The sequence below is a fragment of the Raphanus sativus genome, chromosome 4 (assembly GCF_000801105.2).
Source record: "Raphanus sativus cultivar WK10039 chromosome 4, ASM80110v3, whole genome shotgun sequence".
Taxonomy (NCBI): domain Eukaryota; kingdom Viridiplantae; phylum Streptophyta; class Magnoliopsida; order Brassicales; family Brassicaceae; genus Raphanus; species Raphanus sativus.
Window position 1 is genome coordinate 2,219,626 of NC_079514.1, and position 68,121 is coordinate 2,287,746.

General features: G+C 34.9%; 13 protein-coding genes, 1 long non-coding RNA gene and 1 other non-coding gene across 20 annotated transcripts in view; 9 read left to right on the forward strand and 6 right to left on the reverse strand.

Moving 5' to 3' along the window:
* The first annotated feature begins 3,939 nt into the window (after positions 1-3,939).
* Positions 3,940-5,251, forward strand: LOC108851962 (uncharacterized). Its single transcript, XM_018625443.2, has 2 exons — positions 3,940-4,297; positions 4,380-5,251. The coding sequence occupies exons 1-2, from the start codon at positions 4,130-4,132 to the stop codon at positions 4,935-4,937; spliced, it is 726 nt and encodes a 241-aa protein (XP_018480945.1). The 5' UTR covers positions 3,940-4,129; the 3' UTR covers positions 4,938-5,251.
* Positions 5,252-11,525: 6,274 nt separating this feature from the next.
* Positions 11,526-13,019, forward strand: LOC130510994 (uncharacterized). The gene is made up of 5 exons (XR_008944777.1): positions 11,526-12,088; positions 12,157-12,210; positions 12,281-12,343; positions 12,440-12,502; positions 12,617-13,019. It is a non-coding gene; the product is annotated as an uncharacterized LOC130510994 (long non-coding RNA).
* Positions 13,020-13,072: 53 nt separating this feature from the next.
* Positions 13,073-14,249, reverse strand: LOC108852426 (fasciclin-like arabinogalactan protein 5). Its single transcript, XM_018625932.2, has one exon. The coding sequence runs from the start codon at positions 14,164-14,166 to the stop codon at positions 13,258-13,260; it is 909 nt and encodes a 302-aa protein (XP_018481434.1). The 5' UTR covers positions 14,167-14,249; the 3' UTR covers positions 13,073-13,257.
* Positions 14,250-23,091: 8,842 nt separating this feature from the next.
* LOC108852868 (flowering-promoting factor 1-like protein 1) lies at positions 23,092-23,777 on the forward strand. Its single transcript, XM_018626344.2, has one exon. The coding sequence runs from the start codon at positions 23,189-23,191 to the stop codon at positions 23,558-23,560; it is 372 nt and encodes a 123-aa protein (XP_018481846.1). The 5' UTR covers positions 23,092-23,188; the 3' UTR covers positions 23,561-23,777.
* An 895-nt stretch (positions 23,778-24,672) lies between these two features.
* LOC108852372 (protein CHROMOSOME TRANSMISSION FIDELITY 7) lies at positions 24,673-26,596 on the forward strand. Of its 2 annotated transcripts, none has more exons than XM_018625868.2 (6): positions 24,673-24,993; positions 25,065-25,296; positions 25,390-25,488; positions 25,570-25,638; positions 25,903-26,231; positions 26,310-26,596. In XM_018625868.2, the coding sequence occupies exons 1-6, from the start codon at positions 24,815-24,817 to the stop codon at positions 26,452-26,454; spliced, it is 1,053 nt and encodes a 350-aa protein (XP_018481370.1). In that variant the 5' UTR covers positions 24,673-24,814; the 3' UTR covers positions 26,455-26,596. The 2 variants fall into 2 exon arrangements, with proteins under 2 accessions (XP_018481370.1, XP_018481371.1); XM_018625869.2 differs by having other exon boundaries at positions 24,759-24,993; positions 25,070-25,296.
* A 3,899-nt stretch (positions 26,597-30,495) lies between these two features.
* On the forward strand, positions 30,496-32,943 carry LOC108855889 (uncharacterized). Its single transcript, XM_018629814.2, has one exon. It carries the CDS (start codon positions 31,448-31,450, stop codon positions 32,522-32,524), a length of 1,077 nt encoding a protein of 358 aa, XP_018485316.1. The 5' UTR covers positions 30,496-31,447; the 3' UTR covers positions 32,525-32,943.
* On the reverse strand, positions 32,810-35,481 carry LOC108855888 (uncharacterized). Of its 2 annotated transcripts, none has more exons than XM_018629813.2 (5): positions 35,349-35,481; positions 33,926-34,868; positions 33,674-33,823; positions 33,455-33,592; positions 32,810-33,332 (listed from the first exon to the last, which is right to left on the reverse strand). In XM_018629813.2, exons 2-5 carry the CDS (start codon positions 34,841-34,843, stop codon positions 33,192-33,194), a joined length of 1,347 nt encoding a protein of 448 aa, XP_018485315.1. In that variant the 5' UTR covers positions 34,844-34,868; positions 35,349-35,481; the 3' UTR covers positions 32,810-33,191. The 2 variants fall into 2 exon arrangements, with proteins under 2 accessions (XP_018485315.1, XP_018485314.1); XM_018629812.2 differs by having other exon boundaries at positions 35,332-35,470.
* Positions 35,482-36,566: 1,085 nt separating this feature from the next.
* Positions 36,567-36,651, reverse strand: LOC130512217 (small nucleolar RNA snoR69Y). The gene has a single exon (XR_008945774.1). It is a non-coding gene; the product is annotated as a small nucleolar RNA snoR69Y (small nucleolar RNA).
* Positions 36,652-37,781: 1,130 nt separating this feature from the next.
* Positions 37,782-38,438, reverse strand: LOC108853112 (pathogenesis-related protein PRB1-3). The gene has a single exon (XM_018626572.2). It carries the CDS (start codon positions 38,411-38,413, stop codon positions 37,862-37,864), a length of 552 nt encoding a protein of 183 aa, XP_018482074.1. The 5' UTR covers positions 38,414-38,438; the 3' UTR covers positions 37,782-37,861.
* Positions 38,439-39,946: 1,508 nt separating this feature from the next.
* Positions 39,947-44,472, forward strand: LOC108853450 (coatomer subunit beta-1). Its single transcript, XM_018626861.2, has 6 exons — positions 39,947-40,099; positions 40,901-42,957; positions 43,051-43,560; positions 43,655-43,740; positions 43,817-44,022; positions 44,126-44,472. Exons 2-5 carry the CDS (start codon positions 40,912-40,914, stop codon positions 44,019-44,021), a joined length of 2,847 nt encoding a protein of 948 aa, XP_018482363.1. The 5' UTR covers positions 39,947-40,099; positions 40,901-40,911; the 3' UTR covers position 44,022; positions 44,126-44,472.
* An 805-nt stretch (positions 44,473-45,277) lies between these two features.
* On the reverse strand, positions 45,278-46,684 carry LOC108853449 (protein OXIDATIVE STRESS 3 LIKE 5). The gene is made up of 2 exons (XM_018626860.2): positions 46,244-46,684; positions 45,278-45,848 (listed from the first exon to the last, which is right to left on the reverse strand). The coding sequence occupies exons 1-2, from the start codon at positions 46,516-46,518 to the stop codon at positions 45,461-45,463; spliced, it is 663 nt and encodes a 220-aa protein (XP_018482362.1). The 5' UTR covers positions 46,519-46,684; the 3' UTR covers positions 45,278-45,460.
* A 2,094-nt stretch (positions 46,685-48,778) lies between these two features.
* On the forward strand, positions 48,779-50,635 carry LOC108849760 (sanguinarine reductase). Its single transcript, XM_018623362.2, has 8 exons — positions 48,779-49,101; positions 49,213-49,379; positions 49,467-49,551; positions 49,710-49,815; positions 49,911-49,997; positions 50,076-50,173; positions 50,248-50,357; positions 50,469-50,635. The coding sequence occupies exons 1-8, from the start codon at positions 48,837-48,839 to the stop codon at positions 50,532-50,534; spliced, it is 984 nt and encodes a 327-aa protein (XP_018478864.2). The 5' UTR covers positions 48,779-48,836; the 3' UTR covers positions 50,535-50,635.
* A 4,658-nt stretch (positions 50,636-55,293) lies between these two features.
* LOC108855924 (probable WRKY transcription factor 11) lies at positions 55,294-56,815 on the reverse strand. Of its 2 annotated transcripts, none has more exons than XM_018629853.2 (3): positions 56,054-56,815; positions 55,660-55,788; positions 55,294-55,570 (listed from the first exon to the last, which is right to left on the reverse strand). In XM_018629853.2, the coding sequence occupies exons 1-3, from the start codon at positions 56,716-56,718 to the stop codon at positions 55,390-55,392; spliced, it is 975 nt and encodes a 324-aa protein (XP_018485355.1). In that variant the 5' UTR covers positions 56,719-56,815; the 3' UTR covers positions 55,294-55,389. The 2 variants fall into 2 exon arrangements, with proteins under 2 accessions (XP_018485355.1, XP_018485356.1); XM_018629854.2 differs by having other exon boundaries at positions 55,660-55,785; positions 56,054-56,814.
* Positions 56,816-63,463: 6,648 nt separating this feature from the next.
* LOC108851662 (uncharacterized) lies at positions 63,464-64,505 on the forward strand. Its single transcript, XM_018625121.2, has 2 exons — positions 63,464-63,785; positions 64,175-64,505. Exons 1-2 carry the CDS (start codon positions 63,492-63,494, stop codon positions 64,301-64,303), a joined length of 423 nt encoding a protein of 140 aa, XP_018480623.2. The 5' UTR covers positions 63,464-63,491; the 3' UTR covers positions 64,304-64,505.
* A 140-nt stretch (positions 64,506-64,645) lies between these two features.
* The window catches only part of LOC108853867 (trans-Golgi network-localized SYP41-interacting protein 1), a 13,448-nt gene continuing 9,972 nt past the window's right edge, over positions 64,646-68,121 (forward strand). The window contains exons 1-4 of one of the 3 annotated variants that reach the window (XM_018627319.2): positions 64,646-64,843; positions 65,151-65,283; positions 65,552-66,164; positions 66,302-68,121. The exon at positions 66,302-68,121 is cut by the window's right edge and continues 3,615 nt beyond it. In XM_018627319.2, the coding sequence (XP_018482821.1) occupies positions 65,233-65,283; positions 65,552-66,164; positions 66,302-68,121 (2,484 nt within the window). In that variant the 5' untranslated portion in view covers positions 64,646-64,843; positions 65,151-65,232. Of the gene's footprint in view, positions 64,844-65,150; positions 65,284-65,551; positions 66,165-66,301 lie in introns of those variants that run through there. The other 2 variants (XM_018627321.2, XM_018627320.2) reach the window with 2 other exon arrangements.

Sequence of the window (68,121 nt, forward strand, 5' to 3'; positions counted from 1 at the left end):
GGTTTGATTTTGGTGTTTTGTGACTCAAAATATAAAGGCTTTGTTCTGTAGAGCGCTTTAAAAAAAATTGTTCCATACAAACAAGGCCGGTTCTGAATCGGATGACATATTCGTCTTTAATTACTCCTTAAATTTTCATAAACAATTATACAAATGTTGCATGGTTCTCAAATTATTTTTTAGAAAAATAATATTAATTTTAAAATGCGTCTTCTAAATTTCAGATCTAACTATGCATACAGTTCAATAAAATTGCGTTGATATTTTACTTTTTTGTTTGTTTTTGGTGTTGTTTCTTTGGCTACGCATACGTTTTCCAAAAGATGGATCAACGACGTTCATGGTGTGTCTTTTGTTCTATGTTATATCTTATGATATGTATAAAAATAATCAGTTTCACTTTTCAAAAAATATTGCGCAAGAAATTGTAGCTTTACTCTAATTAAACTCCAGGAGATTTATTTTTTTGTTACCAGCTCAACTCAACAGATACATTTCTAAAAAAATGGGTTCCACAAATGAGAGCATTTGTGTTTATTCCACATGTGGGAAACATGATTCGAACATCAACGCCTGAAGATGATGTCGGATCTATGGCGAATGACTAAGCTAAACAACACTGACAATGAAAGTCACGATATACATTATCATGAATTCGATCTCCAAGCAACATACATATAAAATTAGTAGCTAATGTAGTGTTTCATGTAATGGAAGAGCTAATCTTGATCATTAAGGATCGACATACAAATTCTATGTATGATATTTATAGAAACATATCTTATCTGTTAATTTGAATATATTAATTAAAAGGAATCAAAGGGTCAAATTTTGCTTTGAATATATGCTATTTTTAGAGCTGTCTTGTATTAAAATAAACCAAAATATAGTTCGTAGTCATCTAAGAGATGGTTTTACAAAAAAAAAGTCATCTAAGAGATGAAACCACTCATAAAGCCAATAATTCCGGTGTGTAATTAAACTCTAGCTGTAGCACAAAAAAAAAAAAAACACATTGTATGATTAAACTCTAGCTGTAGCACAAAAAAAAAAAAACACATTGTATGATTAAACTCTAGCTGTAGCATAGGAGAAAGCAACCGGATTGTTCTCCGGTTGCTTTCTCCTATGATTATTGTTCTTGTTGCAGGCTCCGGTGTCAAGGTAAAGCAATGATCTGCTGAAGTTTAATGGCTGCTCTCGGAGTCTTATTGTAGCCAAGCTTTAATTATAATCTATGGATTGTGATTAAACCTTTTTTGTTTTAGAGAGTCTTTTTAGCTTTTTTTGGGGCTCTCTGAAACACCACTGCTTTGATTAGCTAATTAGATGCAATAGGATTTGATTTCATCAAAACACATTGTATCTCCTCGTGTCATTACATGGTTAATGAAAATTCACATTCTTGTCAAAAAAAAAACAACATTCAATTAATTGTAATGGTTTGGAAACTGGCTATCATATTGTTTATTATTTATTCTGTTATACAGCTTTTTGATTATATATATAAATAAGGATGGTTCTACTACTGAATTTGAAATTGAGTGTATGTATGTATATGTTTAAGTTTACCATCATAACAGTATTGATTATTTATTTATTATGTGATTCAGCTTTTTGAAGTTCCCTTTAGTAGTAGTAACTAATAAGAGTTTTCTACGAATATAAAGGAGCACTATAATGTCTTGAGTTATAAAAGAACTCAAAATACGAACCAAGCCACACTTCCCGTCTAAGAACATCGCGACCAAAGCTTGACTCTATTAAGCAATTCTTGTCAATATATCTATTTTACTTTATTATCGTTTTGGTTGATTCCTCAGATATTAGCAACGAAAGATTCAAAGTAGTTGTTCTTCTAAAGCATACATTTACTTTACGGTGGAATTAGAATATGATAGACTCATGCATAGATGGTAAAATAGAAACTGAGCCATCAATTCAAATTGATTAAGGTGTTCTTTTTGTTATCTGAAACAAACCGCGTTATAGTTACAAAAAAAAAAAAAAAAAAAAAAAAAAACAAACCGCGTTATTCCTTTCAATATGTAATTTTGTTAAATAACGAAAAATGTAATGTTGTATACAGTAAGCACACTATTACGAAATTAAAAAGGTTATAGATATACCTAACTTCTATCACGTATTTTTTCATTATTCGACTCGCCATGCTTATTGGTTATAATTTGTAAATAGCTGTTGCTTGCATTTTTTTGTACATAGTTAGATTGTAGATAACATCTAATGATCTAAATTGGTATACTATAAACCAATATAAACTTATTTGGTTCAGACTCTGGTTTAGGTGTACCTTACACTGTGCATATAAACTCGCAGTTGAACATTTTTCCATTAATGAAAACAAGAATTATTTGGGGGGGGGGGGGGGGGGGGGTGTTATGTTAAAGTAGAAGTAAAAAAGTTATCTGATAAGAATTCTGAAAGTAATAGCTAGGACTCCAACGTTTAGGAAGTTGAGTGGAGTGGGTGAAATGAACACACAAAAACCTAATAAATAAGTAATGACAAAGGATTGAAATGGTTAAAGGTCGGTTTCATGTCCTCTCTTGTCTCATATGATATGATCCTCGTCAGATTTCACTCATTTTATGTTTTTGCGAAATCATTATGTATTTCAGTTATTGGATTGCTCTATGTGCGAGTTTTTTTATTGTTCTAACTTTTGTAGTAGTGTCTCATAAATTGAAGAAACTTGAAACTATTCATAATTAAATAAATACTAATTAATCTGTTTTTGTGTACGAAAATACTAGTTATTCGTAAATTAAGTCGAAGAAAATTATGTTTGTAATGACATCGATCAATGTGAGATTCATATTAATGTGGCGGAATAGCACGTAAACGTATACGCTTTTATGAATTTGATTACAGTGTTTTTTAACACCGTAAGACATACATAAAACCTTTACAGAAATAGGTTTTATATTTATGTCTGGCAAATTATGAACCAATGATTAGGTTAGTTTTTAGTACTCGTACAAATTTAAATATTTTTCATCTAAAACATTTACAGAAATACCAGTAATTGTAATAGTCATAAGAAAAATTGAATTTTGACATGCTAAATCTTTCAGTCACTAAATCATTGTTACAATCATTTCTATTTTACTTCCTAACTCAAGAAAACTTTATAAAAAGTTTATACAAAGAAAAAGCATTTTTTGACAAAATGTAAAAGTATTCATATAAAAAAAACCTTCTTTACAATATGTGTGACATTGATTTAAAGTTTTGTTTGGAAATACGTAAAACTGAAAAAAAATCAACCATACAACAGAGCAACCTATACTGCATTTCTACTACCGCAGACTGCAGTGCAAACAAACCAAGTTGTCATGATAGTTTCAAACTATCGACTTCCATAACAGCTTGGTTTACACTGCAGGAATAAAGACAACAGTATTTAACAGAGTCAGCCGATATTAGGAAAGTAAATAAGACTTTGAATCTGAAAGCTTTCATGTAAATTCAGAGCTTTGTGGCCATACATACATGCTGTCATATCTATATTCTTGAAATTCCTAGATAAACACCTGTATATGGTTTTTTTTACTAACACATGTATATAGTTAAATTAGAAGTTTAGGAATATTTAGCTAGATAGAGAGTGAAATAATCAACAATATTAGGGACATAATAAATGGTATTGATTAAAACAAATCATTGTAGTACGGTTTTGTTATGTAATCTTACTTGACGACTACACATACGTGATTAATATAAGGCGTTATTCAAAAATCTATGACTAGAAATAAATGATCGAAGATAGAAATCAAAAGCGTGCAAGAATTAATAAATTATGATGGGCTCCAACTAGAAATCACTTATTTTACAAAGAAAAAAAAAGAAAGAAGAGAGATCAGATTTTTTTTTTTTTTGTTCAAAAAAGAAGAGAGATCAGATAACTTTAGAAACCAACAATGGCGAACAAAAGGACAAAAATATCCCACGTCACCCCTCTTCTTCAATTCCCACGTGCCTCTATTGTATTTATCATTTTTCTTATAAATAGGATCTTTTTCTTCTCCATATCTTCGAACAAGTCATACCTAAAGAGAACATAACAAAAAGATATTGAGCTTTGATAAGTTTTGAACTAGTTAGTATAATGGAGTGGAGAGAGTGTTATTTAGATGTGATCTTGGTGCCGCCAGGGCTAATGGTATATGCTGCTTACCATATTTACTTGTGGTACAAGTTACGTACACAGCCTCTCACCACCACCATCGGTACCAACGCTAGAGCTCGCCGTTTCTGGGTCGCTTCCATCATCAAGGTAATCTTTAACATCTTAATTAAACATGTATACTCATCTACGAACACATATTAACTATATATGTATATTTTCAAAAAATTAGGACAACGAGAAGAAGAACATCTTGGCCGTTCAAACGCTAAGAAACTGCATAATGGGATCAACATTAATGGCCACAACGTCGATCCTTCTCTCCGCGGGTCTAGCTGCCGTTATAAGCAGCACATACGCAGTGAAGAAGCCTCTAAACGACGCCGTTTACGGAGCTCACGGGGAGTTCATGGTGGCTCTCAAGTATGTCACGATTCTCACCATCTTCCTCTTCTCCTTCTTCTCTCACTCTCTTTCGATCCGATTCATCAACCAAGTCAACATCCTCATCAACACTCCCTTTCCTCCGGAGGAGCTGGAGGATGAGGAGATGATGATAACGCAGGAGGAGTACGTGGGGGAGTTGCTAGAGAGAGGGTTTGTTTTGAACACGGTGGGGAACCGGTTGTTTTATGCGGCGTTGCCTTTGATGCTTTGGATATTTGGACCGGTGCTTGTGTTCTTGTGTTCGGTCATGATGGTTCCTCTTCTTTATAACCTCGATTTTTTCTTCTTTGGTAGACAAAGCAGAAAAATCGATGGAAAAACAAGTTGTGGATTAACTGTGTAGAATCGAGTTTGAGTTGATCGAGCAAGTGATGACAAATAAGTGATCGATGATTCAATAAACATGACACACTTGCAGATTCCGAAGATTAGTTTAGTTTTCGATTGAAGATCTTTTTGTTCGAATAAATTTCTTAGTATATTATGCGTACTAGTTTATTAATCATGGTCATATAGTATTTGATTAGGGCTTATTGGGCGTTTGTTTTTGTACATTCATGAGAGCTTAAAGTATATTATATTGGATTATGTATATGTTGTGTCACGTTTTGGTATGTTGAGACTTGAGAGTTATAATTGGCATTTCCATGTGGTTAACTTTATAATGTGTACGCAGATGATTATATTAAACAGGTGCGTTACGTTCTGTTATGATTCACGTGACATACGTCGAGCAAGAAATGTGAAGTGTACATATTGGTTCCGTGCATTAGTATCACTCTGAGTTAGTTGTTAGGTGTCAGAACCAGTCGTCACGATCGAGCCTATATAATAAAGCCTCCCAATATATCAGGGACGCCCCTGAGTATGAAACCATAATGATTAAAATTCAGATTACACCGCTACTAAACTAGTAACTACAGAAGAAGATCAGGGTTTCTTTTATAAAAATCTGCTCCTATCGAGTTGTGGAAGCCTATGTCCGGGTGATATTAAAATTGTTTGTTAAAGAACTCTTTTTTTATATATATATTTATTTATAAATTGGATCAATTCAGTCAACGAAAAGATGTTTCTCACAACAAGAATTTAGTTACAGTTTTAGCAAAGGAGATTTATATGGTTAAAACTTTGTTGATGTGCCTTAGGTTTGAATAGTCAAAGGTTATAACGTGGCCAACATAAACAGTCATTGACTCATTGTAACACACAAAATTCTATATATGGCTAATTAGCAACTAATAAAATAATGTACATTAAGCCACAAAATAGATACGAAGAAACAGCGAAGTTGGCTGAACGAGAACGACAGTAGCTAATGTATGGCATCCGTGATCAAAGACGTTGCTTGTTAGATAACACAGCATCTCTAACGCAAAATTTCATTTTTTTATAGAATAAGGTAATTCTATAAAATAATTGATTTTTTAATATAATTGAATTTGCTCTAACTCTATCCTATTTCTAGAGTAAAAATGAAATAATAAAAATATAAGTACTTCATTTATGGAGTAAATCCATCTTTAATGAGCCTAAAATATTTTTCAATTTAAATTTATTTTGGATTAAATTATGGAGGGAGATTGAAAATACTTTTATAACTACTAATTCACAAAATATATCCGGTGTTAAAAAAAACTACTGATTTACATATATATAAGGGCATAATTATTGTTGTTACAAAAAAAATAAGGGCATAATTATCGGATGTCCCACAAAATTGTATTTAGAATTTTTTTTTTGATTTTCTGAATTTTTTTTTGAAAAAAAAACTAATCGCAGGCGGTCACGTGTCATGGACCCGTAAACAGTGCCAAGGACTAACTTCATTTGGCTCTTAACTAAAAACTTTTCTTCCTCTTTTTTTTTCGGTTTTGATGTCGTGCGGTCTCCTCATCTCCTTAGGACTTTTGTGGGACGACCAATAATTATGGTCATTCTGATTTTTTTTTAAAAGATAACAAAATTATTTTATTCAGAACTTTGGTGAAAGAACAAGAGATTGACTTGAAGAATACTTTGTTATTAGACTTATGTCACGTTACATCTCATATATATACATCTCGATCATAAGATCTTCTCATATCTACTTGTACTTATCTATAACAATAATATCTCTACATACTTATCGTATAATATCTTCTCCATATCTCAACACTCCCCCTCAAGTTGGAGAATGCAAGTCACATACTCCAAACTTGGACAACAAGTAACGAAATGCAGAGCTCCCCAATGCCTTCGTCAATATATCCGCCAACTGTTCATTGGTTCTCACATGCTTTGTAGCAATAAGCTTTGCCTTCACTCCATCTCTCACACTATGACAGTCCTTCTCAACGTGCTTCGTACGCTCATGAAACACTGGATTTGCCGCAATGTAAATGGCTGACTTGCTATCACAATACAAGTCCATTGGCCCCTCATGTCGAACTCCAAGATCTACCAAAAGCCTCTTTAACCACTGAAGTTCTTTCAAGGCATCCGACATAGCCCTGTACTCAGCCTCTGCTGAAGAATGCGACACTGTATCCTGCTTCTTCGTCTTCCAGGCAATCGGTGAGCTTCCTAACATAACCATATAAGCTGACAGTGAACGTCTTGTGCGTGGGCATGACGCCCAATCTGAATCGCAGTACGCTCGTATACGGAGATCACAGTCTGACTTCAACATTATTCCTTGACCTGGAGTACCTTTAAGATATCTCAGAACTCTCATAGCTGCATCCCAATGTGCCTCTCTCGGCTGATGCATAACTTGAGAAAGAACATGAACTGAATAACACAAGTCTGGTCTAGTTATAGTCAAATAAACCAATCGTCCAACTACTCTTCTAAACTGCACTGGGTCTTTGCACAGCGGACTCTTATTCCTCAACAGCTGGTGATTAACCTCCATTGGTGTGCTCGCAGGTTTACAACCCAACAAACCAGCTTCATCAATAATATCTAAAGCATACTTCCTTTGAGAAAGATACATCCCCAATGGTCCTCGCGCTATCTCTATGCCAAGAAAATATTTTGCCTTACCCAGATCTTTCATGTGAAATATATCACTCAACTTCTTCTTGAACTTCTTTATCAACTCCAGATCATTGCCTGCCACAATCAGGTCGTCTACATAAACCAGTACACGAATACTCTTCTCGCCTTTCACATAATAGAACAATGAGTAGTCCTCATATGATTGCACAAAACCAAGCTTCTCAAGCGCCTTTGATAGCTTCTCAAACCAACACCTCGGCGCCTGCTTCAAACCATATAAGGATTTTCTCAACCTACACACTTTGTTAGGTTCATCAGAGTGAAACCCCGGGGGTAATCTCATGTACACCTCCTCTTCCAACTCTCCATGCAAGAAAGCATTGTGCACATCCATCTGGTGAACCTCCCAGTTCTTGGCTGCAGCAACTTCCAGAAGTGTACGTACCGTATCCATCTTTGCCACTGGCGCGAATGTCTCCTCGTAGTCTTCTCCCTCTACCTGATGGTTACCACAACATACCAGTCTCGCTTTGTATCTTTCTATCGTTCCATCTGCATTATACTTGATAGTAAACACCCATTTGCTTCCTATAGCTTTCTTTCCTGGAGGTAGATCAACCAAGTCCCATGTCCGACTCAATTCCAGAGCAGTTACTTCACCTTTCACTGCTTTATTCCATTTATCATCCGCAAATGCTTCTTTGTAATTCCTCGGTATAACACCTGCACTGACCGCTGCGAGGAATGCTTGATGATGGTCTGAGAAGAAAGCATCAGTAACATAATCGGTAATGGGATACAGAGATTGTTTCGTACCTGACCGTAATGTAGAGGCCTCTGATTGCAGACCGGTGACAGTGTTATGTTTATCAGGAGACACTTGAGCATTATAGACGACGTAGTCTTGCAATCTGACTGAGGGAATCGATTTCCTATGACCACGTCCCAAACTTTCTTCACTCTCCCCCTGATTACTCTGTTTCTCAACTCCACTAGCCTCTGTTTCTGAAACGTGTTCAGTTACTCCGGCCTCAACCTGCTTGCATCGGTCTGTATCAAGATCAGTGACCACAGGTTCCTCTACATCATCGTCAACTTCGCACATCACTTGCGGTATGACAGGAGTCTTACCCGCTACACTCTTCTCCGCAAAAGGATACACTTCCTCGTCAAATACGACATCTCTTGAAACAAAGAACACCTTCTTGTCTAGATCATACAACTTCCATCCTCTCTTACCGAATGGATAGCCCACAAACACACACCTCACACTTCTTACTCCAAACTTGTCTCGGTCCCTCCTTGATTTGTGCGCAAAACACAAGCACCCAAATGTTTTAATATCATCATACGAAGGAGGCTTACCATAGAGGAGTTCATACGGTGTTTTGCCCTTAAGCAACTTTGTTGGTGTTCTATTTATAAGATGGGCCGCCGTCAACACACTCTCACTCCAAAACCTGACAGGAAGATTAGCTTGAAATAAGATTGACCTTGCAACATTCAAGATATGACGATGCTTCCTCTCCACACGTCCATTTTGTTGAGGTGTTCCTACGCAAGAAGTCTGATGCACGATCCCTGCTTCTGCAAAATACTTGGAGAGGCACATGAACTCAGTTCCATTGTCACTCCTCACGATCTTAACCGTCTTGCCAAACTGTCGAGTCGCGAGTGCTATGAAGTTTTTCAGCACTGTTCTTACTTCGCTTTTCACTAATAAAAGATGAATCCAAACCGCTCGGGAGAAGTCATCTACAATTGTGAGAAAATAGACGGCTCCACACGAAGATGGTTCTCTATATGGACCCCAAAGGTCTACATGAATCAATTCAAATGAAGAAGAACTTTTATTAAGACTTTCAGAAAACACTTCTCTAGTTTGTTTGGACTGAAAACAAATGTCGCAACCACCAAACTTATTCGAAACATCTTTAACACCAGAAACAAAAGGCAAAAAACTCAAAACACCATAAGCAGGATGTCCTAGACGACGATGCCACACAGCCTGATCCTCTGAAGCCTTAACTCTGTGTCCTCTCGCCACTGTGACATCCCGATAAACATAAACACCGTTCTTGACTTCACCGGCTCCAATCAGAGTCCTCGTAAAACGGTCCTGCAAAACACACAATGTATCTGTAAATACGGCCAAACAACCAGTCTGTCGAAGCAACTTTGCCACAGACAACAGGGTACAATTCAAATTTGGAACAAAAAGAACGTTTTCCAAAGTCAGTTTCATCGACAACCGCAAGCTACCACTCTTGGTAGCCATCACATGACTCCCATCGGCAAAGCTTACTGGGCAGGGGATGATACTCCTAACATCACTCAATAAAAACACATCACCCGTCATGTGATGGGATGCTCCGGTGTCAATGATAACTTCACCTGTTTGAATCGTACCGTTTAACCTATCCGGAATGGGAGCTGGCTTCTGTCGCTCAAGCAAAGAAGTAAGAGAAGCCCACTGTTCTGCACTCAGCGGTGGAACGGCTGCGCCTTGAGTTCCAGACGATGGAGGCGTTTGCACTGCATTAGCTCGAGACGAGTTCACTCTTCCTCGCCCTCTGCCTCTTCCACCTCTTCCACCAGTCTGGCTCCTCTCCGTGAACCACTCCGGAAAACCAATCAGTTGCCAACACTCTTTCTTTTCGTGTTCAGTACGACCGCAGTTCCCACATACGACGGAGCTTCGACTCCGAGCTACAGCTGCCATCGCACCTTCATCTCCTTCTCTCTGCACCGTTTTCGCAACGAACCCTACTGGTGCCTCCTTAGGCTCGAGACGAGTTGCCACGATCCTCTTCTCTTCTCTGACTACTTTCTGATACACGGAATTGAGATCAGGAAGCACCTCCATTCCAATGATGTTAGTGCAGACGTTACTAAATCTCTCTTCATCAAGACCCAACAGAAATTGATGAACCTTCTCCTCTTCATATTCCTTAGCGTATACGTTAGCTGCGTCACACGAACACTTAGGAATTGGTTTACAATTCAACAGTTCCTCCCACTTCTGAGATAGTTTCCCAAAGTACTCCATGACACTCGATCCATCCTGCTTGCAAGCCGCCAACTCTGCCTTGAGCTGATGCACTCGAACTGCACTCCCCACCGAGAAGCGCTTCTTCAGCTCCGACCACATCTTGTAGGCGTCTGGCACGAAGGGGACAGTGGATCGTATCGCAGGTGAGATAGAAACCCTGATCCATCCCACAATCATAGAGTTAGCTGTCTTCCACATCTCAGCTTCCTCCGGCTTCTCTGTTTCATCTGGGAGCTTTAACTTCCCATTAATGAACCCTATTTTACGCTTGGCACACAAGGCGTTCTCCAGCTCAGATGCCCACTCGGCATAGTTATCCCCTGTAAGGATCACTGGAGAAATAGAGGTTCCAGGATTATCGGAGGGCGCAAGATAGTACGGCGACGTTCTTTCCTCGATACTACTTGACGAACTCACAATATCTTTCCCAGTCATATTTCTTCTTCTCTTGTCAAAAAAACAACCAACGAAAATCTGTTTAATTTTCTTGTGGCTCTGATACCATGAAAGAACAAGAGATTGACTTGAAGAATACTTTGTTATTAGACTTATGTCACGTTACATCTCATATATATACATCTCGATCATAAGATCTTCTCATATCTACTTGTACTTATCTATAACAATAATATCTCTACATACTTATCGTATAATATCTTCTCCATATCTCAACACTCCCCCTCAAGTTGGAGAATGCAAGTCACATACTCCAAACTTGGACAACATTTGGTAAGAAGAAAATATGTTAATTTACTGTTGCAACTTTATAGATCTTAACACATTTGTTTATAAGTAGATGAATATCATCACTGAGATGTGAGATCTGATGATCTAATTTACTTTGAAAGCCCTCAAATAATATTTCATAGCCCAGAAGGCCAGAACAATAAAATAAAGGTCGACTAGCCCTTTGGGTTCTCGGCACGTCATTAGTGTAAAAAAACATAGAAGTAGGTCACGTGTCTGTCACGACACACCCACCATAAATACACAAACCTTCTTCTCTCGTCTCTGTCCTCCTCTCTTTTTGCACACTGCTCGGTGAAAAATAGTACTATTATACTACGGTCCATTGTCAAAAAAAAGAAGGTATATATAACAGAGAGAGGGATAGTGGAAACGTTTTCTATTATTTTTTTTGTTGGAGTCTTCGTCCCTTTTTTTGATCAATAGTTGCGAGGTTTAGTGGTGAATCTTAGACATGGCAGCCGCGAAGCTCGTGGTGGCTTTGTTACTTATTGCATTGGTTTTCACCACCACCACCACCACCACCACCACTGTCTTCTCCATTGACGAGCCGGAGACTATTGACGCCGACGGCTCCTCCAAGATCCAGCTGGATCAGCTTAACGCCAAGATCATTGTTTTTCCCAAAAAATTAAACTTCAGGAAGAAATACTGAGGACAAAGCATGAAGCAACCTCGAAGAGTCTTCGACGAAGACTGAGGAACTCCTTGAGGTAATATGGTTGGACACAGTTTATAGTATTATACATTCATTGTTTAACGTCACTTATCTTTTGGTCAGGCTCATGGTTCGTGGCTTCCCCCTTGGCTTGCCGTTCACTGGATTAGTTTTCAGGTAAGGTTTTTACTTGTCTTTTCTTTCATGGCCCCCCAATTAAGTTGAGCGTTTCATGTACTCATCATAGGCTTATACCGAGATACATTGGGAGGCTCACGGGAAACCTGCTCTGGATACAGTAATTCTAAAGGTGCTTCTTTAGATTTGAGTTTTATTGCTGAGTTATGCTTCTAAAACAGAATAAGAGCATCTGACTGATGAAGTTAGCTTATCATCTATCTACTAGGTGGCGGAAGCAAAGACTCAAGCTGTGAAGTGGGCCGAACCACATGTGCAAAACGTTAAAACTGTAAGCATCTTATTGGCAATTTATTTTGCAGTAATTTTCTCTGGTATTAGTTGATTGTCACCAATCTCTAGATTTATGATTGGCTCTTATATTATGTGTTTCTACTTCTTGCAGAAATATATTCCAGCCATCACGGAGACTGTCGCTACACATGTCGAGCCACACGTCCGAACACTATCAATCAAAGCAAAAGAGGCTTACCAGATGCATCCAAGACAGCTGTTTCCCCTCCCATTGTCACGGTTCAAGAACTTGTAGACCCTTATTATCAGGTATAGTGTCTTTATCAGTTTTATATTCTTTCAACCGTAGGTCCACTACACACTTTTTCAGCATTTATGATTGTAAACTTATAGCATTTATTGGATCTGTTAGGTTCACTTCTCTTGTAAGTGCAGTCTCGTTGTTTTGCAATTTATAATTAGCTTTTGGTTCATCTGTTTAGTTTGTGTGCGGTTAACTCGTATTTGTAAGGCTCGTTTTATTCATCTCATTGCTTGAAGCAAACAGATGCAGATCAGCGTTTTTCGTTTTGATCTCAGGCATGTTTTTCTAACATTCTTGGCAATATTGGTTAATCTATGTTCTAATTACACACTTAGAATTAGAACTGTGTAACAAGTTCAACAGAACAATGATCACACTCGTCTCTCTTCTTGGTAAAGAAAACTACAGACTGAATGAATGAATAAATGAATGAATGTTTTGAATCTCATCTACCATTATTGTCATTGACCACATCATCTAAGTCCAACTTAAAACCAAGCAGAGCTAACAAACAATACTAGCAAGAGAACAACTTCAAAGCTAAAACGTGCCTTACAAGCAGAAGAGGTCTTCCCAGCCTTATCAGCAGCTTCAATCTTCTCATTATCAGCGCTTGGAGTAGGTGCAGGAGAATCAACTTCAGGTGTCTCTGCTTCAGGTGTCTCTGCTTCAGGTGTAAGTTTTGGATCATTACTATCTGAGACATTGTCTTCATCCCCTGGTCCAGGAGCTGGAGCTGAAGGGGTTGCACCACTGATGGGAGATGGACCTGGAGCCATTGCAGCATGCATAGGAGATGGAGCCGGAGCCGGAGACGGAGCTGGAGCTGGAGCCAAAGGAACGGGTGGTGGTGGAGGTGGGAGAACTGCTAAGCTGAGTCCAGGAGCCACAATGGGCATGCTAATCTGGATTATAGACAGGTTAAAAGGGTTGTGATACAACGTGGTAACATACTCAGCGTTTAGAGGCGAGCCCTTTACTCCGGATCCAAAGTAAACTCTTCCTTTAGATTTGGTACAGTTGAGGAAACCGTTCATCTCTTCACCCAAACCGGTTGTTTGGTACAAGGTAGTGAGCATCATGCTCGTCTCCTTCATCCCCTTGAGCTTGAGCTCGTCGTAGTAGTCAAGAATGACATGAGTCATGAGGATGTTCTTGAGCTCAATGGCGGATTTGTTAGTGATAGAACCGATGGCGCTGTTGTTAACAGCGAGTAGGGTTATGGTTTGGTATTTGCTTATGAGTGTAGTGAGCTTGGTACTGGTGAAGAGGTCACTCATTGTGCTGAAATTGGAGTATTTCTCAAACGCGTGTGTGATGTTATCGGCTGTAACAAGGGTAGAGAAGAGGAGTAAGAGGGTTAGCGAGAGGAGAGAAAAGGAGGCGTTGAGACCCATCTTGTGTGATAGATAGTGAAAAGCTAAACCTCAATGGCTTCACATGTTTGGTATTTATGCAGAAGGAGTAAGGAAGTTGTAGAATGAACTATCTTTTTGGTGAGCTAAGTCTACTCTCCTATTTTTAGTGTGTAATAAGACTTGGCCGTAGATGAATTTAATTATTCGGAGTCTAATTTTGCAGATTATTTAGGGTTTAGCATGCGTGTTTATATATAGGTGAATGATTAAAAGAATAGATTTGTTTCCATGCTACTTATGAATTCATTTACTAATTATAACTTTACAAAACCTAAAGTTATGTAAAGTATGCAAAGCAATAGTTACGTCAAATGATATATATTTTCGTTTTAAAAACATTTAGTCGGTGGATTACGTCAAAGAGGTTGGCAGAGTTAATTTCCCATGTATAATAAGGTATCTTATCATTATCCAAAAACATGGAATCTCTTATATTCTTATTTCTTAGTATTTCTTAGTTTTCTTATTTCTTAGTATTCTAACATTAAATAACACGTTTTATTTGTCGAACCATGTTCTAATAAGTGAGATGGTCTTTTACACAATACACATAAAATATATATATAGACGAATATGAAAAAGTTTCTGCTTTGTACCTATTATTCGAATTTGCAACTCGGAGAGAGATCATATTCTCTTTGTTAACCTACAAACACATCTCATAATTGAGCGCATTTACTGCATGGTGCTACTAAAAATGTAATAGCGAAATGCTTTTTCAATACTTCTGAATTTTGGCCAGCTGGGCTAAATTGACCTTAAATAATCTTAACGTGATGCGTCATGCTATTAGTTTATATGACGAGCTATGTATCATCAGTATTAGTACTAATAACATCATCCTAAACTAGTTTACAAAACCCTTTATAAAAAAAAGACACTAGTTTACTGTGCAACTAGTAGCATACACTTGAGCTATATATCATCATTATTAGTGTAAACTTCAACGAGTATCATTCACATGTAATGTATAATGTATAATCCTAAGAAGAAACAAATAACTAGATTTTAACCCGCACGTTCGTGCGGATATATTTATATTTTTTAAATATATTTTATATTATTAAAAATGTTTCAAATATATAATTTCTATTTTAGTGTTATATATTGTATTACTATATTATATTATTGTTTATATTTCTTATTCAGTATTATTAATAATAATGGTTTTTTAAAAAAAAATTACTTTGTTATTGATTTTTATTACTTACTAATATATTTTCGAGTTAGGTAAAATAAAATAAAGATATGAAATACTCAAATAGAGAACCCCATTCAAATTATGTTGTTTTCTTTAATTTAAACATTTTGCATATAATACATTTTTAAATTTTATTTATTTATATTATAGAAAATAAATATGACTAAAATAATTATATTTACATGTTGTGTTTAAGAAAATATACCTTAACATATCTCATTTTAGTATTTTACGGGATTTATTTATTTTAAATAATATAATCCTATTGTTTTAGTAAACTTTATACATAGTAGTATCTATCATACTATTTTATTAAATTTATTATATAGGATATTTGTTTTGGATGTTATGATATTAAGTTCTATTTTTTTTAAAATTAAGACGCCAAAACATTAGGTTACTTTAAATTTTTACAACATATATAGTTAGTTTTTCAGGTACATTTCAAAATAATATATTTTTTGGAGACAACTTTGGAAAATTACACAACTATTTGAGTTTGGAATAATACATGAATTTTGAATTTGTTTTGGTACTACATTACTGTATTATTTTATAAAATATTTGAATTTTTGGTGATATTTTTAATTCTTTTATCAACAAATTTTGTTACAATTAAATAATATAAAACTTATAATTAAAATTTGATTTTTGTCACTAATATTTTAAATGAATTATTGAAATTTCATATTTTACTAATAACATATTTTTAAATAGTATATGAACTAAAGGTTATTATATACTATTATATTTTTGTATATAAACATTTTTAAGCAATATATTGCTAATAGTTTCAAAATAAATAAAAAGATAATGTATGGCTGTAAATATAAAATTTTAACTTATGTTAATACATTTATTTTAATATAAAAGTATTATATAGTTTTCGAAGTTTAATCCATTATAATGATGATCAATAATTTATTTAAGTTAATATAAAAAAGTTAGTATAAGAATTTTTTATTTTCTTTTTTATAATAAGTTTTAGTTAAATTTACTTATAATAATATTATATTACTAATTTCGAAATATATTAATGTGTTATTTATAAAAAAATATTTAAATTTTAAACTAAGATTTTGTTAGATTCTTTCTCAACAGATTTTATTATAATTAAAAAAATCAAATTTATAGTTGGTTTATTGTTAATATATTTATAGTTGGTTTATTGTTAATACAAATAATCAAATATGTCATATTGACTAATTCTTTAAGTGGTCCTACTATGACTTGTTAATAGTAGATAAAAATAGAACCCTAAATTAATAGATTAGATTATTTTCTTGACACATAAAAGCTAAGCATCGGCTGATCCACCAAAGAGATAGGGATCACTTGCTCCCGGTATGACCCGGTAAGATAGTAAAAACAATTTATACAAATTCTAGTCAATAGTTTAGTTGGTATAGACAAAGTGGTAGTGACACCCATAAATCCAAATTCAGTTCACCATATGATCTCTTGGCAGTTTTTGCTTTATATACTTTGGTTTTCTTTACCTCTCATTCACTTGGAATTTTGGTATTATCTTTCCTTTATGTTTTACTATTATGATAACAATATAAATGGATAATAGCTATGTTTTCTATTTTTGTTTATGTAATAGTATGTTGTCAGATCAATATAAATATGTTAACAATTATAAGATCAATACAAGTCTATATAATAATAATAATAATAATAATAATAATAATAATAATAATAATAATAATAATAATAATAATAAGTCTACATAATAAACCATTCTTTGTATGAGGGTTATAGTTTTGAACTGATAAATTAAAGTGAAATGACTACCTTTAAAAGGAGAAATTTGTGGAAAACAGTGTTATATAATATATTCGAAGATAGTTTATATTAATGATGTGAGACATATAAACAATTAACAAATGCTTCATTTTGAGGATGGTCTTAGTTAAAATTTTGATACCTGCATCATACCTAAAGGACTAAATGTGAAAACAATCTCATGTTCTTTCATAATAAATTATTATTTTCAATGTGTTCAGTTTTTTTTTAATTATTGAAAAAGTTGCCATTATATTTTTATGTTATGATTTAAATTTCTATTATTCCTTTTTCCCTTGTAAAGTAACGCTCCTAAAATTATGTTTGTTCTGTAGACAACAACATTATGTCACGTGGATTTTCGACACTTAATGGTCCTTACTCTCCTTTTGGTCGAGACAATTAATTAAGTTCATGTCTTGCCAAATTCTTCTACCTTATGCCTTTCCCATACTTAAAAAACAACAACATATCTTTCACATCGAAGTAAAGATGGGAAGTAATTCAATATATACTAGGTTTTGACCCGCGCTTCGAAAGCGCGGGTATTATTTTTCACTTTTATGAAATATATTATTTGTTTGTAATTATTGAATGTATTTATCTTAGTAACTTTTTTTATAATAAATTCGACATATAGAGTATCTCTGGTAAACTATGTGTTTCTCTGGTTTTGTTTTATTATATCTCCAATTAACATATTTATCTGGCTTATTGTTAAAATAAATGATTTTAGAACGCAACTGTACAATATTTTACATTGATATTTTGTTTAAACAATGTGACATATTTATATATTAATTAATATAGAAATACCTGAACGGATTTAACAGAACCCAAACAGATTCGAAACGAACCCGAATGGATACCTGAACGCCTAGCCCTAGTCATAATTCGAATTTAAATTTAGAAATATATGAATGGAGCTGAAATATTTGACCCCGGAAACCCAAAACCCAAACAAATCCGAAACGAACCGGAATGGATACCTGAACGTCCAGCCCTAGTCACTATTATTGTTTTATGTATCATATATATGTCACCATATAATTAATTGTATTGGTTCATCATATAAATAATCATATAATTAATAGTATTTTATATGTATCATCTTATAAATAATCACATATATTATATTCTTAAAGTTTAATGTGAAATATAAAAACCACAATTTAAGTTGGTATATGAAATTAATCTTTTGTTGTATTTTTCTTATATTTATTGAAAACATTTTCTAATAATGGTTATTGTAAAATATTTTAGTAAAAATAAATTTTTGAATATATGCATATTTTAAATCAATTTTTGATATAAATCAATTTAAATTATTATTTTGATTTGAAATATGTATATAAAAATTTAAATTTTATTTTATGATTATTTTAGACAAAACAATGTTTTAGGTAATTAGATTAGTCCATTTTGTATATTTTAAAACTGATATATTTTTATCCATGTTTCAAAATTTTAATTTTTTGCATTAGTTTTCTATGAATTATTATTAATTTTATGTTTTTTTTGATAATTGAAGTCTTGAAATTTTATAATTTGACTAAACTAAATAAGGTAATAATACTGTTTTTAAAAATTGTTTTATATAATATACTATTTATATTTCGGTTTGGGTTTTTATTTTTACCATAAAGAATTGTAAATATAGTGTCAGAATTTTAAATAAAAAGAAATATAGAAAGAAGGTTGTTTAATTTATTGTAAAAACAATGACTAAATTTTTTTTAATAAAAATAAGTATTAAATATGTTATTCATGTTTCTAAACAATTCTCATTTGTTATTAATTCATTGAAAATACAATGGCTAAATGTGTAAATAAAAGAAAGTACACATCTCTACTATCCATGTTTCCAAACATATCTCATTTATTCTACTATCTATGTTTCCAAACATATCTCATTTATTCTACTATTCTTGTTTCCAAACATCTCCAATTTGTACTTCAACTTTAATAATATAGATTATATTTTGTTATTTCATTACGATTGGATCACAGATTCACAATATATATGTGTGTGTTATGTATGAAATTGTTAACACTATTATTGTCTCATGTTGGAATATTGTCGAAAGTGATTTGGTCATAGATTAGTATAGAGCTTGATAGGAGTAATTCTTTAGCCATCAAAAGAATTATTCCTAACCCAACGTTGGTGGTCGAGTGGCATGAGGCGGCTCGCAATGGTTCTAAGGACCGCAAGTTCGAACCTCCCCCTCAGATATACCCTATCGTTGAGCCACCCGGGTCCATTCTGCTACTTCCTGGTATAGAAATGATGTGGCTGCTGCGGGCCTCGAGAGATGTCTGGCCCCGGCTGGGACTCTCGGTTAACAAAAAAAAAAATTGTTCCTTCCGTTATATCATCTATCTTTATAGATCCTTGGGTCCTCGCTCACATATGCAACGTGATAAGGACTAGCTTCAACATCATCATATTCTGTTTCTAGAGGGGGTCTGGTATGTTGCAATAATTCATAATAATGCTATATTCTATATGTTATTTTTATTTTTATAAATTTGAATTATGAACAAAAAAAAGCAAATGGAAGAGTAAAGAGAGACATTAAGGGAAGTGGGAGCGAAGGCCCTCGTGGGAGATGATGCGTGGCCACACTCACTCACTTCTTAGTCCTCATTATCTCTAACACTCACACAACACAACCACAAAGTTTTAGTCCTTTTGTTCCTCCTTTTACTTTACCGTTTTAGGTCCATTCATCTTATATTATACGACATGCATGACGTTGCTGCACTTGTAATTTATTTGTAAACACATTTTCAGTATTCGAAGATGTTGCATGACAATTTACTTTTTGGTATTCTAGCTATCATTTTGCGACCGATCATGAGGCAGAAATATAATAGTTTGTATTTTCATCATTAGGATATTACAACTAAACAAGACTAAAATATTCTATCAAAAAAAAAAAAATCTATCAAACCATTCTAGTGATATAATATTTACCTCAATTAGGTCCAAACTAGTTTTTTCTGCTGGCGGAATGATTTTGCGATATAATTAATTTATGCCATATATTTATTAAAAACGTCCTAAACTTTGAGATACATTTTTACAATTAAGAACATAATGAAGATAACGTATTGGCAAAAAGTTTTTGTGCCTTTATATCAAAAGGTTACACAGCCCATCTCAGCCTAACTTAGACCACAACAAGCTAATTGAGTGTATTTGCCGGTATAGATTCACGGATCTCATAGCGATGACCCATTCCACCAAAATTTGAAGTTCATTGACCATGGTCGATATTCAATGAATACAAATATGCACCAAAGTTATACTGATACTGATTCTTCCCATGCATCTTATGCATGTACTGCCTCTATCCGGTTATCGTTTGCTTTGTTATTCTCCTTTGTTCTTGATCGATGTGTCAACATCACAAAGGTAAAATCTACAAAATTAAAATAAATACGATAGCTAGCAGTAAAATTTTGAAACTATTCTCTGTTATTATCTATATGTGGTTTCTAGAGGCTTCCTATATACACTACCCAACTATTATTCTCATTCTTCATGTGTTCACAAAATCTACCCAACCTTTTGATTCAGCCAGAAAATATTCATCACACTTTTATATGTAGTGTTTAATTACTATATATCCCTAGACGTCAGAAACGATTAGGTATTGGGAACATTCAAGCCATCATCAACGTTTTATTAATTGATTTTAAAAAATTAATTAAACTGTAATTCACACACACAGATATTTATATATATATATAAATTAACATTAGAGTAATTATATATCTATCATCAACGTTTTTTTTGATCAAAAAAAGTATATATATATATATATATGTATGTATGTATATATGAAGTTAATATAACTGTAATTTACAAACACACATATATATCTACATATATATATGGAGAGGGATCTATAGCTTTAGTGGCATTCGTATTGTGCAAGATATGCTCGAGTAGCCAATGAAGGAGCGATTGGTAGGTCACTTGCAGCTTAGAATGATCCTGTCAGGAAAATGATATCTTGTTCTAATTTTAGATACCTAACATTACTAGTATTGGTATATATATTTTATTATATATCATTAGACTATACATGAAATTTGATTCCAATCTAGTGAATCACTCTATATCATGATCTAATTTTCTCCTTACTGGTAATTTTAAAATTATATTTATTTAGGGAATCTTAGAATATTTGTATACTATTAATGATTTTAGAACAACAATTAGTAGGCATTTAGCCATTTTAAATCATCATTTTTCGGCTGACAAAAAAATCATCATTTTTCTAACTCTATAATATTAAAATTTAATTGGCTGGCAAAGATAACTACAACATCTCAAATTCAAATCTCTAACGCGAGATAAGACGAGAATTTTACAATTACAATTATATTGATGATTCAAAACCTAAATATTTATGATTATTTATGTATACTTACGCCATTTTTATTCGAACTTGCATAAAATACTAATTAGCGTTACCATAAAACTATGATGAAATTTTTAATTAGCAGAACAAAACAATGATGATTTTTCAATATATTCATATATGTCTTACCTGAAACATAAATTATATGATGTCTTACCTGAAAGATAAATTAGGATTCTTATTATATAAGTGTTATAGTTTATGATATTTATCAAAAATATGATACTTAACTATAAGATGCAATAATCATTTTCTATAAGTTGATCAAAAATATCATTTCTACAAGAAAACTAAACAATCGGTTTAATTATCTATATCATGCAAAATATAGATATATTTTTGAATTGTCTCATGAATTGTAAGAATATTGTGAGTGACACAACTTTGTAGTACGCAATAATAAGTTGGAACCGATGTTACATCAAGGCTCATGCAGACTAGAAGAAGTTGTGTTGCCTTATTTGAATTCCATATAATTTATTTATATATATTAATATTACGATCAAGAATCTAAATTTTATGAAATCCTACCAAAGATTCTTCGACATAAAGTTTTAGAAAGAAATTAATTAACCACAAAAAGAGATTCCTCCCCCCCCCCCGGAAAAAAAACTAATTCCTCAGGATATGTGGATCCATTATTTTCTAATATTTTTAACTGGTAACCAAAAGAAATGAAAAAATAGTGTATTAATTACTCCCTTTATTTTATAGTGATCCATATTTTTTAAAAAAGATTGTTTCTAAAAGATCTATATTTTACATTTTCAATGTATATAATAATAAATTGTAAATTTCAAAAATATTAATTGTGTTTACTGAATTTTGATTGGTTAAAAATCATAGAAAATAATTAAACAAAAAATAATGTAATTATTGTCAAGATTTTCTGTATTTTCTTAAGAAATGTGAAAACTGTAAAACATACATCTTTTTGAAACCGAGAAATAATATTTCTAATTTTTTTTACTATTTGTAAAAAATATTTTTTCTTTTTCATTATTTCTCATTCCTTTTATTCTAGAAGAATATTGAACAAATTTGTCATATGTTTTTTTCTATCCATTTCTGATGTTTCTACGATAGTCACCGGTTACACCTTTATTGGACTAAATTTCTCATATTCTAACACACAAATTAAATCATTTTCATATTTAGATTGAGTATAACATTTTTTCAATTAATCTCCATAAGAAGATATGACGATAATTTTTTTTAATTGCATCTTGTAATTCGTATAGCATAAAATTAGCTTTAAATCTATGGAATTTGAGTTAATCTTTTGTGACAAATATGATATATAAATTCGTGGAAGATTGATAGATGAGATTCGTCACTTTCGAGAATTCTGGAATTCTATGTTTAACATATAAACATATAAATAACGGTTAATACATCTATGTGTATGGCCATAAAATATCTCTCAGTATCTGAACATGACCCCACTGACATATCTATATAACCGCTCTTTACCGTTTCCTTTCTCCTCAACAAACAAGCTCACTGTAAAGAGAAAATCATATTAAAAAAATCACAAAAAACTAAAAATCCCTAGTTCGTAAAATCCATCATCACAATGTCTGGTGTGTGGGTGTTCAACAAGAACGGAGTGATGAGGCTGGTTGAGAATCCTTACAACCAATCCGCAGGAGATTCCTCAGAGTCTTCCTCCTCCAGTGGTAGCCAGCAGAGGCTGAGAAGGAAGATCCTTGTCCATCTTCCGACCAACGAGGTTGTATGTTCGTACGGATCGCTTGAGAGGATCTTGAAGGGTCTCGGATGGGAGAGGTACTACAATGAAGACAACGTGGATCATCTCCTCCAGTTCCACAAGAGAACATCGATCGATCTCATATCCCTCCCCCGCGACTTCTCAAAGTTTAACTCTATCAATATGTATGATATCGTGGTCAAGAACCCTAACGTCTTCCATGTCCGAGACATGTAGTAGGCCATCATCAAAATTAAAAACTGGGGGCAATTTGATTCTTCAAAATCACCCTCTCTCACATATCTATCATGTATATAGTTGCATGTTTGCGTTGTTTTATTTTCTGTTGGGTTTTTTTTTTGTGTGTTTGTGTTGGTCGATTTGGAGTTCTCTCAAGCTAAACTCATTTAATAACTTGTATCATTTTGTGGTTTTGATGAACTTCGTATCAAGATATATCATGGATGAAATAGTAGAGATGTTATATGGTGCGACGTGCTTAATTTTGGTGCGTACAATATAAGTAAGCAGATCAAATAACTTATGACATATTTGTTTTGTCAACAAGATATAAATATCCAATACTTATGTAGCTTAGCTACTGCTTTGTAATCATCACAAACTCAAGTTAAATTTTTATCAGGGAACTTATGATTTGATGAGAATGCTTAAAGTGGTTTACAGGTTTCTCTAATAATTTACCTTTATTTGTATAGATGCATCATGCATGTTATACAGAACTATAATGATAATTTCAAAAGTCATGACGAAATCTAAAAAGGAAAGTCAAAGATGTTCAGATAGAGAAGGTCCCCCAAAGGTTTAGGAAAACAATGGATAAAATGATGGGCGCACGTGGTCCTGTCATACTTTTCTTACTGAACTTTGACAGGTGGCAACTGCTGATTGCCCAATTCCCCATTCTGTCACATATTAGAATGATGGGCGCACGTGACATATAACCTTTTGCTTAGAATCTAACGTGTCGATTACCCATTTCCCCCACTTTGTCACTTCCTTATCGATGTTGAACAAAACTTCATTTTATTTTATTTCTTAAATTATTTTTCCCCCAAACAAATTCACACATATCCTTTTTTCGTCCCACACTATTCTTATATTCGAGGGCCCTTTTATTTTTGAATATTTGTTCTTAAATATGCATAGTTTGCATGATTTATTATTGGTTACTACAGTTTCTTTTATTTTTGAATTTTGTTACATTTCTTGAACTAATACAATGGGCCTGACTAAGATGGTGACATGGTGGACCGCATGCTAAAGATTCTCCAGCATCAGGATTGTCCAAAACCAATATTCCGGTTTACGCACTCAATTTCCTGATCTGTTTTCAATTTAACTGATTTGAAAACGTTATTCCCCCGTGGCGGGAAAATAGATTTCCGGTGGCGCCAAAATTACAGAAGAAGAAGAAGAGGAAGGGGGCGCAAAATCAAACCCTAAGAACAAATTCCAAATCTCTAAGCGACGATGCAAGCAAAGATCAACTCTTTCTTCAAGCCCTCTTCTTCTTCTTCTCCGTCTCCCATCGCAAACGTCTCAGCAACACCACCAGACACAGACGATGATGATGGTTTATCCGTGTGGGAGCAAAATCGAAACGTCATCGTCAACACCTACGAGCGTCGATCCGCCACAGTCAACGATAGGTACATGAATCATCATCATCATCTGGGCTTTCTATAAAGTTTTGATTTTTTTTCTTCTTAATTTTGGTTAGTGAAGTGCTTAAGGGATGTATTGGGAAGCCACCGAGGAAAGGAACCTCTTTGGGATCGAAAAACCTCAGCAAGAAGCGGAGTTATACACAGTTCCACTTAGAGTTGGGCCAATCTGATTTTCTTCTGAGACATTGCGCAGAGTGTGGAGCTACGTATGCTCCTGGAGATGAGTTTGATGAGAAGAATCATCAAAGCTTTCACAAGGACTATATGTATGGTATCACTTTTAAGGTTAGGATGCTTTGTGACCTTTATTTATATGCTTGTTGTTTCCTTGGTTGTTTGATTTAAGTGTTTGGGTTTTTTGAATTTTTTTTTTCTCAGGGTTGGCAGAACGAGAGAGTGTTCACATCGCCTTCTTTCAATAAGAACCGTATTGTTATGGTAGTGTTGGAGAATGATTCTCCTGCGCATAGAAACAAGGTTCGTTTTTTTCACATTTTTAAGTTGTGCTGTTTCCGGTACTGGTTAGAGGATTAAATGTGTTATTGTTTGCACTTTCAGGTGCAAGAGGTTGTGAAGATGATGGAGGTTGAGTTAGGTGAGGGTTGGATCCTTCACAAACGTTGTAAGGTATGAGTCTTTATCCACTTCTTAGCAAACGTTTTTGGGATATATTCTATAGCTCATACGTGATCATTTAGTACTTAGAAGATGTCTATCAAACTTAACCGACTAGGATCTGATAGAAAATTTGATGGGAATATTTGCTTTACTTATTAGCCAAAGGACATTGACTTGTGTGATTCCAACTAGCAATGAAATCAAACATGTGGAAGGAAGAGTTTCTTTCATATCTTTAATGATCTCAAGAAAGAGCTGCCTTGTTATGTGCAGGTTTATCTATCCGTCTCTTCTCAGAGGATCAGCGGATGTTTAGTTGCCGAACCAATTAAGGAAGCATTTAAGATCAAAGCTCCTCCTGAGGATGAAAGACGATTTAAGAAAGAGAGCTCTTCTTCGCCTTCAGCCTCCATTCAGTTCGGAAACATTGTGTTGCAAAGACAAGTATCTAAGAGATGTCGAGAATCAGATGGCAAATTAGACAATGAAGCCATTGTATGTGAAGAGGAAGCTAAACCGGCTGTTTGTGGGATCAGAGCAATATGGGTTTCGCCTTCTAACAGAAGAAAAGGCTTAGCTACACGGTTACTCGATACAGCGAGGTAAAAAGGACTCTTCTTAGCAACCAACCAACCAACCACCTGAAACCATTCTCATTTTGATGTATATGTAAAACGCAGGGAGAGCTTCAGCAGTGGGTGTCTTTTGGAGAAGTCTCAGTTGGCGTTTTCAGAACCAAGCTCGTTGGGAAGAGTTTTTGGATCAAATTATTTTGGAACTTGTTCACTCTTAGTTTACAAAGCTCAAGTAGAAAGGCTCGATTAAAACATCCCAATATTAGTTTTTGCTTATGTGCCTAATTAAAAAAGCACATCAAACGTTAAGAGTCAGGTGCATTTAAAGCTACCTAGCTTAACTATTTAATTAAATCAATCAAAAATCAAAATAAAAACAGATTTTTAACATATTCTTACAAATTTTATGAGTATTATATACATTGTTGATTTGATGGCTGACTCTTAACGTTTGTGATGGCTGCGCAAGAAAAGGATGGAGGTGAATACCAAAACGTAAACAACAGTTCCATTTTCTTACCAAACTACTTTTTTACATATCTAATAGGTGAATTTGCCCAAATAACCCAAAATAAAACATAAACAACAGTAAAATAGATGCTATACAAATTGCTTCATAACAAACAAGTTTATGCAATCCCATTTTGTTTTGTTTTTGGTCTTTCTTAACTACATCTTATGATTTTCCATTTTAAGAAACAAACAGAAATTTCATAAAACAAATTACTATGTCAAACTATGTTTTTTGGTTCATGTTTATTTTTTATTAAATCAAAATCGATCTGCAACAAACACAAATAGAGGAGTCATTTGAAATGAGTAAAACTCACTTTCTGTAACTAAATTGTAATTCATTAGAAAGTAAGTTAATCGGTTTAAATTATAGATGAAAATCTAAAATTTCTTTATAAAGATTTTATAACTAATTGATCTAAAAATAACTTTAAGTTCTTCTAACATTTTGAAAGCGAGCGAACAATACTTTTACTTTAAGTTATCTTGAAATAAGTTGTTGCCAAAAGTTTCTTCCATTATAGAAAAATGTTAACATGGATTGGTCTGACATTTGTGGTAAATCATTGTTTATGTCATACAATTAAGATTACCAGAGACATTTAAAAGATAAAGTAGAGTTTATACCATCAAATCAGCAATTGATATAATAATAAAGTAATTTAAATCCGCTCATAGTAATTCCATCTCTTTTAGATTTAACGAAATATGTTCGAGTTTCTGTTAATTTCTCATAATTCATGTGTGCTAGATTTTATTATGTCGGATATAAAAAACCCTTAGTTATAGTGAACAATTTTTTCATGTAAGATAGCAACTTTGAATGAAATAGAATATCATAATTTGATTTCTTATCCATTCTAATTAGATGTGTGATTCAAAATATTCGATCATAAGAATTTAGATGAAAATCACAATTAAAGTGTTAGTGTTCCGCATAATCGTAATACATATGTTTTTATGTAAAATTGGTTTTGTATAAATATTACTACTTTTAACATAAATTATGGTGTTCATGATGTAGAGTTTGAGAAAATCAGATGAAAAACAAACACCTGAAGCAACATAATTTATGTTAGTGATTTTTTTGTTTTGTTTTGACAATGAGATTAAAAACAAACAAGAAGAAAATTGGTTGTTTTTTCTCTTACCGCATGCAATGCTTTCATGGAAGCCAGGTTGGGGAGTGGAAGGTGCCCAAACAACGTGAGTAATAGACCACGCTTCTCCAGGGAAGGTAGCAAGCGTTAGGATGGAGTCATCGATCCCACCACCGAAGAGGAATTTGAGAACAGAGGAAAAGCCATCGAGTCTTCCAACTACAGAAGAAGATGTCAAAACAATTTTGAAAGGTTGGATGGTATGGTAAGAAAATGAAATAGTGATTGAAAGAAACAAATACACGTACCAAGAACGAGATTTGGTATAGTGTGGTGGAAGACAATGGAGTTACCTCGAGTTAGAGGAAGTGGAAGAGGTAAAGGACATGCCAAATAAACTGTAAAAAAAACTGTGTACTATGAAGTACGGGCCAAATAAACTGTAACAAACTTAGTGCAATTTGCAGAGTATTATGAAGTAGGATTATGTGGACATTTCTTTTTTTTTTTTGGTTATTTGTCCCACTCTCTTTGTTTACCAAGGTATTTGTCCCTTGGTCATCTACTAGAAGGATTTGTGTCTAGAATTTTAATGTTGTGTCTAGAATCTTTAATGTTTAGAATCTTTGCAGTTGTGTCTAGAATCTTTAATGTTTATGTTGTAAGATTGAAACTTGGTTTCCTTGTAGCTAACAGTCTTTGCAGTTTTCATAAATTAGAAACCTTTTATTTGACCAACAATCATCTAAACTGTCACTTCGATTAAACATAACTACTTTTAACATAAATTATCACATGCTCAGATGATAGTAGTAGTACTTAGTTTCAACAAAAGATCAAATTGCTCTCAGATCAGAAGACTGCAAACGGATTCATGTGATAATTTTTCTTGGTTTTTAGATTTTAGTTTTTTTTTTGGATTTTGATTTTTGATCTTTGGATTGTGATTTTGCAGTATATTTTAGTTTTTTTGTAAAATATGAATGGTTGTTTTAGATTTTGGTTTTTGCTTTTAAATTTAAAAAATAAAAATATTATTGATAGACAAATATTTATTCTGAAATAATCGAATATAAATATTGTCATAAAAACATATATAAATTTTACTAATAAAAATATTTTAAAACTATAACTGTAAATACAAAATAAACTTTTGATCTTTAGTTTCTAATTTTTGGATTTTGACTATAATTAATTTATAACATTATTATCTGAACTAAACCAAAAACCATGATAATCAACCTTAAACCAAACTCAAATTCATAAATAACTAAATAGTTTTTATATTTCTTGAACTAAAAAAACAAAAATCACAATTGAAACCAAAGCAAAAACCGAATGCTCATGTCTAAACATATTAGTATACAAATATAGAAATTAATAAATTTGTTAACAAAAAATAATCTAGCGTTTTCAAATGGCAGACTAAATTCTAGTTTTATATATAAACCTAATAAATTGTCCGGTTCTAGGTCGGATTTAAAAACATTGGTCTGGTGTTAAAAACATTGGTCTGGTGTCACGACCAGTTTCTTATGTCAAACTTGGTTCAAGTGCTAAAAGCAGTCGAGCAAAATCTCAATAAGCAAAACTTTATCAAGACGCAGAGAAAGGACATAACAGAAAACCCAAAAAAAACAGAGGATACAAAAAGGAAGAAGAAAATAAGCAGCGATCAAAGCCTTCGGACATTCAAATCTAAAGGCAGTACGAACAAGCCTACAAAGATTTAATCGAAGCAAACAAGAGGAGTCTTAAAGAGAGACAGAGAGATCATTGGTTTTTGGTCGGAAGAAAGTTACTTCTTTTGTTCGGTTTTTTGGCATTTGTCTGAATTCTCTCTGGGTCAATCATAGCCAAAAAAAAAGGTGAAGCTTGGGTCCCGCTTCTCTCATTCATCCCCTTTTAAAGGCAATTCGAATCCGTTGCTCTGTTCTCAAACCTCCACTGATCTCGATTTGCCTCCAGCTGGGAGATTCCCGGTAAAAATTCTGAACGTTCCAAGCTTTCTAAGTGGTTTTTTGAAAAGATAAATGCTCTGCTCTGATTCAGTTGAGGGATTGATTAGGTAACTTTTGAGCTAGGGTTTGGTAATATATATCCTGTTACTGAGTCAGCCAAGGTTGAGATTTGGTGTGAGCTAGATAGTAGATGTTGATCTCTGTTCTCGAGGGGTTTTGGCTTCAGCTAAGTTCTTGAAATGCTCCTCCTGGATTGGGGTTTGAGAGGTTGTAATAAGTTAATGAGTTGGATTTGTTGGTGTGAAGGATAACTAGAGGGTGCATCTAGTAGCGCTTCCTTTGTCTGTTTTCATCAGTTATAGAGTTTACAAGAAGTGTATCAAGGTCTTCTTTGTCCGTTGGTCATCTTTTAGAGTACTACGAGGATTTGGCTTTGTGGAGTTGTGTCTGAAAATATTTATGTTGTAAAATTTAAAAATTGGTTTTCCTTGTAGCTGACAAAGCTTTCCAGGATGCAGTTTCAATAAACTAAAAACCTTTTACTTGACCAACAATCATCTAAACTGTCACTTCTGTTAAAAAAATATAATTACCTTTTTAACAGAAATTCTGACATGATCCGTTATAGTAGAGTAGTAGCTAGTTCCAATAGTAGATGAGAATACTATCCGATCAGAAAGACTGCAAACAGATTCAATCTAATGTCACGACCAGTTTCTTATGTCAACTTAGTTTAAGTACAAAGAGAGCAAAAAAAAACTTTATCAAGAGAGAGAGAGAAAGGACATAACAGAAGACCAAAGAAAAAAAAACAGAGAATAAAAACAAAAAAAGGAAGAGGAAGAAGAAAACGAACAAAACCCAATAAGCAGAGATCGGAGATAATTAAAAAAAAAAAGAAGCTTTCGGACATTCAAATCTAAACACGAACAAAGCCCACGAAGATTTAATCGAAGCGAAGCAGAGGAGTATTAAGGAGACAGAGAGAGAGATCATTGGTTGGTTTGGTCGGAAGAAAGAAAGTTACTTCTTTTGTTCGGTTTTTTTTTTGTCATTTGTCTGAATTCTCTGGTCAATCATAGCCCAAAAAAGGTTGCTTTTTTTTTCTTCTTCTTCTGCTTACAAGCTTTGGGTCCCGCTTCTCTCATTGCCCGCTTCCTCGTTCTCCAATTCGAATTTCATCCCTTTTTAAGCGCAATTCAGAATCCGTTGCTCTGTTCTCAACCTCCCTCCACTGATCTCGATTTGCTCTCCAGCTGAGATTCCGGTAACTCCTCAAAGTTCTAAGCTTTTCGAAATGGGTTTTGAAAGATAAATGCTCTGCTCTGATGCAGTTTCCTGTGAAGTCGGTGCGTTTTTGTCTTTCTGAGGGATTGATTTTGGTAAATTTTGAGCTAGGGTTGAGAGTTAAGGTTACTTGGTGCGAGCTAGATAGTAGATGTTGATCTCTGTTCTCTAGGGGTTTGGTTTTGTTGGGAGATGAAATCTGGAGTGGCCTGTACGTACTAAAAGGTTCTTGTAATGCTCCTGGATTTGAGTCTGAGAAGTTGTAATAAGTTAATGAGTTGGGTTTATTGGTGTGAAGGATAACTAGACGCTTAGAGAGGGTGCATCTAGTAGCACTCCCTCTGACTGTTTCATCGGTGTTTTCGAGTTTGGAAGAAGAAGTATGCAAGGTCCTGAAGATCCCAGGATTGATCTGGCTGAGCTGAAAGCGCATATTGTGAAGAAGGTTGGGGCTGAAAGATCTAGAAGGTATTTTTATTACTTGGGAAGGTTTCTGAGTCAGAAGGTTACTAAGAGTGAGTTTGATAAGTCATGTCACCGTCTTTTGGGGAGGGAGAATCTCCCTCTACACAACATGTTGATTCACTCCATCTTGAGGAATGCATCTCTTGCTAAATCCCCACCACCTACTACTGGTCGTCACAAATCATCGGTGGTTGGGAAAGAAGATGGAGGACCTGAAGGAAGCGGATCATTAGTCCGTAACCGTAATAGGAATGATCATGTTTGGTCAAATGGGGTGTTACCTCCAAAGGTGGCAACAAGAGACAGGCCTAGTCCACTTGGACCAAACGGGAAGGTCGAGAGTCTGTTGCATCAGCCGCATTGTAGAGATGACAAAAGCGGTAACAGAAACATGGAGAACGGAGGACCATGTAGGTATGCTGATGAAAGAGGCGGTGCGTTACTGGATAAAGGTAAGGTCGCAGCTCCAGTTAGCAGAGATGAGGAAGCTCGAGAGGAGGAGCGAGGTAGATTGGGAACTCTTTCCACAAGCCCTGTAGTTGCACCTCTAGGGATTCCATTTTGGGCAGCTAGTGTCGGTGGGGCCCGCAGAACAGTACCAGTTTCGACCAGGGCTAACTTCATCGGTTGCTACGACAGTGGTGGATTGTCAGACGCAGAGATGCTGAGAAAGCGGATGGAGAGTATTGCAGTAGCACAGGGTCTTGGAGGGGTTTCACCTGAGTGTTCTAGTATGTTAAATAGCATGCTGGACGTGTACCTGAAGAAACTGATTAAATCATGCGTTGATTTGTCTGGAGCTCGGTCCACGAATGGAAACCAAAGTAATAGTTTGCAGATACAAACTAGCAACCAATCATCTGACACAACGCAAGTGTCTTTGCTTGACTTTAGAGCTGCAATGGAGCTTAATCCATCCCAACTTGGGGAAAACTGGCCATTGCTTCGGGAGAGACTTCTGATGCGTTCGTTTGAAGAACGAGAAGAGGTGTGAAGGAGAGAATGGTTGGGATATTGGATACTGCAAATTGTCTGAGTAAGCTTCTCTGGCCACTGGTTCTAAACCGCTGCCTCCCATGATGGCTGAAAGACACATCTACGCCCTGCAGCCGCAGACTAGGGCAGGTTAGTGGTAGCTTGGCCATCCCAGCGAGTTTCAAGCTCTGTGTAACAGGGCACGCCGCCCGGTTAGGGGATAAAGAGAAAGTTTTGGTGGGTTTTAAGCGGGAGCAAGGTACAAACACAATCATGTAATAGCTGCAGTACTGCTGTGTTCCAATTGTATGTAACATAATAGTCTTATATTCATTTCTTGAAAACACTTTGACATCACTTTTACATTTTTTTTTACATTTACCGAGACTAAGAATGTATGATGAAATCTTTGTTCTTCAAATGACATCTTTTTCTACCTTCCCAGCTTTACATTACTGAGTAAACAGGAAACATGCGAAAAGCGGAAGAAAAACACAGGAGAGTTGTGTCGTTAAACAAAAGAGATGGAGAGAACACATGCAAAAGAGAGAGAGAGAGATAAAGCCAGTGTGAATCTGTATGTACACAAAGGAAATGCTGAGGCCCTTTTTTAGGCGGGTTCCATTGTTGTTCACAAGCTTTGGATGAAATAAATACTATCACGAAACCAGGAGGAAGAAGACGGTTTACTTAGAGGAAGAGGTGTCTGCAGCTGTTTTGCAGATTGGGCACCAACTCTTCATCCGCAACCATTCTTGCACACATTTCAAGTGGTATGCGTGCTCACAGTGTAGCCTTCCAACTTCATCACCTATTGTATACTCTTCCTAGAAACCAAAAAAAAAAAAGACCAGAGTATGAATAAATCATCCACATATTCACTGTCATGATTCACCATCAATGAAACGCTTGTAATCATCAAAGATTCTCAAAGAAAAGGGAGACAGACCTGGCAGATGCTGCATTTGGCATCTTCCTTGTGATCAGGTTTTATCTGATAGATGCTTGTTTTCAAGCTCTTTGATATAGCTTCTTCTGTGAGAGCAGTGCTTACAGTACCAATTCTCTCTTCTAAAGCTAATAGTTCCTGTAATTCATTTAAAAGATAAAAAGATACCTAAGTTCCAGAAAAGTAAGGTGGGTTTGAAAATATAAGTAAAAGACAAACCTCATAGGACATGTTATCAATGTCTAGCCTCATGTCACGGTGTTGGTCATAGAAACTTAGTCCACCGAGAAGTAAACCTGTCTCCATGATAAGCAGTTCCTCGTAATTAAGCTCAATGTCTTGCTCAATCCTATCAAGTTCTGGCAAAATCTGCACAAAAGAAAAAAAAAAAAGCATTGTGTTAAGGGAGGGCTCTATTTGATGATGCTCAGACAGGATGTCAAGTTGTAGAGTTAACAGGCAATTAGTTACCTCAGAGATCCCATCTAAATTGTAATTGCGAAAACTGTCTTGACTCGATAAAGAACCAAAGTCCGGGAAACCAGAGAAGAGCTCCAAAGAGACTGGAGAATTGAGATTGTTTGATGATGATGTTTCAGTCTGAGACATCTCTCTTGTTGTAATAGAGGATAAACCATTTCTACCACTCCCTCGGTTTGAGAATCTAATACGGCTATTATTACCTCTGTTTACTGATGATGATCTCTGACCTCCAACTGAAGCAACACCACCGTTGTCCTCATTCAGAATGCAGTGTCTTGCCCCACGTCTCTCTTCAGCAGGTAGCTCTGCCACTATCTTTTTTCCTCTAGCTGAAGAGGAGCTAGAGCTGCTGCTTTCTCCATAAACTCTTCTCTTACTGATCGTATCTATCTTCTTCCCACCGAGTCTTTTCTCCAATCCAAAACCACTTAACAACGGGCTGCACCCTCGGTTTGTTGAAGGACCAGGACGAAACTCTTGCTTGCTCAGCCCAAATCTCTCCCTTAAACCTTTCTTGACTCTCGAGCTTGACGGCAAATCTGAGGATTCCACTACCAAGATCTCTCTCTCTCTCTCGTCCTCGCTGCCTTTGCTGCTCTCTGATGAATCCGTTACTATCTGAGGCTGCTTCTCATTTTTAACAGAAGAGGAGCTACTAGAAGAGACGGGAATCTTAGAGGAAGTTCCAACGACTTCCTTCCCGTTTGGGAAAGAGCGGCTTGAAGCTGAAGACCAAACTGCTTTCTCTTTCTTGTATGAAGAGCCAACAAACCGAGTGAACTTCTTTGATTTTTTCTCATCACTGCAAATATTGCTGTTGAATCCTCTGTCTCTCAGGACAACACCAGCTCCCTTCTTGGAGTCAGGTCGCGCCTCAATGGCTCTTTTACCTGACCACCGGTCCATGAACTATTTTGAATGGATGCAATACCTGTATGTAACAATTATACCCCTTATCTCAGTTTATATCACAAAATGTTTATTGCATAAAAGGAACAAGTTCCTGAAGCAAAAATCAGTTTTTTAGACTTTTCTCAGTTAACATCCTCCATGTTTGTGTTTTCAAGAAAAAACAGAAATATTAGCATGACATGAACTAAATAATCAAAAATTGATTGAACGTAAAAGGAAACAAATCTTTAGCTAATTTCAGTTTTTTTTAAGACTTTCTCTGCTAATATATTTTCCATGTTTTGTATTCTCACAAAGTAATACACAACAGAGATTTGTTTTACATATATTTTTCTGGTCCAGACAAGAGATTCAAGAACAATAACATGATTCTTTTTCAATACATCAGAAGAAACACATAAGTCAATTTGACCAAAAACATATAAAAATGGTTAGATTATTCAGACAGAACCAAAGAGAAGGAAGAAACTATAGAAGCTAACCTTGTTCGAATGATTACCTTTCGATTTCTTTTGCTTCCTATCTTCTTTCTGGAAACTTGAAAAAATGATAAAAAAAACAAACAAATAGAAGAGCGTTTGTTTGTTCTTGTTGGCGATATTTTCTCAACTTTTTATTAAGTATTTTTTTTTGGGAAAAACAATTATATTTATTGTTATTCTATTATGACCTGAAAGCAACTATACGTTATTAATTATTATTATAAGAAAAAGAATCTGAAATGACGAAGATTAAGAGAGATCCTGGCCGTCTATAGATGGGACCGGAATATCTGACGGTTGGTAGAGATTGCGACGTCTCTAGGTAGTGGTAGAGAACTCAAACAAAAGTATATTTGACCAATTTAGGAAAAATAATAATAAAGCAAGGAGACTCTCTTCTCTTTTGTTTGGTTAGAAGATGAAAAAGATAAAACTTTGATTACGCATTATGCACGACGATCGAAGGATAATATATTTTAATTAGGCTTTGTCCCTTTATTATGGCAACAAACCTCTCTAGTCTCTAGCCTTTATCCTTGGTTTTGTATTTTTAATTTACTTTTTAATGTATTTTTCATAAACAAATGCTTTATAGTCTCTTTATTTGAGTCTTTTTATTTTATTTTTGAAAATCAGATTGTTTGTCTCTCTTATGGTAGAGCAACCATATTCTTTAAATTAGACCGCGACAAAAATATAAATGGTGGATCCAATGCTGAGAAGTGAGAAATAGTTTATGAAAATAGAAATGAAGGGCTACAAAATTTTCACAGAAATAATTATTAAAATTCAAAAAATCACTAAATAGAAGAAACACTTGTTTTTATTATATGAACAGAACTTCAATTTACTTTTAAGACATGAAAACTTTATATATACCTTATGCAAAATATATGATACTAGATCAGTAAACATTAGAAAAAAATATAAACACAATGAATGAAAGAAATAAACTAGTACAATGTAAAAAAGGAGTAAAGAGAGAGATCCACTTCGAAACAGGTGTAAATCGTTTATTACAAGACATGGTTTATGGAACTCGTAGGACCTATAACCTCCTACTACAACATCACTTTACCTCTCTCATCTTCCAAAATCCAAAACATAAGCACTAGATTTTAAGATCATGAATAAAAGGAATAAGTTTTACAAAGCATTTATTTATTTATTAACTTTTTGACTAATAACAAATATTAGAAATCTTTAGCAAAAAAACAAATATTAGAAATCAAGAATCAAAGGCTCAGATATATGTATGAACATAGTTGGACAAAAGGTCTCATAGAGCTGGGATTATGTGTTATCATCATCGCCGTTAGAGCACGAATCAGTACCTAGTTGTTGCCACCGTCTTCACTAACGCGGGTTCCGTACTGGATGTGGCGGCCGGCGTAGAGACCGCGTTTGGCTCTGCCCATTAGTATTTTGATATCAGGAACGCAAGCCTTGAGCTTCTCTTTCAGCTTCTGGTGTTAAGAGTATCCGCTCCGACCTTTTTCACCAGCTTCTTCATCATCTCCGTCCCTCTAAATGCCATTTTCACTGAACCTATTACTCTTCCCAAATCTACCGGAAAATGTCTTGTCTCTCTATGCTTGGACTGAGGTGAACCAAGCCACAAGGAAGAAGCAGTTGAGTCGACGTTTGGATACGGCAGTGAAGTCGAGACGACGTGATGGCAGCATGCGTCGATGAAGTGATCTTAGCTTATTCTTAGGTTCAGTTTAGGCTTTATTTGGGCTTTTTACGTTTACTTGTAGGCCTAACTCAGTTTCTCCTCTTAAATTACGGTCTTATTTTTTCTTTTAATTTTCTCAATCCGAATAAAACAACATAACATTATTCATATTTCAGCTACTTTATATTTTCTGATTAACTATTTTGTAATAGCAATATTGATATTCTTTTTATATTAAAAAGTTTTGGGTCTAAATTGTGATATAGGAAATTAAGGGAAATAATCAATTCCTCTTTATTCTTTAAAAATTACATCATTTATAAAAAATATTTGCTGCATATAATTTGTTGTAAATTTAAGGAACTATAGAACAAAAACATTCCTTATCAAAAATTGATATGAAACAAAAGAAATATATATTCATTTTATTTTGTTCCTATTCCTTCTATTTCCACTTATTCATATTCATATTTTCATAGTCACCATTTAAATCATTTGTTTCTCAATTACTGTGGTCTAATCTTTTACTTGATTGTATGCTTGTTTTAGGTGGGCTTAAATTTCTTTTACTCTTTTTGATGAAATTTCAAATTAATTGATCTATCAAAAAGAATTACATCTACAAACTCATGACCGTTTATAGAGACTATACTATAGACAACAAATGGAAAAAGGAAAACCAAAATTTCAAATATATTGATCTAAGTTAGTCACTTATTAGTATGACAAATTCTTATTTTAAGTTTGTAAAATAGCTACTTAAAAACTCATATGGATATATCATATATGATAAATTTACAACATGTTTTCAGAAAATATAAAGAAAATTTAAAAATGAGGTGTACACAACATTCAAAAGGGTGGTTGTCCAACAATGTTACCAGGAGGATCATAATTACAAATGATAAACGTGTCACCGCTCTTGCAAAACACAATCGCACAACCAACCCTCAAACTCTTCTTCCACACAAGTTGCGTGTAATGCAAACAATCTCCATTCGCCTTACATCGGTACGTCTTCCGGTCATAGTATTTCCTCTCCGAGGCCCACGCAACCACCGCGTTCCCAGGGGTCCACCCTTTTCCACTTCCCCAAAAGAGATTCTCCCCGTAAGGTCCACCGGAGTGGATAAGGTTGCAATCTCCACGGCGGGTTCGTGCCCACCGGGTGGCGTAGCGGGCGAGTTTGTTGCTCCATTTGAGAGGAGGGAGACGAAGCTTGGCTCTTAAGATGTTGTGTGGTTGTAGAAACTGCTGTTGGATGGTGTTGCGGGTTAGGGTTTGGTATTGAGAAGAAGCTAGTGTTGGTGTTTTGTTGGATGGGAGTTGAAAAGAGAGAGATGGAAGTGGAGTGATGATAGAGATGGTGATGGTAATGGTGAATATCAAAGTTTTAAGTTCCATTGGGAAGAGATGAGTTAGATTTGATTGTAACACTCTAGATCTATAGTACACCATTATATATATACAAACACTATTGTTTATATCTTCATGTTTGTATGTACATGTCACCGAAAGAATCTAAGCACATGCTATGTTAATAATGTGCAAATGACAACTGCTAATTATTTCGCGGTGGAACATCCCTTGATTATTTGTAGGAATGATTCTTTTCAAACAAATCATAGATTATAAAGCTATTAAACCATTTTATATCACTGTTTTGTAGAATGTTGCAAATAGATAAACAAAAATTAATAGCATAAGGAATTTTACAGATCAAAATTAGCAACTAGTGTATAGCTACCAAACCAAATACTAATAATATGCTTGTGAACACGTCTCAAAAATGATTTTCTTTTAGCAATAGTTGATTTCAATCAAAAGAATAATTACAAATATTTTGACCACTAAGTAAGTTTGAATCCATGGAACGAGTAGTTTAATTACAACATGTTTACGATGCATGTTTACGAGGCTACGATGCATGTTTATGAGGCGGATGCTGTGCTATATAGAACGTGACTAAAATTCAGGAAGCCTGAATATTTTTTTATCAAACTTATTCCTCAATGATCAAATAACATTATGAAGCTTGTAATCATATTGGGTTTCAATTGTTTTTACACTTTCTTATAATCGAAAACGGCTAAGGAATATGAAATTAGTTGATAGTCAATTGCTTTGTAACATTCCGGTTATAATACTTTCTCAAAAAAAACATTCCGGTTATAATATATAGTAGTGTATGCTAAAAGTTTAAATGAAGTTGATTTGATTACTTATGTAAAAAAATGTAATTATTTTCGACTGGCATTAAAAATCCAAAATAAAGTTTATTTAAGACTAAATAATAATATATTATATAATTTATCAGAAGTGAATTGTGATGTCATATGCTAAAACCAAAAAAATATAAATGGTAACTAAAAAGATAGTAAATAAATATTTAGAGCTTTTGGAAAATTAATGTATGTACCGGACCATCTATTAGATGTTAGGGCCAGAGGTGGCCATGACCCATGGCAAATGAAGCATGAGCTTCTGGCCGCCGGCCGCCTTTATAATAAGTGAAAGATGGGCCAAACTTTTCCAAAAGTCTATGTTGTTCTAGTGGTCTAAATGCCTATTGTGTCAAATCCTGCATTTCGGCCACATTTTTTTGTTTTGGCTTGTAGCATTTAGATTTGTAGAACTGGCTCTGGTTAGGAGTAACGGACCGAGTAAGCATATCCGTCGATAGGCGGGATCGATCGGAGCGATAAACTTGTATTGAGCAGGTGAAAGTCTAACCGGATGTCCTAGACTCCTAAACCGGTAATTCAAATCCTTATTACGCTCACTTGATAAAGTATTGGGCTTTTGTCCAAAAAAAAAAAGTATTGGGCTTATTCTCGAAAACAATTAGAACATACAAACTGGGCTTTTCATCAATAATTATTTGGGCCTTTGAGGTTGACTCGTTCTCTCCGTTCTTCGTCCAAACAAACAATAAAAAAAAAACGAACCCCACCATTTTGTAATCTCATCACACCCTGTGCAGCGAGTGTTTGTTTCCCTGAGATCCAAATCTCTCTTCGATCCAAAGCTTTTTCAAGTCCGTGGATCTCCTCCTCTATCTCTCTCTCTCTCTGGATCTCGTACCTTGAGGTTCGTTTCTCTGTTACACATGGTTTAGTTTTTTTTTTTTTTGTAGAGATCGATCTCCTTTTGCCTTCTCTATTGTGTACATCTACACTGTTTCGATTTTATGTGGCCTTCTTTCTTTGATCTCGATCCGATCCCGTTAGGAACCCCGATTCTCATGTTTGCGCAGCTATGTAGATCCGATTACTGCTCTTCAAATATGATGAGCTAAAGCATGGAGAGAGAGAGAGAGAGAGATGAACATTTGTTTTGAATTTTTGTTGATCCGAAGCTCTCGTTTATTGTTTGAAACTGATTTGATCGCAGAGTGATGTTTATTGCCAGATCTGAAGATTTTAATTTCGTCTATGTTTTCCTGATTGGACATTGCTGAATTTTCATTTGGAGCTCTGATGTTTGCTATCAAACCATGTATTGGAGAACGTTGATGTTGATCGTAGCCATTTAAAAAAAAAAAAAAACTGAATTTTAGTATTCGGAGAGTGGTATAGCTTATTGCTGACTGCTGAGTAGTTATGTGGATACTTACTTGAGCTGTGATGAGGAAACTAATAAGGTTCTTGTATTCAGTATCTGCAACTTAAAACCGCAAGAAAATATTAACACTTTGCTTATCTTGTTTATAACTGTGTGATGATCTGTACTCGTTATGTGTTTTTTTTCTTCTAATTGTAAGGATGTGATAGTCTGATGTGGGGTTTCTGTTCATTTTCTGTCTCATGTAACAGTGGTACTTCTTCTTTCGTTTGAGCTCATAAGTTTTTTTTTCCATTTCGGTTTCTTTTTCTCTTTTTTTCTACGCAGCACCGGAAAAGATGGACAAATCATGTACCTTGCTTGTACACTATGACAAAGGGACGCCAGCAGTTGCCAAGGAGATTAAAGAAGCTCTCGAGGGCAATGATGTTGAAGCGAAAGTTGATGCCATGAAGAAGGCGGTTATGCTTTTGCTTAATGGCGAAACCATTCCGCAGCTTTTCATAACTATTATCAGATACGTGCTGCCTTCTGAAGACCACACCATCCAAAAGCTCCTACTGCTGTACCTGGAGCTGATCGAGAAAACGGATTCTAAGGGGAAGGTGCTGCCTGAAATGATTCTGATATGCCAGAATCTCCGGAACAACCTTCAGCATCCTAATGAGTACATTCGTGGAGTGACGCTGAGGTTTCTCTGCCGGTTGAAGGAGACTGAGATAGTGGAGCCTTTGACTCCGTCAGTGTTGCAAAATCTGGAGCACCGCCATCCATTTGTTCGCAGGAATGCAATTCTGGCCGTCATGTCGATATATAAGCTCCCAAATGGCGATCAGCTCTTCGTGGACGCACCCGAAATGATCGAGAAAGCTCTGTCAACTGAACAAGACCCGTCTGCCAAGAGAAATGCATTTCTGATGCTCTTCACCTGTGCTGAAGAACGAGCTGTGAATTATCTTCTGAGCAATGTTGACAAGGTTTCAGACTGGAATGAATCGCTTCAGATGGTGGTGTTGGAGTTGATTCGAAGTGTGTGTAAGACTAAACCAACAGAGAAGGGGAAATATATTAAGATCATTATTTCTCTGTTAAGCGCCACTTCCTCTGCAGTTATTTATGAATGTGCTGGGACGCTTGTTTCTCTCTCATCTGCCCCTACTGCTATTAGGGCTGCTGCCAACACCTACTGTCAACTTCTTCTTTCTCAGAGTGACAACAATGTGAAGCTTATTTTGCTCGATCGGTTGAGTGAGCTTAAGTCATTGCACAGAGAAATCATGGTTGAGTTGATAATTGATGTGCTCAGAGCCCTCTCAAGCCCGAACCTTGATATTCGCAAGAAGACACTTGACATTGCCCTTGATTTGATTACTCATCATAATATCAATGAGGTCGTTCAGATGTTAAAGAAAGAAGTAGTGAAGACACAGAGTGGAGAGCTTGAGAAGAATGGAGAGTACAGACAAATGCTTATTCAAGCAATCCATGCTTGTGCAGTTAAGTTCCCTGAAGTTGCCAGCACTGTGGTCCATCTTCTTATGGATTTCCTAGGAGATAGCAATGTCGCTTCAGCACTTGACGTGGTTGCTTTTGTTAGAGAGATAATAGAGACAAATCCCAAGTTAAGAGTTTCAATCATAACCAGGTTGTTGGACACATTCTATCAGATCCGGGCTGGAAAGGTCTGCCCTTGTGCACTTTGGATTATTGGGGAGTATTGCCTATCACTTTCGGAAGTAGAGAGTGGCATTTCAACCATCAAACAATGCCTTGGTGACTTACCATTTTATTCTATTTCTGAGGAATCTGAGCCAACTGAGACATCAAACAAGATTCAGCCAACTTCTTCCGCAATGGTGTCCTCTAGAAAACCTGTGATTCTTGCTGATGGTACTTATGCTACCCAAAGCGCCGCCTCTGAGACCACATTCTCAACACCAACAGTTGTTCAAGGATCAGTGGCTTCTGGAAATCTGAGAACACTGCTTCTAACTGGTGATTTTTTCCTAGGAGCAGTGGTTGCTTGCACGCTGACTAAACTTGTTCTTAGATTGGAAGAGGTTCAGCCATCTAAAACTGAAGTGAACAAGACAGTCACACAGGCTTTACTGATCATGGTTTCTATGCTGCAACTTGGTCAATCTCCTGCTTCTCCACACCCTATTGATAATGATTCGTACGAGAGGATTGTCTTGTGCATAAAATTGCTTTGCCATAGGAATGATGAGATGAAAAAGATATGGCTGGAATCCTGCCGCCAGAGTTTTGTCAAGATGATTTCTGAAAAACAGCTGACCGAGATGGCCGAACTTAAGGCAAAGACCCAAACAACTAATGCTCAGCCTGATGATCTCATTGACTTCTTCCATCTAAAGAGCCGGAAGGTAATAGATTTACTCTCTAAATTATCGCTTCCATTGTATTTTTTTTAGTTTCGGTCTGTAGATCTACTTACTGATGATATATGTTTCTTTCAGGGAATGAGTCAACTTGAGTTGGAAGACCAGGTACAAGATGACCTAAAGCGTGCAACTGGAGAATTCACCAAGGACGAGAACGATGCCAACAAACTCAACCGCATTCTTCAACTCACAGGATTCAGTGATCCGGTCTATGCTGAAGCATACGTGACGGTCCATCACTATGACATTGCACTCGAAGTTACCGTTATCAACCGTACAAAGGAAACCCTTCAGAATATGTGCTTGGAGTTAGCAACCATGGGTGATCTCAAGCTTGTTGAGCGTCCTCAAAACTATAGTCTGGCACCGGGAACGAGCATGCAGATAAAAGCAAACATAAAGGTCTCGTCCACAGAGACCGGAGTCATATTCGGAAACATCGTCTATGAGACATCAAACGTAATGGAGCGAAACGTCGTGGTTCTCAACGACATACACATTGATATCATGGACTATATCTCCCCTGCTGTTTGCTCAGAGGTTGCTTTCAGAACCATGTGGGCAGAATTTGAATGGGAGAACAAGGTCATTCACCCAAACCTTTTACCCTTTATATCTTCTTTTTATTTATTTGTTTTGAGTTTGGTATTAACCATTGCCGTTGTGGTCTTTATGTCAGGTTGCTGTGAACACCACGATTCAGAACGAGAGAAAGTTCCTCGATCACATTATCAAATCCACAAACATGAAGTGTCTCACTGCCCCGTAAGATCAGATTCTCATATCTTCTCTTATCGACCGAAACTCTTTTTACTGATGGATGATGCTTCTCTATCTACAGATCTGCAATAGAAGGAGAATGCGGGTTCCTTGCAGCAAACCTATATGCAAAGAGTGTGTTTGGTGAGGATGCTCTTGTGAACGTGAGTATCGAGAAGCAAACTGATGGAGTATTGAGTGGGTACATAAGGATAAGGAGCAAGACGCAAGGGATTGCTCTAAGTCTTGGGGACAAGATCACCCTCAAACAGAAGGGTAGTAGCTGAGGTTAGATATTATATCTTCTCTCCTCATCATTTTTCCTCTGGGATCCTTTATCGTTGAGTCTTCACATTCCTTAATCGGGTACCATACCAATTGACTATTACAGGCCTTGGATGGTGGCGCACAAGGTAACTTTCGTTTCTCTCTTGAGCAATTTTTATAGTTGGTTGAATCTGTTTACTATATGGAGTGGAGTGAGGGAGGCGTTTTAAGTATATGTAAAGACCAAACTGTTATCATTCCTTAACCGGTTTATAGTTTCCGGTATGGTACCGATGGATTCTTCCCCGTACGGCTGTGTGTTTTTCTCTTTCTTTTAATTAGTACCTGAAGATTTTGTTTTTATTTGTAATGCTTTTTTTCTTTCTATATTATCGTTTGTTGGGGAGATTATAACTGTAATGATTCTCGTAAAATGCATAATTGATATACTACTAGGTCTTTGAATTTTCATGGGTTTTTGTTCATTTTATGAGTCTCGTAAGTAAAAGAACTGATTTTATTGTCGATAGAAATGTTAAAATAAGGAATAAATTAAAAAAAATATATATACAATCTTGATTTTCCTGAATGCTTTTCTATTGCTTGTGAAGATTTTATTTGGAAGAGTGATAACCTCTAAGTTACTATACACTTAGGAAAGTTCTACACTTTTTCAGCAACGTGTTATCCAAAGTCTTAAAGTGTATGTATTTACGATTTAGTAACATCTTCAATACTCTTCCGCTTCATTCATTTTGTTTATGCACTATACCCTGTAGTAACTACTACGAGAGATGTTTAGAGAGTTACAATGAGAAAGAAAACAAAGCAGGGACCACTTTTGTTGGCCAAAAAGGAATGAAAGAGGCAGGAGCAGGACCAGTGGTTGTTAGAACGAGAATGATTCTAAAATCAGTTTAAATGTTTCGAAATTATGTATGCCTCGTTTAATTTAGCTTGCTTTAGCTGAAAGCCTACTCAACAATTGGTGCCAAAAATGATGAAAGAATATGCCGAGAATCCTGATTTTTTTATTTTATAGAATATCAGTTATTAAGTAGTTGGAGCAACATGGCTCATGCAATGCAACGTGTTTCATCGAATTACAAGAGAAAACCTTATCCTTAGACCTTAATAGTTCACATTTCACCTAACCTTATCTGACCTAACCAAATTTTGTTAAAACAATATTTTTGAGGGTCAAATAATGGAAGGATATTCACAAAGATTACGGACAAAGTATGATAATAATATTGTTTACTTAGTGGAGATCAAATCAAATATACAAATAATAATCAAACTCATTATCGACTAAGTGTTCAACAAAAGTATGATAATCTAAGCGATTAAACCATTAGTTATATTCCTTGACCAATCTAGCAAATCACTTATTGCCAACGAAACGTCCTCTACGCTAGATTAAAAAAAAAAAAAACGCAAGTGGGTAATAAAGTGGATTTTATCGATCATCCTCTGGAAAACTAGATAAGCAAAAACAGCTCTGAGTTTGAACCATAAAATCTCTGTTATTCGTCATCTTCATCCTCTTATCTTGCAGTTTATCAACTTCCTCGTCACTACTATCATCATCATCGTCGTTATCGTATTTGTGATCATCTTCATCAGATTCTTGCAACGCAAGTAAAGGCATGGAATTAAGATTAGTCTTTGGGTAGAAGCTAAAAGATGACGACAATGTCCTTCTCCTTAGTTTGTTAGCAATAAGCAATCTCCTTCTCTTGTTCAACGGACTCTCCACTTTCTCCAGATCCTTGGCGCTGTTGCTCGCTTCCAATAAATTTCCAAACGATTTCGATTTCCCTATGTAATGATTTGATAATCCTCTCCTTGAAACAAAAAAAAAAACAAACCATCAGACAAATTCAACAGTATATCTCTGAGCATGTAATAACAATACCATGATAATACCGGTTTGATAAATGAAATTAAACATATGAAACACATAATCTTTTTTTTTTTGGTGCGAATGTTAAATGAAACACATAATCTTAAGATTAAGTTTAGGGATAAATGATGAAACAGAGTACTAGCTAATTACTTTATTCAGGTAGATAAAAGCTAATGGCTTTTTATATATTTTTTACTGGTTATGAATCGAATATATTCAGGCGAAGATCAAAGAATCATTTAATCTTCTCTTCTTTTTTTTTGTAACTAATCTTCTCTTCTTTTTTTTTCAAAAAAATGAGAAAATAAATTTTGGAGATTTAAAGGAACGTACTTAATCGGAAGAGAATCTTCCAGAGATGAACCAAACGAATCCAGCCACCTTCCTTGTTGTGACGAAACGGCGCCGTCTTCGTCTTCTTCTCCCTCGCTTTCGCTGCTTTCTCCCGCCACCCCGACCGATGACGAACTCTGCGATTTCTCCTCCGTCGGAGAAGACTTAACACATCTCCTTAACCTTCTTCCACCATGTCTAGATTCCTCCGTCAAGAACAGAGCCGCCGGTTCATCCTTATCCTGCGCCGCTGGCATACCTGCCAGAAACTCCATGGCAGACACGCCGCCTTCCCGTGTTTATCCACAACCGGCGACGCCGCAAGCTAAGAGCTCCACTAGGTTAAAACTAATCACCAGAGAGAGATAAAGAGAATCCACCGATCGGAGAAGATGAGAACAAGTAAATATCAAGTTTCCGTATAAGAAAGGGTCTTTTATATATTTTTTTAAAAAAGATAAAAGATACGAATACGTATATATATATATATATATATATATATATATATACATACGTTGTGACTGACAGTATTTTGAGTCTCTCTGTGTATACGCGCACATGGCCTAAATATAGTCACCCCAAGGAAGGATTTGACGTTCGGACACGTTAATGATGACGTGGTGGAAACGGATTGGCGATCTTCAGACAATAATCGAAGGTTACGGAGTTTTACTGTCTCCGTTAAATCCGATGCTGTTGTTGAGTTCGGTGGTCGTTGTAATAATAACACCAACAACTAGAGCCTTATCCATTTCTCATTACTGTTCTTTTTCTCTTTTTTAGTTTTCAGTTTTGTAATGAATTTCTGTCAGTGAAACCAGATAAGCTTTTAACAAACTGGATTACGTATTGTATTACTTGATTAAATCTACACGGATTAACATAATTACCTTCTTACAGTTAAAATTTTAAAACTTTATATTAAATAGTTTTTCTTAATAGGAAAAGCTTTAATGGATTTTTATTCTCTGAATTATTTGAAACAAATCTATTATAATATTATTAAAAATGATTTTGCTGATTTATTGATTTTCAGTTAACTAGTATTTTGTTTAGTTTATGATTTTAGTGGTTTATATTATAGCTAGTTAACCCATTTAAAAAATCCTTTTACACTTTTAGATAATTAAAAAATCTTTAAAATTTTTTTTTTCTAAGTGACCTTTTTTCTTACCATATCAAACTAGTTTTGATGGCCACAAAGATTTATGTCCTCTCCTCTGTATTAGTTAAAAAATCTTGCAAGTAGCATGTCTCATGGTTTATGTCTTCTCCTCTGCCACAAAGGAATACGATAACTCATTGTTAAAAATGCTTGATTCATGGTTAATGAGTTATCGTATTCCTTTGTGTATTCATATGTTTTTCGCAATGACAAGAGTTATTCATACATATATATTTGTTTTCCTAAGTCATCAAATTTTATTGGCCATCTAGATTTATAAGAGCATCTTTATCCAATGCTGCTTATGGGAGATGCTTATGAAAAATTAATAAAAAAATAGGTTGGTCTCACAAAATTGTAAGAGCATCATTAACAACGAAACTCATTTGGGATGTTTATTTTTAATTTTATTTTTATTTTTTTCTATGAAAAAAGAAGAAAAAAATTAAAAAATAACCAATCGCAGACTGTCACATGTCAGTAGAATCCGCAAACAGTACAAACAACCCATTAAATCGATGCTTATTTAGGCGATACAAACAATTGTTTTTGGGTTTTTTGTGGAGCCTACACTAAGCATCATCATCAAGCACCTGCGTTGAGGGTGCTCTAACAACCGATTATTCTGCTGCTTATTTAAGTACCGACTTTTGTACTGTTCGCGGACTCTACTGATACGTAGTGATCCAAGATTGGCTCTTTTTTTATTACAAAAAATAATAAACACCCATGCGTTAAAAATGTTCTAATTAAGTTTCTAATAATCTTTTGTTCTTAAAAGATAAAGTTATTAAAATAAAATTTTAATTTAAAAAGATTGCATGTTATAAAACTTTTATGTAAATTTTTTTCTTAAATAATAATAACAATTTTTAAACTCTAGAAAAATAGTTTTGTTTTTTTTTTAAATACTATTAGTTAAAATTATGGAAAATTGGTAAATACAAAAAAATATATTTAATTTTAAAATTTTATTATATTTTTTAATATGTTAATGCATAAACATCCATCTTTGAAAAACCGATGAAATATATGTTTTGGTGTTTTCAAAAATATTTTTAGAATATACAATTAATTTTGAATATAAAGACACTATTTTATGATAAATATTTTCATTTTAAGTACATAATATTTAAATTTTAATAAATAAAATTATTCTTTAAATTTTACAATTTATCATTATTGTTTTGTAAGAAAATGTAAAATATTTTTTTAAAATGAACAATTTTCTAACATTATGGAGTATTATTTTATTTATTTTACATTGACCAAAATACATGTTTTGTCTTTTTTAAGTTAACAACTAATGACTCTTTATTTTACCAAAAAAAAACTAATAACTTTTTTTTTGTAACTGAAAAACTAATGACTTATCCCGACAATAATTATACTCCCTCCCTCTCTCTCTCGCGGTTGCTCAGACCATTCATGGCTACCATTCTCAGCTTTGCTCCTCCTTCTGTTCCATCTACAACATACCCAAAACCCTCTCTAAGAATCCCTCTTTTTACGTCTCTGCCACTCTCATCATCTTCTTCTTCTGGCCTTACTTCTTCCTTCCTAGTTAGAAATGAATCATCTTTATCTCCATCATCCTCTCCAATTCAAGCTCTTGCAGAAGAAGCCGTCGATTCTTCTACTCTATCCTCTTCATCAAAGCTTGTCCTTGTCGTTGGTGGCACTGGTGGTGTCGGTACGAACCAAACCCCATAATCATCTACTTCAAATGGTTTAATCTTGAATTTCTCAAAGTTTTCATTTTTATTCTTACAATTGGTTCTTCAATAATGTATTTTGGTATCAGGGCAACTAGTGGTAGCTTCATTGCTCAAGAGGAACATTAAGTCAAGGCTATTGCTACGTGATCTTGAGAAAGCTACCAAGTTGTTCGGTAAACAAGATGAAGATTCATTACAGGTAGTTAAAGGTGATACTAGGAATGCAGAGGATCTTGATCCATCCATGTTTGAGGTTCTGTCTTCTTGTATTTTCTCATCACTTCCTAAGTTTTGTACTTTTATTATATTTATGTTTTTAAATTGTTACGGATTTGTATAGGGTGTGACACATGTGATTTGCTGCACGGGAACTACAGCTTTCCCTTCTCAGAGGTGGAGTGGAGAGAACACACCTGATAAAGTAGGTGAGAACGTTTCTCTCCGTAGTCTTTTATGAATCTTGTATTGTGGTCAACAATGTGGAAATAAAAATGAACCAAGGGGTCTCTTACATTGCTGCATGTCATGATTGATTATAACTCTTTTGGGACTTTGTGGATTTTTCTTTTGTGTTCAAAAAAAGATTGGGAAGGTGTGAGGAATCTCATTTCAGCACTGCCCTCATCGGTGGAGAGAGTTGTTCTGGTTTCATCAGTAGGTGTCACCAAGCCTGATGAGCTTCCTTGGAGGTGAGACTTAATAGTAGTAACTTTGCCAAGTACTTAAAGTTGAACTATCATGTGACATGTAGTATGTGTCTCTTCTTGTCTTGTTCCTTTGCCAGCATCATGAACTTATTTGGGGTTCTTAAGTACAAGAAGATGGGGGAAGATTTTCTTAGGGAATCTGGTCTTCCATTCACCATTATCAGGTTTGGTTATAAATAGAGTTACAACTTACAAAATGCAGCCAACTTATGGTTTACTGTTTTACTGTATCATGGTAACAGACCGGGTAGATTGACTGATGGACCATACACATCCTATGATCTCAATACTTTGCTCAAAGCTACAGCCGGTGAACGGCGTGCTGTTGTTATTGGTCAAGGTGAATTTCAGATTCTTGGATGCTGAACTATAAAAACTTGAGATAGGGCTTGGTTTAAGGTTCCCTTGTAACAGGTGATAAACTTGTTGGAGAGGTAAGCAGACTTGTGGTGGCTGAAGCTTGCATACAGGCACTTGATATTGAGTTCACACAAGGGAAAGCTTATGAGATCAATTCAGTCAAGGTATGGCAAACAGTTTCCTTTGAAAGTCCAAGGAACATGTCTTAAGGGTGTGTCCTAAAGAATCAAAAAGCCTTAGTTGTGACCCTTGTTTTAATAATGTTGTGGTTTCAGGGAGATGGTCCAGGAAGTGATCCACAGAAATGGCGAGAGTTGTTTAAAGTTGCAGAATCCAAATGATAGGAGATGCTACTGAGAAATGTGTACAGATATGGTGGTCTACTTGTGTATACACATATACTTGTGTAATAACTTTTCATCTATACATAAACATGATCAAATTCACATGGCAACACAAGTAAACTGAGAGATAAGAGAAGGCGAAGAGAGAACAGAGAAACTGTTCATTATTGATATAAAAATTCATAAAAGTTACAAATCTAGCACAACAACTAACAAACAAGGACATTGCTGATCTTCTAGTTATCGCATTAAATAGAGTAATCTAACCAGCCTGGTCCCTAACATGAAACCTTAAGAGATAAATGAACTAAAGGAGCCCTTGATCAATGACTAAATAGCTATACCTGATTGACAGTATTTTATATACGTATAAAGATTACATCTGCTTCTCCATTGAAGATGGAAGAGCAGACACAATATGATCACATTTTCAGACAACAATAGAATATGGCTTCGATCAGGCAACAGCGGAAGTAGTGCGTCTAATGTCCACATCCTTCTTAAGTTTCTCACTCGGCGGTGTTCCTTTGAAACTTCAATATCTCATAGGTTTAGATATGCAAAGAGAGCTGAGAATCTTATCCACCTGAGCTAGCGTCTTCCTCAACCAACGGCCCATAGTTCTGCATATAGCTTCTGTAAACCGGCACAATAGCCTGAACTATCTGCTGACAAAGTCTCTCCCTCAAATATCTTTCTGGTATGACCCACGTAGATTGCTTCCTATACATCCCTTCTTAACAAGATCACAAGCTGTAGCATGTCCACCAGCTGGTTATCTTGGAACCTTTCTGATCTCCAGCTTCTATGTATAAGCAGAACCTGAGTAAGCGTCGACTTGTAGTTATCTCCAACAAGTTTATTGCAGTATTCAGTCACAAAACTGACTAATCTAGGAACACCACCGTCGCTAGGTGGAGGGATCTGTTTCTGAATTTCAACCTGAACCAGAAGCTCCCAGAAGATTTCAGCTGCACCATCTGGTGGATATATAGTTGAATCATCTTTTATGTATGACTTTGTCTTGGCTTTCAACTATGTGAAATATTGCCGTACAAAAAGAATGATAGGTGAATAAAGTCCCACTAAAAAACAATGTAAATTGTTGTATAGAGGTCCCATATTCGAAACCGTATAACTCAACCCGTAAGTAGAAGTTACGTTCCGCCAAAACTAATGTCAATAACAAAGAACAGTCTGATTGGACCAGGCTAGAAAGCAGACCTCTACTGTTTTCAGTTGTTAATTTCAAAGTATGGCAACTAATAGAATGAAGAAAAGTGTTTGAATAGATTACACTTACGACCACGCGATTATTCAGTCATACCATGTAAAATCCCAATAGTGACAGACATGTTATCATTTCACTTTGTTGACTGTTACGTATGATTACGATTCAGTTAGGCAACTTGATCATATAATTAAACCATACAAGTAATCCCAACTTTTCTGAATCTTCTTAAAAATCTTCGAGTGTATAGTTTTATTAAAAATCACAAAAATTCTTAAAACATATGGTAAGTATGTAAATATATATTTTACCAAAAAAGAAAGCATGTATATATATATATATGAAAATTCTACTTTCTATCAAGCTACCATATATTATTATTGTTTGAACAAAAAATCAAGCTACCATATATTATTATCAATACATATCATGCAAGAGGGATTTATGAATGGGCTTATTAAAGTGATGAGCTTTTGACTTTTACTACATCCATTCTACAAAATAGGTTTTTAGTGTTTTACACATATAAAATACATTAAATCACTATAATAAATATATCATTTTCTATAATTATCAGTTTTTGATAACTCTTAGCCCATAACAATTCAATAAAGTCAATTTGTTTTTTTTTTAATTCATATTTTTTGTGTATGCATACAATAAAACTATTTTTGAAACATTTTAAAAAAAATATCTACATCAACGGAGCGAATGGAGTATAGGTTTTACAGAAAAAATATAAAGTAACATTTGTGTATTTATCAATACGGTGTTGGTCTTGGTCCAGTGGTTATGTGAAAGTGCAGTTTTATGGATTCAATCCACATTAGAAGAGAATTAAGCAATTAGTTTTTGTCTCTAATTTTCAGAATTAGTTAGATCTTTATGGCTTGGATGAGCTTGATGTCTTAGGCAACCTAAAGGCTTACGCAAGCTCTTTGAGAAACCTCAAATGAGGATGTTTTTTTTTGTACCACATGATTTGGTGGTGAGATCGTTTTGTATTTTCATGTTATCGTGTATTCTGTTTTGCTGGTGGGGGCAAAGTGTTAATGCTCTTTGATTCTTCCTTCTTAACAAGAAACTGAAACTTGTCCCAACGTATTAGCTTTTTCGTACCCTTTAACATAGCGAGAAGCTGTCCACCTATGATTTTGTTTCATCGTGCCAAAGTGTTTGTCGTATGGATGGATGTTGACATACATATTAATACGTATAAATGCGAATGTGACACATGAAAGTTACTGGAAGGAAATAAAATGTCAAAGGAAACTTCGTCTAAATTAATATAGTTGACCCTCAACTTGTCTTGAACAGTTGAACCCAGTGTTCAAGAAAGCGATAGACACTAAGCGGGCGTCGACATAACGTCTAGCATCTAAAACGACTAAGCGGACGTCTAGATTATTAGTTAAGCGGTTTAGGCGTTTATAAATTAGAACAATATATTAAATATATGTAATGTTTTATACTTAATAATAGTAAAAACTATTATTTATATATGGTAAAAATTATTATCATAAGAATATAGATTACAATATATTAATTATTATAATTTATGAATAATAAATAATATATTATTTATTATTATAATATTATAATTATCTAGGCGGTTTAAAAAGTAATCGTCACGGTCCTATAATGTCTAACGCCTAAATGCCGTCTAGACAACCGCTTATACCGCTTTTTAGAACAATGGTTGAACCCATGTAAGATATAAATTAAATTCATATTTTATTTTTAAGAACTCAAATATTACGTGAGTTCAACACCCAAACACCTAACTCGTTAATAACTCATTGACTTTCTAATCATTCATGCCTCTCGTCAACTTTACTTTAAAAAACAATCCAGCACCTTCCATTCCACCAACTATATATTTGTATCAATAATAGGAAAACAAATAAATCATCGAAAAATATAATTAGTGCGCAATTAATTCCATAACCACTACCTTGTACCCATACCTGATGATCATCTAATTTCATAATGCACCCAGGAGATTAGTATTATCAAATACATTCCACTAGAGACTAATTTTTCTAAGGGAAAATTCCTTAAAAATACACAGACTGAATTTCTTTTGCTGAAAAAATACATAAACTTTTTTGGCTTCCCGAAAAATACACAAACTAATTTTAATTGTCCATAAAATACACGAACTTTTGAATTTTGAAGGTTTCACACCTCGATTTTAACGGTGTAAACAGTGACTAACAGAAGTAGTAAGACGCCGTCAGACGCCGTTAACTCTGATTAAAAAGTTCATGTATTTTATGGACAACCAAAATTAGTTCGTGTATTTTTCGGGAAGCCTAAAAAGTTCATGTATTTTTTCAGCAAAGTTAATTTAGTATGTGTATTTTTAAGGAATTTTCAAATGAAGTTTGGATATTTCATATACTATTCAGAGGCTAAATATCTAGACCCAATACATATCCAAATTTTTATATTTGTAAACTTTCGGTTTGGTTTTGGACCGAATATTTTCGGATCAGTTTCGATCCAAGTTTTTGAATCCGGCTAAAATATCTAGACCTAATCTTGACATTTTAGCCGGATTCAAAAACTTGAATTGGAACTGATCCGAAAATATTCGGTCCAAAACCAAACCGAAAATTTACAAATATTTGTTGGGTCCAAAACTATTCTACTTGAAAGAATTGAAACCAAAAAGAACCGATCTGAATAGATCTGGGCCTAATAAAATCGACACGAATAGATTCAATCCGACAAGATCTTTCTGGTAACAATTTTGTTATTATTTTTGCAATATTTTTTAGTTTTGTTTTTGTAACAGAAATATTTTTAATTAATATGAAACTTTCAATGTAAAATTTAGAGTTGTTTGTGAATTTTTAGATATATATATGATAGATTTCGACTAAATTGGACTCAACAAATATTTGTAAACTTTTGGTTTGGTTTTGGACAGATATTTTTGGGTTAGTTCTGATTCAAGTTTTTGAATCCGGCTAAAATGTCTAGACATTTTTCAAATATAAAATTTCGGATCTGTATCATGTGATAGAGAATATGTTTTTTAGGTCTTTGGGTCGGGTTTGGGCCGTTTTTTTCGGGATATGGATCTTTCAGATCGAAAATATTTGGTCCAAAACCAAATCGAAAGTTTACAAATATAAAAATTTGGATATGTATTGGGTCCAGATATTTAGCCTCTGAATAGTATATGAAATATCCAAACTCCATTTGAAAATTCCTTAAAAATACACATACTAAATTAACTTTACTGAAAAAATACACGAACTTTTTAGGCTTCCCGAAAAATACACGAACTAATTTTGGTTGTCTATAAAATACATGAACTTTTTAATCAGAGTTAACGGTGTCTAACGGTGTCTTACTATTCTGTTAGTCACTGTTTACACCGTTAAAATCGAGGTGTGAAACCTTCAAAATTCAAAAGTTCGTGTATTTTATGGACAATCAAAATTAGTTTGTGTATTATTCGGGAAGCCAAAAAAGTTTGTGTATTTTTTCAGCAAAAGAAATTCAGTCTGTGTATTTTTAAGGAATTTTCACTTTTTCTAATTAAAATATGTTTTAGTACAAAAAATTTACAAATCAATCCCTCTATTACTCAAAACAATCAAGTCAAAGTCATGCCGAATTAAACACCAAATCATTAACGCCTGAAGAAGAAACATTCTGTTGCATCGCGGACGGGTTGTGTTCGTGCTCCCATTCATAAGTCACGATGAGCATCGATGGATCATCCAAAGCTCGTTCCACGTGTTTCCTCGCCGGACACTCTTTAAACGTACTACACTTGTAGTAACCACTGCATCATCAAAAACATATAAACACCGTTAGATCGTGTATTCAAAACATCAACGGTGGATAATACAAGAGTGTATGATAGTTAGTTACCGTGGATGTGGTGAGCCCTTGATCGGTTTTTGACCGTACTTCCTCCATGAATACTCGTCCGGTGGAATATCGGCGATCTTCGAACTTATCGCTGGTACCCTGATGGTTCTCTTTACTTTGTTTTTTCTGCTTTAATAAATAAAAGAAAAAAATGTTAATTAACGAAAAACAAGAACCAACAACGGTTAGCTAAATGGAGCTGCGTGCATCAAGGGATTAAAAAGTCATTTAGAGCGATAACCGGGGAAGTATACTAAACCGGGAAATGAGTTATTGCTAATTAAATAATACTGCGACAGAATAGTCAACTAAGCGTTGAATTGTCGGACATTAAATAACTGAAGTGTTTACTAGGGTTAGTTGTTAAAGCGACAGGCGGGTGACGTAACAATACCTTTTCTTACAGTGGCACTTCCCGTGGCCGGAGCCGGAGATCTTGCCGGAAAAATTCTCTGATTGCTCGTGCTCGAGGCATCTTTTTCTGTAAGGATGACCACCGGCCAACGGAGGCTTACCGGAGGAGGTCACAGGCTGCGACGCGAGGAAGATCGAGGAACCCTTGGAGACGCTGCCGTCGCCGGTTATCGCCGACGACATGTAGGAAGAGTTTAACGAGACGCTGAAGTTCTCCTTGGCGAAGTCCATCTCGGAGCTCTTGGAGCTGGATCCGAAGACGGTGGGCTTAGTGAAATCGAGAGTTATGCTCGGCGGAGCCACGACCGCCGGAAGAAGCTTCGCCGTCGGTCTAGACGGCTGAGGAACAACGATCGGAGGAGACTCGGGTTTAACGGTTTGATTCTGTTGTTTCTGTGGGGAGCGAACCGGTCCGCGTCTGAACCGGGCGTGACCAGTGCGGTTAAGCAGAGAGATAACCGTTTTGAATTTAGAAACGGTGAAATCGGTTATCTCGGAGCAGTCGACGTTGCTGTTGTTGTGTTCGGGGCGGTTAGTGGAGAGGACGCGGATCAGATGCTCCATGCTCTGTAAGCCTTGCGATGCAGCCTCTTGGATAGCTTTTTGATCGTCCATCTGAGGGAAACGCATTAGATCGACGGCCATGATGGTTGGTCTCACTGTTTATTTATTTTTATTTTTTGCTATGAGAAGAACGTTGAAGATGAGATGAGAGAGAGAGAGATGGTGGGTAGAGAAGAGAGAGGAAGGAAGGCATGATATATGGAGGAAAGATGTGACCGGGTCAGGTTTTTTGAGATTTTTTAGTCAAAGCGGGAAGGTTTTGATCTAACGGCTGTGATAAGTTGAGTTTTTCCACGGTATAAAGCAATCAAAGTTTGGCCTTCAAGTTCGAGGTTACTGGACCCCACCCGGCATCGGAATTTTATCGTTTCTTCAAATTAAAGATACTTTTTTTTTCATAACACTAATTATTTAACAGAAATAAGTAACACTAACACACTTAGAAAAGTATCATAAGTATCTATCAAACTAAATAAAAAACTTTGGTTTAATCAAAGGTATGGAAATAACTAAACAAAATTGTTTATACTTTTTTTAGTTTCGAAAAAAAAAATTATAAATTGATAATTACAATGTCGATGATTCAATCACACACAGTGGAGAAAGATGGACAGCTTGGTTCTAGTGGAGGCATGTGAAGAGTTTTCTTGTCACTAGGCATGGATGATTTTTTAAAAATAAGAATGTTTGAGATATTTGACTTTTGAAGTTTTAATTATATTTTATGTTTGTTCCAATTTGAATCTTCTTTATTGTTTCTAAAGTCTAATGACTATTTGTCAACTGTATTTACAATTTATATAATTCGATAGGTTGCTTAATATTATTTGATGACCCTGTTATAACAATTAAAATTTAGTGTATGACTTTTCCATCCCACCAGCAAATATTAAATTATTTTTACCAAAAGCCATCTAGAATATTTTTTTCATAGCATTCTAGAAACCTTCTTCACTTGACAATTTGACATTTTAATAAGGGAAGCCTTTAATTAACTTTTCTTATTAACCTGATTATCTACATATAATGGGAAACAACGAGTCCCCTATAAAATTAGTAACAGCAATGGTTTGACTAAAACATAGTAGTACTATTAAAATTCTTTAGCACAGCGCAAGAATACGACAAATGAGGGGGAGATTAATACAAAAAGACAGAGCCATTGACTACCTCGGTAACCGGGTGGTCCCATTAACTCATATCTGAACCGTCAGATTTTTTGAAGTGTGATCCTACGGTCGATCTGTGAATACTAGTGTTGACTATATTTATGATTTTTATGAGCCTAAAAAATCTCCAGCCAGCTATTTGGTTCCCCTCACGTGTCGACTTTGTAATGTCTCATTGTATATTTATGAAATAGTTAGCTGTCCCATTTTTTAAAAGAAGAAAATGCCAAAAATAGATTAGGAAAAGCATAAAATTGAGAGACGAAAATTAGAGAAACAAATTATCTGAATATTAACTTCACTAACTAATACAGCAATTATTATAAATGGCATTAACCAAAAGTTTGCGAAAATATACATTTCATTAGGTGTAGACAATTGTTTTTCAACTAGGGTATTTGGTCGAAACCAAACTAGTCTTCTAGATAAACAGTATCGATGGCTAATTGGATCCTAAATTTTCTAGAGAAAGGTAAGATAATAACAACTTAACTTTTAGCAGAAATCGTATTATGAAGTGATAAGTTTATGTCTTGCCTCAAGCTACCAATATTCCATCGTTATTCGTTTCAATTTGATCCAAAAGATTCAGATATCCGTAACTTTACGAATCGAAACAAATACTAAAATTCGATATCCGTTTAATAAAGAACAAATCACAAATACTTATTTTCTAAAAACTAATATCTGATCCGATCTGTAATATACATATGCATATATAAAATTATATATAATTTAATATCTTTACATAGATTTTTAGTTATTTTATCCAATAAATTAATTATTTAGTTATTAAATTTCTTTTAAAGTACACAGTTTTAAATCATTTTAATGAAATATTATTATTTCTATTAAAATTTTTTCCTTTTCTTTTTAATTTATTTGAATTTTTTTTGTCGGATCGACAGATCTAATCGGATATGCGGTAAATATATTGATTTTCCGGATGTTCGTAACACCGAATATCCAAAACATCACGGATCGAATTAGATCAAAAAAATAATTATTAATATGGGACAGATCAGATCACAGATATCTTTAAAGAACAAAACTTAGCTTCACCCCTAAGGTGAACTTCTACATTCACCCACCAATAGGAATTAGTTAATTAAGATTTGATATCTCTTAAAAAAGGAAACCAAGTAATAAGAATTTAATGAAATAAAATTATATTTTTAGATAAATAAAAAATAGTAGCAATTATCAAAAAAATATATTCTTTTTAATATTGTTAAATCCGTCAGAAGATACTAAACCCTAAACCCTAAATTCTAAACCCTAAACCTTAAACCCTTGGAGAAAACCTGAACTTTTGGGTAAATCCTATACCCTAAATCATTAATTTTAAACCCTAAACCATTAATCATAAACCATAATATTAAACCCTAAATTCTAACACGAAACCCTAAACCCTAAACTCTTTGACAAATATTAAATCATAAACTCTTAATCCTATGGTTTAATATTATGATTTATGATTAAGGGTTTAGGGTTTAAGATTAACGATTTAGGGTATATGATTTGCCCAAGGGTTCAAGCTTTCCCCAAGGGTTTAGGGTTTAGTATTTAGAATTTAGGGTTTAATATTATAGTTTATGATTAAGGGTTTAGGGTTTAAGATTAACGATTTAGGGTATAGAATTTTCCCAAGGGTTTAGGGTTTAGTATTTAGAATTTAGGGTTTAGGGTTTAGTATTTTTTGACGGATTTATCAATACTAAAACAATTTTTTTTTTTAATTGCTACTATTTTTTATTTATCTAAAAACATAATTTTATTTCATTAAATTCTTATTACTTGGTTTCCTTTTTTAAAAGATATCAAATCTCAATTAACTAATTTCTATTGGTGGGTGAATGTAGAGATTCACCTTAGGGGGTGAAGCTAAGTTTTGTTCATCTTTAAAATTCTGGATATCCGTTCTGTGTCCACTACTAATTCCATTACTGTTTAGTCTGGATAAACACCTTTTTAGAATAAAGACAGCGGTTTGTGAATATAATTGCTTCAACATTTATCATATTTAAAACCGTCAGGTTTATTGTGTTCGGTAATTTCATAAGCTCAATTTTTTTATTTCCTAAAGAATTTCATAAGTTGAAGTTGTTTGTTAATGCGTTTATCTTCTCTACTCCGTATTTCCAGGTAGACTACCCGGTTAAGAAAACCTATACGATTAGGTATGTGAACAAACGAACGTGTTGTGTGTGCATAAATAACGTGTCATTGACGCAGAACAAACCATGAGTTCTTATTTGAAAGTTGAAACACGATTTTTTGTCAACGATTTAATTAAATATGGGGGTAGTTGACCCGACATGTTGAATTGTTATTGTCGTGCACGTCTATCATCTATGTAGTTATAGTGCAATGCAAGAAAATTCCATTGATGATCTTCTTCTTTTTTTTTGTACATGAACACATCCAAACATTATAATATATATATATATATATATATATATATATATAGATGTTTGAAACGTCATAGTATTATTTTATACATGGATATAACTGTAAAAACAAATTTATATGGGATTATATATTCCTTCAAACGTTCATGAAAATTGATTGCAGCATAACAAACGCATATATAGTAGAAAGAACATCTCTTGATCTATTACGCGTACTATCCAAGAGTTAGATTAGCTAGAGTTTAACTCCACCACTTAAAAGTCATAAACCATGCATAACTCTGAATACCGGTAAGTTTGGCACACCGATGGCTTCACGCCTTAATTTACGTATCGCTATCACGGTATCAGTCACGATCTCATCAACACAATAGGTATCCTCGACGACAATTAAAGCTCACATATCCCGTTGTCTTTTACAAGATCTAAAATAATGTTTTCACTATATTATAAAATGTTCCCCGTTTTTATTATTTTCCAATTTTTATTCACGTTTTTCATAACAGCATGGTGAAAAAAACGTGTTCGTTGGTATCTTTAGGTACTTATCAATTCTTATACGATGCGATCGAAGCTTCGTATTTCTAACATGTACTATTAATCATTATCCCGTGTTTTCATTATAAATATAACTAATTAATCGAACGGTGCATATTTTATTATCAACACTGAAGTTAGTGGGAATTTAGTAGACTTAAATAAGATATAGCTTTAGATTTAAAGAAATACTAGACCTTGACCCGCCCGACCGGGTATTATTTTATGTTTTTAGTTTTTTATTTATACAAAATGATATATTTGTAATATTTAGACATAAATTTAGATTGAAAATTAATATTTATAGTTATAATAAAAATTAAGATTAAATGTTTAACAAAATATTTTGATATAAATTTTAAATTTTCTAATTAAAATAATATAGAAGTTGGTCATAATTTTTTCTAATTCCAAAATCTTAACATTCTATAAAAAATATAAATGAATAAAAATATAATATTTCGCTGTTGTTGTTTATTTCTATAGTTCGACCCGTGGCCGTATAAATATTTGTTTTCACTAAATTTTTTCTTTGTACTACTGATAATATATATATATATATATATATGTATTCGTAAATTATATGTATTACATTATTGTTAATATAACATTTTAAAACAACCATTTATTTATTATTTAGATATGTAAAAAATGTAAAGATAATTTATTATTCACCAAATTTTAGAAGTTAGCGTAATTATAGGATAAGATTATGTGTTTTACATGCATATTAAATATTTGAGAGTGATTATAGGTTAAAACTTATTATCAGCAAATATATTCTGTTTAGATATTGAATTTATTTTGGCTAAAGAAAAAAAATAATAATCATATATTAGTATAGGTGATTTATCTCTATCATTGATTAAGTCATTAAAAATAAAATAAATAACTTCCTTCTCTGTGAATATGTTGTTTCCGATTTTTAAGGAAAAATCTGAGTGAGAAAACATGCATTTAATAATCTAAAAAGATAAGATTTTTTTAAGAATGTTAATTAATAGATTTAGTGGCATGGAAGTGTAATTAACATTGAAAACTCAGGGGCATTTCATAAGTGTACTTCTTTTTTAATAATATAGATATCTCCGATGTAACGATATCAGAACATTTTACCAATAAGTATATGTCATGATTTACACTATAATTTTGTTATTGATTCGAATGCAACCTGTCAACCGAACCATTGATTCTACCAGAAGGTTAGGGCCCGATATTTTAACTTTATAAAGAAGTCAACGTAAAGATAATAGACATGAAAAAAAAGATAATAGACATGGATTTATTCTATAGACATTGACTGTATACATGTAATGTACACACGGAGTTAACACGCATTTGAGAAAAAAATGGCGCATATCTTAGCCTTTACGTTTCTCACTTTTTGTTTATGCTCTAACCATAATTCCTCACCATCAATAGTATCTCAGTACTGTTTATATTGATCATCTATGTTTTCTTCATGAAAACATTTTGATTATAAATAAATACATTGTGTTGTTTCGTAAATATAGATATGAGATGATCAAACAAACAAATACAAAAACAACTAGTTGTCCGACTGTTATTTGTTTTTTGTAGTCAAGAAGTGTTTAACCTAGGTTTACAAATTTTTAATGGATAGTTCAAGTGATGTTTTAGGCCCTGAAATTTAGAGGGGCATAGCGATTATTAAAAAAATTAAACTAAACCTTTTTATATAAATTTGGAAATTTTTTTTTATTAATCTATTTTTTTTACATTATGTGTCAATGTAAATTTAGATTATGTGTCGATGTAATTGTTTCCAAAAAATTTGGGACTTGTTACAAACGCCTCATTTAGCATAGTTTAGGGTAGGCTCTGGTTTAGGTACCGGTGTTACATGATATGTGGATTGAGCTATATCAACACTGAATAGTCTGTTTTATGTCTTATGAATCGCATGTAAGTATGTAACTATACTCAATACACACATAATCTCGTCCACAATGCTATGCATGCTGTAGTGTAGTTTCCACAAGACTTGTTTCCATTATGATAAAACAATAGAATAGACTTTGAAAGAAAGCCGTAAGTAAGAATATGTAAAAGCAAAAGCTAACATGAAAATGGAATCCAATGTGGACTTCAAGTAAATGTTAGATTCTCCATTTGTGTGTGTTTTTCTCTACCATAATTTTCAACCTAATATATGGATGTAACGTTGGGTGTCGATTTTTTTTGGCTTTATTTTCCTCACTTTATCGTTCAAACAAGAAGCTGCACATGGTGGTCTTGGAATATGAAGTATACCGTATAAAATAACCCATCTAGAAAACGAAAGAAATTATTATCCCATGAAAGAGAATTTTAAAAGTTTGTTTTACCAAAAAAAAAAAAAAAAAAAAAAAAAAAAAAGTTTATCTTGCTTGACTTTCGTGTTAAATATGTTAATTGAATTATCAGAAACCTCTTAAAGAAATCTTCGAATCAATAGTCGTATCAGGTGGACAGATTTGATTCTAGTTAAACAAATCAAAGTAACATGCTCCATAGTCCATATAATAAACCAATTAAGAAGAAGAATATACTTATTTCACTACCAAGACCGGTTCAATAGGTCTTTATCCTGATGCGATAACATGTTATTACTAATTGGGCCTTCTATATAAGCCGGCCCATCGGACCAGTTTATTCAGTTCGGGTCGGGTTCTTACTCGACCCGAAATGCTTATCCTTGTAGCTTGCATTGCCAATCGTTTGTTTTCCAAATCCCATGGCGAGACTCTTGGTCTCTATCCCTATGCAACCCACACAAACGGCCTTGACGGCGTTTGCTCAGCCGTCATTTCCGCCGCCGGCGAAAAATTTAGTGTCTCGGGGTGGAGTAGGAGGGGCGGGGAGATTTTGTATTAACCGGAGAAACAGAGAGTGTTCCTACGTGGCGAGAGCAGGGCCGAGCACGAGTAGCTACTTGCTCGCGTTCGCAATTCCAGCTACTCTTATCGCCGCCACCGTCTTCACTTCAGCCAAAATCGCTGATAAGCTTGACGATGATTTCCTTGAGGATGTAAGTAAAGATTCGCCGTTTCCCACAAAACATGTTCTTACACATCTTTGCTAGTTCTTGAATTTTGGGTCGAATTGGTTCTACTGTTCAAGCAGTGATATGACCCATATGCTTTCCTAGAAAATAAAGATTATTATTACATCCTTGGATTTCCGACATAATTGGATCTCTGTGTCTGGTTATAAATCGCCTAAAGTGTTACTTATTATAGTGTAATAATCCACTAATGCATAATTAAGCAAGAAGCTTGTTTTGTTCCCTGTAAAAAATCTAGTTGTTCATGAGCTGAATTGTAACATCATTTATGTATCCAGCCTGATTTTAAGCGAGGTAATATAAAGCAGCATGTATGATTGATTCTTCTTCTTCTTCTTCTTCTTCTTGTGCAGATTGCGTTGAACCAAGCGATAAAAGCAGCAGAAGAGGGAGAGAATGCTGAAGTTGAAATGTCGCTGGACGATGTGATTAAAGAACCTGTGCTTCAACGAACCCGTAAACGTCCTAAGCGTGAAGTTTAGCCAAAACACACACACACACATATATATAAGCTTCTTAATGAGATTCTCCAATGTTGTAATATGTTGTGTTTGTATAAGGTTGTATGCTTGTAGTAGCAGTCTTCCTTGTTTACATATATATAGTTGTAGCTACTGAAAATTTCCAGAATATTATTTGTATAATAATCATATTATGATGAATCAAAGACCTCATTTGACGGTTCTTTGCCATTTGTTTCTGGCGGCGTAATGTTATTGGGCTAACTGACCAAATACGGTATATTATTGGGCTTTGAGGCCCATTTAAGTATCCTTTTACCAGATTTGAGAAGAAGTAGTGTGTAAGAAAGAATTCCTCTTCCCTTCAAATCGACGTCTGTGCTGAGGTTGAATAGCGTCGCGTTTTCATTCTACACGAAAAAGACACACCAGCTAAAGGCACATTGTAGCGTTAGATCCAGAGAGAGAAAGCGACGTATCGGTTTGAAAGCAATTTTGTCTACAGAAATCAACGACGCGACGAGCCACTCGATTTCACTCTCCCTTGTGATCATCTGTGAGGTATGGAATGGTTTAGCTCAGTTTCGGTGTTTTTTTTTCACCATATTATTGAATTTCTCTGTGAAATCTGATCTCGTATCGCAGATATCGCTTTTGGATTTTAGCTTCTGTATTTCTATTGAATCTGTAGATTAGTTTCGGTTTTTAGCTGCTTCACGATCTGGTCATCTGGGTCTGTTGTTTAATACGCAACGCCTTTTTTGATTTCTCTTGTTCAGAAGAAAATTTTACGATTCGATGCCATTGTTGTTGTGTCGGTGCGCTGTGATATAATTGCAAGTTTTTTTTTTTGTGTGTGTTTCATCAGAAGGTGCAAACAACCATGGTGATCTAGAGTTGGTGGTGATACACGAAAGAGTCATTTTGGGAACAAGAAGAGAGTGGATCCAATGGATAAGAAAAAGAACCGTGCTGATCCACTTGCTGCTGGGCGCCAAAAGGTTTGTTTCACTTTTTTTTTTTTTGGGTTGAACTCACTTGCATTTTTAATCAATGAATGTCAGTGAGTATTCTACTGTTTCACTTCCTTCTTGAGCACCATTGGACATGTTAGGAAAGGTTTCTGTCATGTCATGTCAGGTTTTCGTCTAAGTTCATAGTTGAGAAGGAGCAACCGATCACCTGTTTTCTTGATACCGGTATAGATTTGATTGCTTGTTCTTGAGTTGGTTAATCACTAAGTTCCTTTTTTTTTTTAAATCGTTTCAGCTTCAACAGTTTCGTCAGAAGAAGGCTGATAAAAACACTGATCATAAAAAAGACCCCAAGGGCAGTACAAGCAAAGGAAAATCCTCCAAAAAGTCTGGTAAATCTGAGAAGCACGAGGGGAAACCTGACATAAGTGCTGTCAGTGACGAGGCAGAAGCTCCATCGGCAGGTGGAGCTACATCTTTTGTGAAAATTGATGAGGAGGTTGTTGATTCTCCACAAACTTCTGCAGATGCATTATCTCAGGAGTATGTTCTAGTCCATGGTTCATCATCAGAACCTGATACGCTCCAGCCAGGAAACACCACAGCAACTTCTGATAGTGGAGCTGAGCTGGGAAAAGATATATCGAACCCTGAAATAGATACTGCCATATCTTTATCCACAGTAGAAGAGAATGTGAAGAGGATCGACAGCACAGCGGCTGGCGCAGTAGATTCTTTGACATCTGAACATGCCGATTCTGAGAAGGGAGTTACACATGAGGATGCATCTATTAGTGTTGACAGAGTCTTTGCTGATGTGGAAAAGCCGCTTCAGCCATTCTCTTCGCCGGAATTTATTCCTGATGTTTCCTTGAGTGGTGCAAGGGGAGATCAGGTAACTGATGTAGGTTGTTCTCTCCTTCTCTTCATACTTCGCTCTTTATAGTTTTCTTTATTTCCTTTTTCTTTGATAGGGATAAAGTGGTTAGGTCGATGGCATGCGTCCTTTTGATGTATAATTCTGTTTTCATTTGTTTCTGTTTAGGGGAAATGCAGGAAGCATCTTCAAAGGCAGATGTTGATTGGGTTGTAACTGAAGAGAGGCAAGCAAGCTATCCAGCCGTTGTGGATTCATCTGCTTCACCGTCTCATTTTTCAGAGGGATCATCAGTTGCATTTGATTCAGTTGAAATGGAAGGAATAACTGGTAAAATTAGAAGCCAGCAGATTAGGGAAGCTGCAGAGGAACCTCGTAAGAAGGACACATCAAATCCATCCGGAGAAGTTTCTGCTGCTCATGTTCATGAAGGACGCTCAGTTAGCTTTCTACAGCTTATGGGAATTGTACAGGGGCTTGGACGAGATGAATTTCAGATGTTGTGCACCGCAAGAGAGGCTACCGATCCAGGAACAAGTTTGTTGGAGCGATTAAGAGAAGAACTGTTTGTTTCGAGTACCATGAAAGATATACTCCATGTGCAACTCACAGAACAGTCTCATCTGCAAAGCGAGTTTGATCATCAACATAACCAATTGGTAGCTGAAATATCACAGCTTCGTGTATCATATAATGCGTTGACAGATAGGAATGAGTCTTTTGTTGAGGAACTATCAGAGTGCCAGTCTAACCTCTATGCTGCTACAAGCTCAAATGAGAAGCTCGAAAATCAGCTTCTTGCTAGAGAAGCACAAGTGGAGGCTTTCACTGCTAAGATGAATGAGCTGCAGAGTAGCTTAGAAAAGTCCCTATTGGATCTATCTGAGGCGAAAGAAAAGCTCATCAATCTTCAGGTGGAGAATGATACGTATGGTGCAATTCTTTCTTCTTGGAATGATGAGAAGAAGGAACTTTTTGAAGAAAAAGAATCCAAGAACTATGAGATTAAGCATCTGTTATCTGAGTTATGCAATTTCAAGAACTCGGAGGCTATACTAAAGGCAGAAGTTGAGCGATTGGAAAAAACTCTTGGTCCATTGACGGATGAGAAGGTAAATCTTGTCGAGGAAAAATATAATGTATTGGGTGAGGCAGAGAAGTTACAGGAAGAGTTGGCAAATTGTAAGACTTTGGTCACCTTGCAAGAAGTGGAAAATTCAAATATAAGGGAGACGCTTTCTTCACTGACAGGCCAGCTGACTAAACTTGAAGAGGATAACCTGCATCTCACAGAAGAAAATGAGAAAGCACATCTAGAACGGAGTGCATATCTGATCTCGGAGACTTATCTATTGTCTGAGTATTCCAATCTAAAGGAAGGGTATTCTTTGCTGAATAATAAACTCTTAAAGTTTCAAGAAGAGAAAGAACATTTGGTTGAGGACAATGATAAACTTACGCATGATCTTCTTATTCTTCAAGAGCGTATGTCTACTGTACAAGAAGAGCGGATCCATCTAGCAGCTGAGTTAGGAGAAGCGGTAGCCCGCCTTGATAAATTGACTGAAGAGAAAACTGGAATTGTAGACATTGGCAATGAGGATGCTTCAGAATTGGGTAATCAGGAAATAGCTGAAACATCTGGTAGAAGTCTGGAAGTCGGGGTTACAAGTAAACAGAGTGTACCTTTTGTTGAATATACCTGCCAAGTTTTGGAGGGGGTAATAGACGCTTCATCTGAGTTTTCTTCCCTGAACAAGAATCTGGAGAAGGGGGAGAAAATGATTCAGAACCTTGAGGAGGCAGTTAAGCAGATTCTCACCGATTCTTCATTGAGCAAGTCTAGCAATAAATCTGACACGCCACCAGTATCAAAATTGATTCAGACATTTGAGTTAAAGGGGCAATCGGAAGAACAGGAATCTGGAAAAGTACAGTTAACTGGTGATCAGTCAGAAGCATTTGTTTCTGTGAATGTTCAGATTAGA

Excerpts from the sequence above, each read along its gene's own strand:
- LOC108849760 (XM_018623362.2), top strand. The coding sequence starts at position 48,837 with ATGGCTACCATTCTCAGCTTTGCTCCTCCTTCTGTTCCATCTACAACA. Across the intron at positions 49,380-49,466 it reads TTGATCCATCCATGTTTGAG|GGTGTGACACATGTGATTTG; the intron begins GTTCTGTCTTCT and ends GGATTTGTATAG. Across the intron at positions 49,552-49,709 it reads GAACACACCTGATAAAGTAG|ATTGGGAAGGTGTGAGGAAT; the intron begins GTGAGAACGTTT and ends GTTCAAAAAAAG.
- LOC108851962 (XM_018625443.2), top strand. The coding sequence starts at position 4,130 with ATGGAGTGGAGAGAGTGTTATTTAGATGTGATCTTGGTGCCGCCAGGG. Across the intron at positions 4,298-4,379 it reads GGGTCGCTTCCATCATCAAG|GACAACGAGAAGAAGAACAT; the intron begins GTAATCTTTAAC and ends TCAAAAAATTAG.
- LOC108852868 (XM_018626344.2), top strand. The coding sequence starts at position 23,189 with ATGTCTGGTGTGTGGGTGTTCAACAAGAACGGAGTGATGAGGCTGGTT.
- LOC108853450 (XM_018626861.2), top strand. The coding sequence starts at position 40,912 with ATGGACAAATCATGTACCTTGCTTGTACACTATGACAAAGGGACGCCA. Across the intron at positions 42,958-43,050 it reads TCCATCTAAAGAGCCGGAAG|GGAATGAGTCAACTTGAGTT; the intron begins GTAATAGATTTA and ends TGTTTCTTTCAG. Across the intron at positions 43,741-43,816 it reads ATGAAGTGTCTCACTGCCCC|ATCTGCAATAGAAGGAGAAT; the intron begins GTAAGATCAGAT and ends CTCTATCTACAG.
- LOC108855888 (XM_018629813.2), bottom strand. The coding sequence starts at position 34,843 with ATGGACCGGTGGTCAGGTAAAAGAGCCATTGAGGCGCGACCTGACTCC. Across the intron at positions 33,824-33,925 it reads ATTTAGATGGGATCTCTGAG|ATTTTGCCAGAACTTGATAG; the intron begins GTAACTAATTGC and ends TCTTTTGTGCAG. Across the intron at positions 33,593-33,673 it reads TTGATAACATGTCCTATGAG|GAACTATTAGCTTTAGAAGA; the intron begins GTTTGTCTTTTA and ends AATGAATTACAG.
- LOC108853112 (XM_018626572.2), bottom strand. The coding sequence starts at position 38,413 with ATGGAACTTAAAACTTTGATATTCACCATTACCATCACCATCTCTATC.
- LOC108852372 (XM_018625868.2), top strand. The coding sequence starts at position 24,815 with ATGCAAGCAAAGATCAACTCTTTCTTCAAGCCCTCTTCTTCTTCTTCT. Across the intron at positions 24,994-25,064 it reads TCCGCCACAGTCAACGATAG|TGAAGTGCTTAAGGGATGTA; the intron begins GTACATGAATCA and ends AATTTTGGTTAG. Across the intron at positions 26,232-26,309 it reads CGGTTACTCGATACAGCGAG|GGAGAGCTTCAGCAGTGGGT; the intron begins GTAAAAAGGACT and ends TGTAAAACGCAG.
- LOC108855889 (XM_018629814.2), top strand. The coding sequence starts at position 31,448 with ATGCAAGGTCCTGAAGATCCCAGGATTGATCTGGCTGAGCTGAAAGCG.
- LOC108852426 (XM_018625932.2), bottom strand. The coding sequence starts at position 14,166 with ATGGGTCTCAACGCCTCCTTTTCTCTCCTCTCGCTAACCCTCTTACTC.
- LOC108855924 (XM_018629853.2), bottom strand. The coding sequence starts at position 56,718 with ATGGCCGTCGATCTAATGCGTTTCCCTCAGATGGACGATCAAAAAGCT. Across the intron at positions 55,789-56,053 it reads AAGTGCCACTGTAAGAAAAG|CAGAAAAAACAAAGTAAAGA; the intron begins GTATTGTTACGT and ends TATTTATTAAAG. Across the intron at positions 55,571-55,659 it reads AAGGGCTCACCACATCCACG|TGGTTACTACAAGTGTAGTA; the intron begins GTAACTAACTAT and ends TTGATGATGCAG.
- LOC108853449 (XM_018626860.2), bottom strand. The coding sequence starts at position 46,518 with ATGGAGTTTCTGGCAGGTATGCCAGCGGCGCAGGATAAGGATGAACCG. Across the intron at positions 45,849-46,243 it reads GAAGATTCTCTTCCGATTAA|GAGAGGATTATCAAATCATT; the intron begins GTACGTTCCTTT and ends TTTTGTTTCAAG.
- LOC108851662 (XM_018625121.2), top strand. The coding sequence starts at position 63,492 with ATGGCGAGACTCTTGGTCTCTATCCCTATGCAACCCACACAAACGGCC. Across the intron at positions 63,786-64,174 it reads ACGATGATTTCCTTGAGGAT|ATTGCGTTGAACCAAGCGAT; the intron begins GTAAGTAAAGAT and ends CTTCTTGTGCAG.